This window comes from Liolophura sinensis, chromosome 3, assembly GCF_032854445.1.
Source record: "Liolophura sinensis isolate JHLJ2023 chromosome 3, CUHK_Ljap_v2, whole genome shotgun sequence".
Taxonomy (NCBI): domain Eukaryota; kingdom Metazoa; phylum Mollusca; class Polyplacophora; order Chitonida; family Chitonidae; genus Liolophura; species Liolophura sinensis.
The window spans coordinates 23,027,664-23,097,436 of NC_088297.1; the positions used below are offsets into that span (position 1 = coordinate 23,027,664).

The following is a 69,773-nucleotide window of genomic DNA, read 5'->3' on the forward strand; positions in this document are numbered from 1 at the left end:
AAGTGAAATGTTGTACAGCGTAAAACACCTATCAAAGAAATAAATGAATAAAGCACATATATTTTAAATATCTAACTACGCCATACCCAACAACGCTGATTGAAAAGTCAACAACATGTGCAATGGCACCCATGGAAAACAAACTTGTATTTTAACACATGTGTACCTATTCTGTTTATGGGATCCACGCCTGAAAGCTCGATGCTAGTCAACTTTTACGCCTAGCTTGATTAGAGAGCTGAGGTCCTATTCTTTTCATCCCCATTGATCCGAAGTGGACCAGGCCGCGTTCGGGCAATAAAACAAACGGTCAACTAATAAAGTGATGTATTGCGTATTGGCCTACAAATACGTGTACAAAGACGGCGTGCGGTGATTCTGACTGGTTTCCTCCATCCATAAATCTGAGAACGTTCGCAAGTAAACAAATTATAATATGGTGAATCAAATAAATAAGTTAATACTGTATTTGATTGCTTTAAATTCTAATCTTAATAAAAGATGAGGCGTCACCTTGTTATTACATAAAAAGTACTAACCTTTATTTTGCCGATGTAATTTCGCCGAATGTGAGGTAAAAGAAAGTTATGATACCAATGTGAATCGAGGCAATCGTCTTGAGAATTTTATCCAGTTGAACCCTAACAGACTGCGCTATAAGATCATTACCCATTCGCCCAAAGGAGCGACGGCTAATATGACATTGACTTGACTTCGGGATCATTTACAAGAATTTAGTTTGGCATTGTGTAGCCGGAGGTCCGCGAAGTCTGTGTCATCAAATGGATTGCAGTTGTACTGCACTGTATCTTTCTTGCTAAAATTGTGTGTATGTTAAATATGATAACAAGGCAGCATTTTGAGTAATTCTAGATCAGTGACGTCTTATAAGTTGCAATTAATATCACAGCATTTCCCCCCTAATTCTGCTTTAGTCGTCGTGCTTTGGGCCGTGTAAATTACTACAATTTAAATGTTTCCATGAACAGTTAGAATAAAACCCTAAATGGTTGAACACTCTATTCTGTATTTTTTTTTCATGAGGAGAATAAAAACGTAACTGAAGTAAACTGATAAGAGGCCGTATTTCACGGATTACGCGTGACCATTTGTCATCTGCCACCCTGCAACGGCCATGCTGATACCTTTTATTACAGCGTTCTGGTTAGAGATCACCATACAACCTGTACGTGTTGTGATTTCTCAGAAAAATCCAAGGTTCCAGCCCGGCGCTCGGGCAGGGAAAATGTTCATTTCCACCATGATAGGTTTGGCAAATCAACGTTATATATGTGGGAACGCACGTCAGTAACTTGACCGTGGACTTACCCCGGGCACTTCGGTTACTCCACCAATTAAAAACTATTGCCGCCGTGTAAGTGAAAAAAACCCTAAGTATTGCGTTGAGAAACAATCAAGCAAATAATTCAAGAAATTTTCCATCTATGGCGACAGTCAGGTTTTTGGGAGAAAGAAGCTAAAGAATTAAAAGTCTGCTAAACTTCGAGCAGAAGTGAAAACAGTTTGAGATGGATTCGAGCGGGAGACGTCCAGCAGTCAGAGATAACCAGAGCTTTTAGAGTAATAAAGCACTACTATTGCGGGACATTACCATGGATTGCACAATTTGGGCGCAAATACTGTCAAAGACAAGAAATGTGACCAGTACGCGTACATTGCATAAGTAGGCGGACACGTATCTGTAATAAGGTAAAATCCGTCTAAGAAATTTTAATGATGAATTTCAATGCTCAATTCTGTTCTTGAACAAGCACGTTTGGAAATGAACTCTGACCTGCGCCAACTCACACGAAGCCCTCTTGAAGTAACGAGCATGTAACTACCATGGCGACGTGCTTTTAACGTCGGCTGCGTGCAAATGGACACAGTTCGACTTCAACAACAACGGCGGGATAACAAGTCACGCCCGGCTCACTGTTAGTAAATAAATGATCGTTCAGAATTGTACATACAGCACGAATAAAACAAATAAATGTGACTCAATTTTGATTTTCCTAATTTCTTTTTATTCGTCAAATTTTAAGAAAAATAAATCAAGTAGAATCATTTTTAAGAGACTTATATAAAAAAGAAACAGTTAAAGGATTAATCAATACGTGGATATTTGCAGAAAGCATAAGCAAGGAACAACAAAAACTCCCCGGAGTTTTATGTGGATTCACGGCTTGCAACGAAAAAAGTACAATAAACATTAAAACATGTGAATTAGTAGAAAAAAATCATGATATAAGGTCAGAAGAAACGTTTTGATATGACAACTATCCATTTCGTTAAGGGGCCTCCGAGGTGGTTAGCACGCCAGCGCAATGCACCTCCCCTTGGTCACACATAGTGGAGAAGACAAAGGAACAATGGAATGTATCTCAGACGCAAACAGCGACTTGCAAAGTGAGAGGAGATCAAATGTGGACAAGTGCGTGTTTCGACTGCAAACTGACAACATCTGTTTCTGTGTGAAATCTAGTCCCTTAGACGTTGGTGGACTCAACAGATTTTATATGTATCATTTTTGCGACACATAAACGATATATGTCGTGGTAACGTGGGCCTTTTGGGCAGATTTATTACTCTTGGTAGTCGTTGATGTCATCGTTTTCATCCCTGCAATTCAAGAGCAAAGTTAACCATAAGAGTGATTTTCTATAGACCTTGAATTAGTATGCGACTAGGTCGTGGATTTCTCCCGGGCTCTTCCTGGTTTCCTCCCACCATAATGTTGGCCACCGTCGTATCAGTGAGATTTTCATAAATACGGCGTATAACACAATTTAAACAAACAAACAAAGTAAAGGACTAAAATGGCATAAAACAGAAAACAAGTAAATAAATTATAAGCTCATTCTAAATGGTCCCTTGAATGGCATCCTTGACCTCCTAAGTTGCAGCTTACCTGTTCGTTACCACCAGGACACATATCTATCATGTTCCTACTTATTTTTCTCAGGATATAACAGTATTTCAGTATCAAAGAACTGAGTACATATTTTAAGGGGTTCATAATTTTATTGGTAAAAGTGGGTCTTTGGGAGTTTGACTTACAGCCTATGCCCGCTTTCCACCTACCATAATGTTGGCCGCCGTCGTGTAAGTGAAATATTCCTGAGTACAAGGTGAAACACCAATCAAATAAAGAAATACCGGCTGACGGCGCTTACATGTGATTTGGATATTTCGAATCCACTATTCGTCATTCAGTGGGCTGTTTCAAAGCACATAATGTACATTACCGTACCAAAGAAAACGCTAGAAGTTTTAAGGATCGAAAGAAAAGTCAATCAGACACCAAAGCGACATCACAAAACAGAAGTTAGATCTCATTAATATGTTGTAAATGTCTAGCGCGCGCACTTTGCTTTCTACATTCAAAAGCACGTGTAAGAGCATGCGCACAAGACACAGCAGACTCACGAGCGGTTTAGTTCCTGCATCTTGTTTTCCTCGGCTAACTCTTTCACAGGATCGTGTCCGGCCTGGCGCTCCCGTTTGTCCACTGAAAAGCACAACAGAGATATAACGATTAAATTTGTGTATTTATTTGATTAGTATTTTACGCCGTACCCAAGAATATTTCACTTATACGACGGCGGTAAGCATTATTGTGGGAGGAAACCGGACAAAGCCCGAGGGAAACCCACGACCATCCGCAGGCTGCTGCCAGACCACGCGGGAAATCATTTACAACACAGAAACAGATTAGCCTGTTTTGTGATTAAATCTGTGTAATGCATTACAGCGGCACATATCGTTGAACTTCGAAATGATCAAAGTCGCCTGATAGTGTATAGTGTAATTTTTCTTTAGTGTGAATAACATAGGTCTCAGATTGGTGTTTGGTGTTATGTATAGAAACACCGCTAAATTCTGACGTCATAAATACTAAATCGCCCCTTTCGAATCACCGATCACCGTCTTTACATACGTATCACCAATCCATTTGAGCATAGTGCCAGATTATGGACGACATGTGAAATTGAGGCTATAGGCTAGCTGTAGAGGAGGCGTTCTGATCTCATGAGTTAACGCATTCGAATCCGGTTGTCTGTGATATGCCGGCAACTAAAAACAAATGCCGATGGTATTGACAGAGCTCTTAACCCAGTTTTAGACATCCTGGGACTCGATCGCTGTGGTTTTAATGTAATACGCATGGAAATGTGTTAAAAAACCAACTGAATGCATCAATAGGTGGAGAAGAAACCAAACGCAACAGAACGTTCTGTTCGCTTCCTTCTCATCGATAAATTATCCATGCATACAAACTTACCATTCTATCCAACAAAAATTAAACCAAAATACGAAAACTAATTTCGTTATATTTATTTCCTTTAATTTTTTTCTGTTTTGACGGTTGTTTGAAAATCTGATGAAAAGACTTGCGCATCACATTCGTCAACGACAAGTGGTCCTCAACGAACATTTGACGGCACAAACGGTCACTCGAGCATTCCCAGCCGCTTATTATCACCAAGGCCTCACTAATAAAGAGATTTGGCCAATTTACAAAGTCTCAGTCCAAGGCACGGGTTGAACTCCAACCTAGCCTGCTTAAAGTTGGAGTCGAGCACTAGTGAGCCACGTCATATCATCGAACCTGAAAAATGTAAAAACTGCCGTCTGCATGTCTATTGGAAGAAGAGGGCGTTAGCACATCAGCGCGGTGCAATGACCCTGGAGGTTGTTTTTCAAAGGGGTCGTAACGTTATGCCGGTCGTAAATACCAAGGCGGCATATGCCGTCAGTATCTCGCGTCATAGTGATTAGGCCGGCGTCACGTTATGGCGGTTGTAAATACCAAGACGGCATATGCCGTCAGTATCTGACGTCATGGTGATGAGGCCGGCGTAACGTTATGGCGATTGTAAATACCAAGGCGGCATATGACGTCAGTATGCGACGTCATGGTGATTAGGCCGGCGTTACGTTATGGCAGTTGTAAATACCAAGGCGGCAAATGACGTCAGTATGCAACGTCATGGTGATTAGGCCGGCGTTACGTTATGGCAGTTGTAAAAACTGCCGTCTGCATGTCTATTGGAAGAAGACGGCGTTAGCACATCAGCGCGGTGCAATGACCCTGGAGGTTGTTTTTCAAAGGGGTCGTAACGTTATGCCGGTCGTAAATACCAAGGCGGCATATGCCGTCAGTATCTCGCGTCATAGTGATTAGGCCGGCGTAACGTTATGGCGGTTGTAAATACCAAGACGGCATATGCCGTCAGTATCTGACGTCATGGTGATGAGGCCGGCGTAACGTTATGGCGGTTGTAAATACCAAGGCGGCATATGACGTCAGTATGCAACGTCATGGTGATTAGGCCGGCGTTACGTTATGGCAGTTGTAAATACCAAGGCGGCATATGACGACGTCATGGTGATTAGGCCGGCATTACGTTATGGCGGTAGCAAATACCAAGGCGGCATATGCCGTCAGTATGCGACGTCATTGTGATTAGGGCGCCCTAACATGTCGAACCCTTTGAGAAACAGCCCCCAGAAGCCTCTCGCCAATGCGGTAGCTGTTAGTCCTATAGTTCAGCTCATGCTGGCTTCATCTCCGGCCGTCCGTGGGAAGGTTTGCAGATGGTCGTGAGTTTACCCGTGGCTCTAACCAGTTTCCTCTCACCATAATGTTGGCCGTCGTCGTGTAAGTGAAATATTCTTGGTACCTGATGCTGCCTCGCTTGGCGCTCAACACTGAGAGATTAGAGCAAGAAAACAGGACTGGTTGACCTGGTATCAGTGTATAATGTGACTGGATGGGGTGTCATTTATGGTGTCTAGTGGCGGTAGCAATTTGGCGGCAGGAACTCGCCCGGCCACGAGGAGACGCTGTATATGTACACACACCTAATGACTCTTCGTCGTCATAGAACTCAAAAATTGTTAAATACGACGTTAAATCCCAAGCGTTCATTCACTCATTCATTCATTCTAGATTATGATTATGTCATCTGTACCCGATTTGTGACCCCTTTCAGGAGAGGCAGTAGATAGAAGGCTACAGTCCTCTGCATTAGGAGAGTATACATAGGCTTACTATTAAAATGACTTTTACCTTATTACTGGTCACATTAAAAAAACCTCTTTCCAGAAACACCACATAATATGCGTTATTTTTCAAAACAGTCTGGTCAAATGGTAAACAAATAAAGTCCAAAACTGATCAGTAAACCAATCAGAGTCGTCCTCTTTTTCTGTGAAATAAGTTGCACGCGTGAATAGGAAGCGCGATGGTTTAGGGGCATGTTACGCTCTGTTTTAGACCAAAGGGAACGATCTGGCCCCGGGATCACAAAATGATCTTAGAATTAAGTCAAACTTTCATGCATTAAGTTGGTAAATTCCTTTGCGTCATTTTAGTTCAATTTTGTTGTACAATAACTTATCCTAAATTTATCCTCTCAAGCAATATCTTGCCCTTGGCACGTAAACAAAAACAATTTTACAGTGATTTGAAATTTTGACTTAAGTCTAATATTGCTTCGTGATCCCGGAGCCTGAGCGGCAACTCAGAATGTTTTCTACTGTAAAGCGTGGCTAAAACGTGGCTCTTTGTTCTTAACCAGAAAATGTCAACACATATTCGCGCGTGTCCCTACTGACATGGTTTCATTTTCGTTGATCCCAACATAAGACTGGTCACCGTCATGTACGTGAAATATTCTTGAGTACGCCGTAAATCACCAATCAAACAAATAAATAAACAAATTATTCTCTTTGATTTATTCTTGATTACGTTTCACTTACCTAGATACACGCCTCCCTTGTTCCTGATCTGCATGTATATAATCCCCAGAGTGAGGACGATGACTAAAAGTATGGCACCCACAAGTCCTAACCACCAGAGAGGCATTCCGGCAGAGGCGGTCTCCCCGTGCACAGCTGTATGACAGATCACGTGATGTATGTTTGTAGCAAATCATTTTCAATCTCAACCTATTCGTAAATGACTACCTTATCACACATATTTATGTGGAATATTTTTCCGTTGGATTCTGATGGTGAATAATGATGTTATGTCAGAAAGTTGCCTAATTTATAGGGACAGAAAACATAAAAATGAAGTAAGCATAAGTGGAATGCATGGCTTTTAAAAACTATCGGATGAAGCCTTTAACTTGACGACCACGGTTCTCTCGCGCGAATCCGTCTTGGTATTCCGCGCATGTGCTCTATCATGGTGAACATCACTGCCTAGCTCTGTAGGTCAGTGGTTACGTATACTATCACAGCCTTGTCTTGTTCCATAAGATTACCTTAAACACCTCTGTACTTCCCTTGCTGTCCTCAGTACACTACTGCCGTCCGCCAAATAACGTGTCTGTCCATGCTTATAGTGGTTTCAGCTATCAATTCCATGTAGGTTTGCCCAGGTGCAATCACTAAAATTCCACAGAAGCATAAAACTGCTGGACATTGGATACATTCCAACTACAACGGCCATGTTTCAATGCCTACTCTTCACAGTGAGGGGAATCACGAGGGTATCACTACCACTACTAGACAAGTTTGACCTTTTCACACATATGAGGTATCAGTCTCACCTGTAATGACCGCGCGTTGACTCATAATCAACATTTATCACTAAAAAGATTTCTGCACAAAATATTCTTATTAGTGGTGGCGTCATGTTCAGCTAGACCAGAAATTTGTTTATCTCATCTGTATGCGCTGTGAGGAGTATGTATGCATGGCGGTTGGAATTGCTACTGATCCACTTTCTACTAGTTTTATTCTTCTGTGGACTTTCTGGTGATGGCACAATGGTACTCTCACCTTGAATTAAGAGCTCATGCGATTAAGAGTGCGAACAGATATATTATTTGACAGACAGCATTAGTGTATTGAGGTCAGCACGGGAAGTACAGAGGTGTTCAAACTAAGCTTATGGAACACGACAGGACTGTAATAGTATCAGTAATACGCTATGAAACAGGGAATGACGATGCCTCGACTTTTGTTGTGCATGGCGAAGTAACGAAGGCAGTGATGTCATAGTTAGCTCACTGCCTCGCTGCCTCGACTTTTGTTGTGCATGGCGAAGTAACGGAGGCAGTGATGTCATAGTTAGCTCACTGCCTCGCTGCCTCGACTTTTGTTGTGCATGCCGAAGTAACGGAGGCAGTGATGTCATAGTTAGCTCGCTGCCTCGCTGCCTTGACTTTTGTTGTGCATGCCGAAGTAACGGAGGCAGTGATGTCATAGTTACCTCGCTGCCTCGACTTTTGTTGTGCATGGCGAAGTAACGGAGGCAGTGATGTCATAGTTAGCTCGCTGCCTCGACTTTTGTTGTGCATGGCGAAGTAACGGAGGCAGTGATGTCATAGTTAGCTCACTGCCTCGCTGCCTCGACTTTTGTTGTGCATGCCGAAGTAACGGAGGCAGTGATGTCATAGTTAGCTCGCTGCCTCGCTGCCTTGACTTTTGTTGTGCATGCCGAAGTAACGGAGGCAGTGATGTCATAGTTACCTCGCTGCCTCGACTTTTGTTGTGCATGGCGAAGTAACGGAGGCAGTGATGTCATAGTTAGCTCGCTGCCTCGACTTTTGTTGTGCATGCCGAAGTAACGGAGGCAGTGATGTCATAGTTAGCTCACTGCCTCGCTGCCTCGACTTTTCATGTGCATGGCGAAGTAACGGAGGCAGTGATGTCATAGTTAGCTCACTGCCTCGCTGCCTCGACTTTTGTTGTGCATGGCGAAGTAACGGAGGCAGTGATGTCATAGTTAGCTCGCTGCTTCGCTTCGCTATCTAGACATATGGTACTGAGCTTGCGAAATGTCCTGTGCCGGGTTCTACAATAGGGTAGTTTTTAATAATGAAATCTACCAATATGACCTATAACGACAACTTACTATATCCAGCTTTCTTTGACGTCACAGTGAATTTAAGTCGCTTGGTTGCCTGGGGAACGCCTACAGTCACTTCGCAGACGTACTCTCCCATGATGTTCGAAAACTCACTGTCTTTGAGGTAGCTCGTGTCGATAGTCAGGTGACTAAATCCGTCCTGTGGATAAACCTGGATCCCGGCGTCAAGGTTGGATGTCTTTAGCTCGAAGTTTGCGTGGTGCCAAATGTATTTCAGGTCATCTTTGTAATCTGGGTCAACAGTGGCACTGACGTTGAGATGACCTTTCCCCCCAGGGACTATGTCCACGTGACTGTCTGATGCGTTGATTTGAATGGGCTCTGCAGACAATAGTAGTAAGGAGAACAGTGTTTCGAATAAATAAAGGAATGCTTGGGGTTTAACGTCGTACCTAACAATTTGTCAGTCATATGACGACGAGGAGTTAGGTGCGTCTGTGTATATACGTGTCTTCATATGGCAGGGCGAGTCCATGCCGCCAAAGTGCTGTTGCCACCGAAGTATCATGCCGAAGACGCAAGACAAGACACCCCACCCAGTGACATTATGCTGACACGGGACAATCAGTCCTGTTTCCTTCCTCTAACCGCTCTGTGATGAGCGCTTAACGAGGCACAAACAAGTACCGACCCAGGTTTGATTCTGGGTCCCCGATTTCGAGGCTGACGATCTAACCATTAGGCTACCAGTGTTTCGAACAATTGCTCAAACCAGATGTCTGGTTAACCGAAGCCACTTGATGGGTGTAAAAAAATTGTTACTTTACTTGGCAGATGGGTGTTTGATTACTTATTATTCGCAAGTCACGTATTGATCCTACAAGATATGTAAAAAAGACGGTCACGTCTGAAAACATGACGTCAGTACCGTCGCTCTCTCGGTAGATTTACACAAGATGGCTGCCTTTGACTTCAATTACGTTACAACAGATAGTTTGGAGAACATTTTGATGACAGATGAGAGAGACAAAAACAAGACTAATATAGAGAGAGACCAAAACACTAAAATAGAACCGATTTTAGGTGATAAGTTAAGCCTCGTGAATACAACCAACCGATATGTGACAAGCTGTGCGGCCATCTACAGTCAACTGGTACAAGACGTCCTGTCTAGTCCTCTTCTTTCAACTTTACAAGGCAATTTCTGCAAGCATCTTTCTTTCAGCTTTTAAAACACAACCTCTTCAAGCATCTTCTTTCAGCTTGTAAAAGACAACTTCTCCAAACATCTTCTTTCAACTTTTACAAGACAACTTCTCCAAGCATCGTCTTTCAACTTTTACAAGACAACTTCTCCAAGCATCGTCTTCCAGCTTTTAAAAGACGATCTCTCCAAACATCGTATTTCAAATTTTACAAGACAACTTCTTCAAACATCGTCTTTCAACTTTTTACAAGACAACTTCTCCAAACATCTTCTTTCAACTTTACAAGACAACTTCTCCAAGAATCGTTTTCAATTTTTACAAGACAACTTCCCCAAGCATCGTCTTTCAGCTTTTAAATGACGATCTCCCCAAACATCGTTTTTCAAATTTTACAAGACAACTTCTCCAAACATCGTCTTTCAGCTTTTAAAAGACGATCTCTCCAAACATCAGTTTTCAAATTTTACAAGACAACTTCTCCAAACATCGTCTTTCAGCTTTTTAAAAGACGATCTCTCCAAATATCTTCTTTCAACTTTTACAAGACAACTTCTCCAAACATCGTTTTTCAAATTCTACAAGACAACTTCTTCAAACATCGTCTTTCAGCTTTTTACAAGACAACTTCTCCAAATATCTTCTTTCAACTTTTACAAGACAACTTCTCCAAACATCGTCTTTCAGCTTTTAAAAGACGATCTCTCCAAACATCTTCTTTCAACTTTTTACAAGACTTCTCCAAACATCGTTTTTCAAATTCTACAAGACAGCTTCTTCAAACATCGTCTTTCAACTTTTTACAAGACAACTTCTCCAAATATTTTCTTTCAACTTTTACAAGACAACTTCTCCAAACATCTTCTTTCAACTTTTTACAAGACAACTTCTCCAAACATCGTTTATCAAATTCCACAAGACAACTTCTCCAAACATCGTCTTTCAACTTTTTACAAGGCAACTTCTCCAAATATTTTCTTTCAGCTTTTACAAGACAACTTCTCCAAACATCGTTTTTCAAATTTTACAAGACAACTTCTTCAAACATCTTCTTTCAACTTTTTACAAGACAACTTCTCCAAGCATCGTTTTCAATTTTTACAAGACAACTTCCCCAAGCATCGTCTTTCAGCTTTAAAAGGCGATCTCTCCAAACATCGTTTTTCACATTTTACAAGACAACTTTTCTAAATATCGTGTTTCAGCTTTAAGAGACGATCTCTCCAAATATCCTCTTTTAAACTTTTTACAAGACAACTTCTCCAAATATCTTCTTTCAACTTTTACAAGACAACTTCTCCAAGCATCGTCTTTCAACTTTATAAAAAACTTCTCCAAACATCTTTAAACCTATCAGGACAATTAGTACAGAGACAGTTACCCGTAGATGTTCAGCCAACTTGTTCAAGAGAACTTTTTCGTAGGCTTACAGAACAACTTCTTCCAAACATTCCAGACAACTAAATCAAGAAACAAGGAAACCGGACAAAGGCCGATGAATATCAATGGCCGTCCGCAGGTTGCTGCAAGACCTTCCCACATACGTCCGGAGAGGAGGCCAGCAAGAGGAAGACTATGTAAAACTGTGCTGGCTGTGTCTTAGTAGATATTTACTGGGTTATACAGATGACGTTTGTTACTTGACTCTCACTCACCAATCACCGTTAAGGTGGCGTCGCTGACATGCGTCCTATTGTCTTTAGTCACGTGACACTGTATACTGAAGGTGTCTCTTGGTTTCTGGACGTTATTCACAACTAGTGTGTCCTGGACTCGTTGATTCTTTTGTCCTCTGTAAAAAGAAAGTACAGTAGAAAGCAATGTAATATATAGAAGATATTGCACAGTGATGGTGAAAATCCTAATATTTTTCGTCTGAGAGGTGAAAATAATAACCCACGAGACACGAAGCGTCGATTGGGTTATCACTTCCACCTTTCACAAGAAAATATTTTTGATGTTCAACATCCACTGTGCAACATTCTATTTATTATTTATATTTTGACAATATATAAGCCTTCACAGACTTGTGTATATAACGTGACGTCGCACATGGCGTCTTGTTTGACATCGTGTCTTATTGCGTGACGTAAGAAAAGCTAAAATCGACTGAACTTGTGTTATGGCGTCATTAAGGTAAGCACGAATTGGAACGTCATAAAACACAATGTTTCTTTGTGACCTCAGGGCGTCTGGGTGTGTAATAACAAAAGTGATATCTAACTATAGCTAGTGAGATATCACTTTTATCACTGAAGGACATTCTGACATTTCACCTATATATAAATAATAAATGATGCTAACTCACGTAACTCACCATGCATATTCTGAATATGGGTTATTTTTCCTGTCAAAAATAATGTTTTTATTCAAATAAGCACAACTGAAAAACGTTTCCACCAAAGGAAGAGCAGCTCACTTTTTGTACAAACCTACTGCTATATGTATGCTGCAGCATTAAATTAACATTGGGCATCTGGATGCTGCTTCACTTAGCACTCCATCAATGCCAACTTAAGTAGGCGAATCACAAGCTCGTGCTACTTCAGTTTTACTTAATACTGGTGCATGCATTCACGTCATAACAACGACGATTATCAGATTCCGTGTCGAGTTTAACATCAACCTCGAACACGTGAGGATCTCACACGTGATAACGTCATCACGTATTCTCTTGGGAAATGGTCAAATTCTTGCTCAAACATGATATCAAATAGTGAACACCAGCATATGGCATGAACTCGACACGATGTCTGGTTAACCTCCCATCGAATCGCATCGGAGTATTGGCCCTTGTATTGTCCAACCCATTCAGCACCACCTCATCAGCTGGTTTTACACAAAATTAAATTGGCCTACACAGATAAATTTAAGCGATTGTACAAAGGTCTTACATGTACAATCTAGACCAGTGACGTCTTATTAATTGCAACTGACATCAATTGACTTCAATGCATTTTATTTATTTATTTGATTGGTGTTTTGCGCCTTACTCAAGAATATTTTACTTATGCGACGGCGGTCAGGATTATAGTGAGTGGAAACCGGGCAGAGCCCGGGGGAAACCCACGACCCTCCGCAGGTTGCTCAAAGCATTTTAAATTTGATACCGTTTAGGCATTTACATGAATAGTAAGAGTAAAATTCTGATGAAAACTGACAAGACACGAAATTTCACCAGTATCATGCCAATCATCATACTGTCATCTCTTCTCAGATTTTCGGTTTCCTCCCACTATAATGCTGGCCGTAGTCGTATATCTAAAGTATTCTAGAGTACTGTGTAAAACACCAGTCAAATAAATAAATAAATAAATTCTCTGATTTTACTCTCTATCCTGCAAATCTTTTATTATATTACATAGCAATAAATTTACGATCCTCACCTCCGACGGGTTTGTCATTAATGAACCATGCGATGTCGGCATCAGCCTCGTTCACAACACACTGGAACTCCTGAGTGCTCCCCTCCGGCAGTACCATCATCATTGGATCGATATGTGAAATCAGCTCCTCTACAGAGATAATGCTACATCCGTTATATCATATTACATATACAGTGCATGCGCCGCTCTATCTACGCTCACTTTACATCACCGCCATCACAAGACAAGCTTGACCTTTGGAGCATGTGAGGCATACAAAGGCTTGTTTACGATAAGCATCATCGCGACACTATTTAATCAGCATTGAGCAAAAAAACAAGTTGTTTCACGTGTTGATTAGAATCATGATGTCCATACTGAGAATAGAGTAGAGTGTTGTGGGAAACATTCATTGTTATGGTTACAGCCTTACTTGTTCCTACAAGATTCAACCATACAATGAGTTTCTTATAGAAATGTCCACAATTCGGTAGTCCTGTATGGTCGAGCTTTCTGACCACGAGGCTGAGATCGTGTATTTGAATCCAGTTCTTATTTACTGGATTGCAGCCTTACGTCAGTAGAATTGTCTGGTACTGAGCTAAGGGTGGTGCTTGTGGTAGTTCTCTGCCTGGTGTTCTGCGCCCACGTGAACCCGACCAGCGACATGCAGTTGAAATATATAAATATAAGTATTTTCTGGGGCCTCCGTGGCCTAGTTGTTGGCGTGCTAGTGCAACACAATGGCAAGTACTGCGACGGCTGTGAGTTCAAGTCCATCTCATGGTTTCTCAGCAACCTACAGATGGTCGTGGGTTTCCCCAACCATAATGCTGTTTGCCGTCGTCGTATATGTGAAATTGTCTTGAGTACAGAGTGAAACACCAATCAAATAAATAAGTAAATAGTTTGTTTGGGTGTCGATCTGAGCTCTGTTTCATTATTCCCAGCTTGTTCAGACCCATACTCTTCCATTCAATAACCTGGAATTCGGTCTTTTCGAGTAGTATTTCAAACAAAAGTTGTATGTCAAACAAAAACATATTTCCTTCAGTCAATCCTACAGTGGTTCTGACTTCATAACCAGGAACAGTATAGACTGTAAATTCACAATTGTATACAAACCTACGAGACGGTCGCACTCGCAATCGTCCGGAAAAAGATTCTTTAGGGGGCTTACTGATTTTTGCTATTATAATTAAGAGAACGAAATATAAGCAACTGTTGTGAAAAAAGATGATCTTAGTTCTCTGAAGAGCAGTCGAATCAAGTGATTTGAAAATGGCGGTTTGTGAAGTTCGGCTGTGCCTGAGTGAAGTTTTGGTTGTACTGCTACAGCATATCACGTGGCGGAACCTTTTTTGTCGCGTACATTGAGGACTGCGCAGGCAAAATGGTCATTCTCCAGGTTTGTCTGAGTAACGATCCAGAGCGGTCGATTTGGAGGTAAGCTGGGAACATGGCAAACCGATTTCAGAGCTAGTTTGGATGGAGCATCTGGACAGAGCGTTTTCGTGAGTCAGGACTATCAATAGGGGGAGTTTCGAGTTGGAACTCTTTTGTCGTCAAAGGTAAAAACAGTCCCACTGTGTCATGTGGCTTGTAAAAAATATTAGGCATTATTTGTTGACATTAATTTTCCGTTCACCTGTCTCGCCCCTTTCTCGAGGCACAAATGACACGTCTTTCCTTTAGTAACTTCACATACGGTCAGATTCTCATTTTTCTCCACCATTGTTCTACTCTAAATTACTTTTTATGACACTTTTTTCAGACGCCCATGTTATGGTGAATATTATCAGAAATTACGCTAAGCCTTCAGAACACAAAACCCTTATATGGACATAGGAGAGGCACACTACACTTACCAGTGACGGTCACCTGAATCGTCTGCTTGACCTCACCCCCGGAATTCTTCGCCTTACAGGCGTATATTCCCTCGTCACTTTTTTTGACCTTCCGCACTGACAATGAGTACAGCGACCTGTCCACCTTATGTCTGTTACTGAGGCTGCCACCAGGGGGAATCCACGTCACTTCCGGTTGAGGGCTATGAACGTAGTAAAGATTTTTTCACGGGTACTGGCCGGATTGTTATCACGAATAGATTTGTTTGATGGATTTTAGTGATTTGTTGACGCTTAATACTATAATGCCCAGTTAAGCCCACTTAAGCATGCATCACAGAGGCTTTATTACCATTCTACAGTTAAAAGTTTACTGTGCTATGTCTTTTCACTAGTTTACCCCCAAATATTTTCACGCTGAGCATTGCAGTTAACTTGAAAAAAGTCGTCAAAATCAGTGCCAGCATACATTGAATTGACAGGAAGTGATGTCCCTTTACCTCTGCATGAGATTTCTGTGCATTCGAGACCACGCGCCTTTCTACGTAAACAAGACTCGTGTATATATGGGCGCCATCAGCGTGGTGATTTCCCTCGAAAATTTGGGGATAATGATTGATGGGCTAGTAACAGATATTTAATAAATGTTTTCAGATTCATTGAGTCTAAATCTGTACCGGGGCCTCCGTGGCTCAGTTGATACGGGGGCAGTAGATACATTTGTATTTTAGAATGGTTTCTATGAGGCAACAATAAACACGGAACTGAGGGCGTCATACTACTAGTTGGCTGTCTCCTGCCCAAACTCCGGTATTCACACTGACTGCAGAAACCGGTCAGAAAAGAAAAGTAATACCGTGTCTTAACTGCGGAATGTATTGTACTTACAGGCCATCCGCAATGCACTGAAGCTCTAGCCAGTCCCCGGCATTAAGTGTAGCGCTTTCAGTGTAATACACAAGACTTGGCGAACGCGGCTGTGGCTTTTCGCCTGGAAACACAAATGGCATTTCATTTTTCTGTCATGAATATCACCAAGGTATAGCTACATATTGAGCAATCAACATTTTACGGTTTTCTATTGGTTAGAGCGTGTCAGTTTATTTGTCACACGGATAGTAAAGGTGTTTTGAAACCTTGATAAGCCATATCCACAAAAAAAGGGATATGTTATTCATGATTTTGGTAGCGTATAACAAAGACCTTAACAGTTATTATTCTTCTCTGGATGTAATCCGTCAATGTCACTAATCAAATCAGAAAATTTATTAAATCCTGTCGTGTGAAAAAAAACTACGTTGATGTCAAGAAATTTGCAGGTGTAAACAACCAGCCCTTGAATACTTGAAAGTCATAGGAAACACTAAAATGAAGTATGTATAGATGAACGACCATTAACAACAGCCCAGGAAACTAGCTGGATTTATGTGTTCTTTTTTTAGAATTTGTTTAACCTAGTAAAGTGCATTTGAATATTCTATTCTGACGTCACGTAAGGATTTTTACTACATAACACACATTACACTGCTACATCTCATCATTCAAAATGCATATACATATAGATCTGTGAATACATTCGCCGATTTGACCTTGGAACGGATTATATCAGGTAAAACTTATAAATGTATAAACGTAACTGACATCTTTTGGGTCACAACAGATCTTTCAACACAATTTTACACTCTTAGCAAGATTATAAAAAAAATAAATCCAACTATTTTCCTGGACTGTTTTTAATGTTCTTTTATCTGATATATACTTCGTTTTAAAGTGGCCATTGCGTTGAAAGCGACAATCTTGTTGACTGATTGATTGATTGATTTATAGATGAAGTAAGGGGATACCTGATATCACTGTCAGCTTAGTAGGGCTGCCGTAAACTCGGGATCGACTTTCAGCGTTAAATACGGAGCAGTTGTACATGGCGTTGTCCTTCGCCGAGTCATTCACAGTGAGCGGTAAAAAGTGAAGATTACCTGTCAACAGGAGATGTCAAGTCAGGTGATTGCTTACCTTTAATTGCATTTTCGCAATTGGTTACTTTATATATTGGAATTTGTATGCATTTACGCAGAGAAATTTTTGCATCGATTTCATTATTGCCTTTTTTTAACATAACGTGTAGATTATTTCAAACTATTGAATAGATGAACATAAATTCATGTAAATGTGTTGCGCTATTTTGAACATTCGGTACGGCAGGTGTTTAAACGTTTATAACCCATGACTTGATGGCACCAAAATTGGCGTCAGAAAACAAAAACGCATTTTGAGACTTAATTTCTTTACTAAGAAATGCATCTGTGTGTGGTGTCTAGATCCAAAGTGTACAAAGAGTGACCAGTAGTGGTAAGGCAAATACCATGGAAAACTTGTATACTGCTTCCAAGCAGTCTGTACACACGATTTTTATTGTCTGCTTCAGAATAAATTTGTTCCATACCCTCTTCACGGCAAACCATTCGAATCTATGGATTCTATGCTCTGTCGATACCAGGTATTCTGATACGAGAGAAAATTAACGAAATCCGTGCAAGTCTATGAGCTCTTCGTTCCAGCAGAAACAAGTCATCTGTATAGCTTGTTTCTTTCAGAAACAGGCTTTTTTGGTTGGAAACAAAAACAAAAATTGCATGTTCCCAAGGTTGGCATTTTCTAAAAGAATATAAGTTAGTTATTAGAGGGGAAATATGGAAAATTCAGTTTGAACTGCATAAAATGTGACTAAATGTCTGTACCCCGTCTCTATATCCGTCATTGTGGGACAGTTACAAATGAGCGATCAAGTTTGAATGTCGCGCTGTTTTGTCCACTTAGCACCATTTTGCTGTTGATTTTGCCATTTCTCTGAACTCAAACATTGTGTGTAATTTCAGTGTGGTAAGATACAGGCGAAGTTTTGAAAAGCAATCTGTTTATCAGTCTATGTTAAATTGCTTTTGTTTCTCTTGCTAAAAAGCAGTTGAGCATTCTGTGTAAAATAACCTGATATTTGTAATTATATTCCATTTCATCTCAGTTTTGGTAGCGTTATGGACAGAAATTCTTCTGGTAGAACTCATTGGGCAAGCTATTCTTTTTTTTTTTTTTTGATTGGTGTTTTACGCCGTACTCAAGAATATTTCACTTGCACGACGGCGGCCAGCATTATGGTGGGTGGAAACCGGGCAGAGCCCCGGGGAAACCCACGACCATCCGCAGGTTGCTGTCAGACCTTCCCACGTACGGCCGGAGAGGAAGGCAGCATGAGCTGGTCTTGAACTCACAGCGACCGCATTGGTGAGAGGCTTCTGGGTCATTACGCTGCGCTAGCGCGCTAACCGACTGAGCCACGGAGGCCCCGGCAAGCTATTCAGATGACTTGTTCGTGTATAAGAACATGTGTGACGCGTGTTTCGCATTTATTTATTTAATGCTTGTTAAACAGGCGTTTTGGAGTTTACGTACACGCTTAAGTACACTACCAGAACTTAGCGTCCGTTTAGGTCTAAACGGTGTGATGTGAGAGGTAAGCACGACTGGCGTTTAGTCACTAAGCACTGCTTTCTCCACACTTATTTAGGTTTTAAGCCATCATTTTTAATGTCAACTGGTTTTTGAAAGCCTCATTGGTGTTTGAAAGTCATGTCGGGTGTGGAGGGTGGGTGGGTGGATGTGGAGGGGGGATAGGTTGGTGTGGAGTGGGGGGGGGGGGGAGTGACTGCCATGTAGAATCTATACGATCTTTTTTTCTGTGCAGCCCACGGGATTTGGTGATGTATTGTGTAAGAAGTTAGCAGTTTTGATGGATACTTTTCTTACAAAACGACAAAAGGCAGTTTCCAGAGAAGAAAAAAAGTGGTAACAAATAAAATACGCTTTCAGTTTGGAAGCTTAATTATGTGTATCTTGTAGCAAAACGTCGGTTTCTATAGATCGATGTCGAGCTGTTGTTGTGGGTAAATTATACTCAGGGAGTTGCTTTCGCTATCCCATTACCTCGCTATGGTGAGGCCACGCTGCCTTGAGGTAGCAAAGTGATGTAACAAGAATATGCTACTCGCTGTCCTTTTACCTCGCTCCGGTGAGGCCTCGCTGCCCCGAGGTAACGAAGCGATATGAAAAGCATACGCTATCTCGCCGTGCCATTACCCAGCTACAATGAGGCCTCGCTGCCTCGAGGTAGGAACCGATGTAACAAGGAAATGCTATCTCGCTGCCCCATTATCTCGTCACAGTGAGGCTTTGCTGCCTCGAGGTAGTCAGGCAATGGAACAAAGATATGCTATCTCGCTGTTCCATTACCTCGCTCCGGTGAGGCCTCGCTATCTCGAGGTAGCCAAGCGATGTAATAAGGAAATGCTATCTCGCTGTCCATTACCTCGCTGTGGTGTGGCCTCGCTGCCTCGCCGCATCACAGCCACATATATGAACAGTTGCAATCAAAGCGCATCTGAGATACATATTTTATTGTCGACAAGTTATATAATATCATAGTACACGATTTGAGTACTGATTTCACTCATTCGCCAAGACAATACCTTGCATCTTTCCAAATTTAAAACTGTTCACTGTTTTTCTTTGAATGATTCCGCCTTATCTTCATACTTTATATACTTTCTTAGTTATTTGGTAGTTCATGTTAAACTTTTTCCCAAGAATTTGTCTTGCGATTATTCACCTGGAACGTCCAGCTTGGTTGACGGCTGGTATACGAATATCTGTTTCGACGCATAGATTAACTACCTCGACATTAGTTGATTTCACAAATCTTGTCATACCCTTATTGTGTAGTTCTACAACCAGAACTCACCTAACTGGTCCACGGTAATTCGCCGGCTATGCGGAATTTCACTCTTACCAAGGTACCAGTTAAAGTCCTTGAGGGCAGGACGTGGCTTGCTGTCAGGTCGACTACGGCAGGGAAGGGAATGATTCTTACCGGCGTGCCCCGTCACATTCTCCGGCATTTCCGTCGGAAATCTGAACAAGTCTGATGAAAGAAGCCTATTGTTTTAAGTCAGAACTTATTGAAGTGGTCAAAGTAACAATCTCACTATGTAACTTTAGTGACGGCGTCTTCTGTCAGACTTCCCTCGATCTCACATTTCGTGAGGTCACGGTGTTACATGTACATGTGCATAAAAATACACGAATAATTTTATAGACATGTCAGGAATAGGCATTAGACATGACATGAGTTGGTAATAAACGTGTGAGGAATTGACAATAAACATGTCAGGAATTGGCATTAGACATGTCAGGAATCGGCAACAGATATGACAGGAAAGGGCATTCGACATGTCAAAAATTGTCAATAAACATGTCAGGAATTGGTATTAGACATTATAGGAATTGGCAACAAACGTGTCAGGAATTGGCAACAGACGTGTCAGGAATTGGCAACAGACGTGTCAGGAATTGGCAACACATCAGGGCTTGGCATTGGACATGACAGGAATTGGTAACACACGTCAGGAATTGACATTAGACATGTCGGGAATTGGCCATAGACGTGACAAGAATTTTTAAATAGACGTGTCAGGAATTGGCAATAGGCATGACAGGAATTGGCATTAGACATGACAGGAGTTGGCATTAGACATTTCGGGAATTAGCATTAGACATGTCAGGAATTGGCAATAGACATCTGCGAAATTGGCAATGGACATGTCAGGAATTGACATAGACATGTGAGGAATTGGCATTAGATGACAAAAATTGGCAATAGACATGTCAGAAATAGACATAGACATGCCAGGAATTGGCAGGAGACATGTCAGAAATTGGCCTTAGACATGACAGGAATTGGCGTTAGACATTGCCAAGAATTTACAATATACATGTCAGGAGTAGGCAACAGACATGTCAGAAACTGGCAATAGCCATGTCAGGAATTGGGTTTAGGCATATCAGGAATTGGCATTAGGCATGTCAGGAACGACATTAGACATGTGAGGAATACTAAATACTAAAGCAAAATCGACCCTATAGCCTATCAGAACACATTGGGTGAGATTTCATTGGTTAACTTATATATTTCATCAGTGGCTTAGGTCATACATGTGTACAATTGACATATTCCTTCAAGTCTTGTGGGATAAGGAATTAAGTAGCTCACATCATCGTACAGAGCACAGCCCAGATCTAATATGTGAAGTGTAATGACAGCGACGTCATTTTTAGGTAGTTCATATTATTGTATGGAACACAGCCTAGTCTAAAAATGTGACATGTGATGACGTCAGCAACGGAATAGAGTGACATCTTTCATTAACGCAATATATTAGCTACATCGTTGTGAGAAAAAGTCAGGAGTCCCATGCGGATATTATAAGATTTAATAAATATACATCTGACTCCAATAAATGAGACAAATCTAGGCGTTTCACCAAATGTGTGGTAAAGCTCTATACTGGACAATGTGAATCTTACCTGACTTAGTCAGAGTTTTCGCGGAAGATCGGGAAACTCCGTAAGTGTTAGTAGCCACACAATAGTACGTTCCTTCATCCGCCACCGTGACCCTTGTGATGTTGATATGCCCCTGTTTTAACGCGATCCTTTCAGTAATGTCCAGAACTTCGCCATCTTTTACCCAGGTGATACTGTAAATAAAGAATCTTTATTACGGAGAAAAGGGCATTGGGGAGATAGGACAGCTAGAAAGAAGTGCTTTATTTATGTCTGCATTACGTGGTTATACATATTAAGAAGAAATAAAACTTTTTAATTTTCTGCACGGTTGTATTCCAGCCGCACTTTCGAACTTTCCCTAAAAGTGCCCGACAGACCTTAAGTTTGTAAACTTGTTTGGAAAGCCCCAGATAAATTCTATGTATTTTGGAATTCATTCGAAAGGAATTTTGAAATCCTGGCCCTAGTTAAATACAACAAACAAAATTTAGCTGGAAAACATCGACTTAATTTAAGATCTCTCGACATTTCTGCGACTTTCAAAGACTGATATCATGTGTTTTACATTTTGTTGCCTAGAAAATGTGTGCCATTGTCGAGACACAACGTAAATACCGTATGCTTTAACAGGAAAAAGCAGTTCACACCACAAAACCTAATCTCACGTTACGTCTTAGTGGCTGTCGAGTAAAGGCCGGTGTAAACTGAGTGTTTTGTTGTGACTCGACCCGACACAATTAAAAATCGCATTGAGTTGCTGACAAATGTTCTGGTGTATACCTCTCCACGACGAAAATCGAGTCCAGTTGGCTGCAGTCGTGTTTAGTCGTGAGTGATCTGACCGTGCTAGATTTATATAAAAAAAAAAACATCAGACCCAGTCGAGAGTCTTTTATAGCGTATCCACTCCTACTATCGTCAGTGACTGTTTTCAACCTTTAGCCAATCAGAACTGGGCGCATAGTCACGCGACCACATTTTGGTATCCAAAATGGCGGTGCCCAAGGAGGCAAATCTTGAACCCAATTCCACGAATTGCGCTGGTGTAACCTGAAGGTGACATAATCACAATGACTTAAAGACTTAACTTTGTAATGTTCACACCTAACATATTGAACGAAGCACAGTCGAAACCACCGAGTTCCAGGTAAGTGGATGTAACGATTCAGATCGGCATAAATAAAGGACTGAGGAAGAGAATCTAAGATGACATGACCAGCCACCGTCGGAACTAACAATTTACTCGCATTGGCGTCGGAAGTAGCACGTCCGGTACGGTCATGGCCTTACCACTTTCCATCACACAAAAGAAAAAACCATGCGCACATTAGACCGTTAATCACGTAAAACTACAATGGATCTATGTAAAGAATAAAAACCACGTAAAACAATTTCAGGGCATCTCCAGCCGTCTAGCATCCCATATTTTCGGGATCTAAGCGGCCCTGTACAATTGCCTTTCGCACTAGGACAGTTGACAGGAGCCGTACCACCACACTGACCTAACCATGTACACGGTGTTTTTTTCAGCCCATTTTAAACCTGACCTCTGACGTATTCTTGAAATGTTCACCCTGAACTAGGCGCACAGTCATGCGGCCACTTTTTGGTATCCAAAATGGCGTCGCCCAAGGAGTAGACGACAAGCTCATCGAGCTTTGGAGTGATGAGCCTTGTGAAAAAGCCCCTGCTGTTCACGCAACAGTAGACAAGACTTTACCCATCAACTCCTGAAAGCTACAACTTCCTCTTTTAAAGCCTTTGTTGTGACTGGATCTTCCGGTCCCGAAGCGGACGATCTACCAACTGTGTCATTGTTGCGAGTACATGTGGGTGATCTTACATTTCCTTCACAGTCTTACCTTGGAAGTGGATATCCCGTCACAACACATTCAGCTGCGATATAATCGTTAAAAAAGTCCTGGCTAGTCAGCGACGACACAGACGGTGGGCGTGGTTCTGGAGAGAAGATAAATGCATTTACTGGAGGGGGACGAGTCACGTGGTACACACTTGCAGATCGAGATGTAAAGGGGAAGATGTAAACTTGGGATGCTAGGAATATCACACAACAGAGTTTAACATAGTCCATTCAACAATCTGATTTTTACAATGAACAATAAACAATGAACCAAGTAGACGACAAACAATTACATAGGCAGCAACCTCAGCCTTACAACTCTCTATCATTTCCCTTCGAAGCCGAGTTTGGATTGACGTCGATATTTTGTTATATCCCTACAGATTGGGTTTTATTCGTAGGTGGCGTCTCCTACTCCAATACCTAATACCTCCTCTCCGGCCGCACGTGCGAAGGTCTGCAGGTAAACTGCGGATGGTCGAGGGTTTCCCCAGGGCTCTGCCCGACTCCCCCCACCATAATGCTGACCGCCGTTGAAATATTCTTCAGCACGGCGTAAAAAAATTCCGATCAAATAAATCAATCAAACAGTCTCGAAAGACAACAGGCCCGTAGACGCGAGGTCCCTTGTTCGAATCCAGCTAGCTCTGCTCCCAGAGGTAGGTCATTTTCTAGTTCTGAAATCGCTTTCATTCTTCCCAGATCAGCTTTTAGAATTATACCTCTGTGTATTGTTATACATTCAGTAACCTGGAACTTAGCCCTGTCGCCTGCGCTGTACGTGTGAAAACACGCCACAAAACTGGTTTCTTTTGATATTGAAGCAAGTCTGAATTCTAATCACCTCATTGTCCGTGAACAGTAAAGACTGTGCCCTCACCATAAACACACGTATTTGAAAGTGTCCACTGAGACAGCATCCGAACTCGACTCCTTTGCAAAGCTTTCGAATATAAATGTTACAAGAACACATTGATTTTTCTCACTATTCATGTAGTAAATTAGTGAACCTAAACCTAATGTATGCCCCCTAGCTTTCCACCAGTACAAAGCCATATCACCACATGAACCTTGCACTTTTTTCTACAACATATCCAAAACTAAACCTAGCATGACCACCGTTGGAAGTAAAGTCATAGCATTTTGTTACCTTGGTAACCTCCAGGGGAGTAAGAAGTAACATAGGCAAAACGGTTTTTAGTCGTATCCTAAAAGAGACAAAATTTTCATATATTTTAACTAGGTGCAAACTAACAGGGCAGAAATGTATAGTGCATCAATAACCTAAAATGTCCGTGAGGCAGTATCACCCAATCAGTGCTCCTTCACTCTTTCACAATTCCACGAAAGATTCCCGGTGTACCTAAAGGTGACATAATGTCACAATGACTTGAAGTAAACCGTGTTTTTTTTTTTTGTTTTTTTTTTTTGTTTGTTTGTTTGTTGTTGTTTTTTTTTTGTGTGACGTTCATACTTCACATGTTGAGCACAACACAGCCGGAGCCAACGAGTTCCAGGTAAGTGAATGCAACGATTCAGATCGGCATGAATAAGGAACTGAGGAAGAGAATTAAGGATGACATGATCAGCCATCCTCGGAACTAACCATTTACCTGCGGTGCAGTCAGAAGCAGCACAGACGGTACGACCATGGCCGTACTACCTTTCATCACTCAAAAAAAACGTAAAGAAGAAAAATTAAGATAAGAAATCAAAAGTAAAGTCGAACAAATTTACTGGCGACCAACAACATGAAGGCTCATGTGCACACCTGTGCACACTAGACCTTTAATCACAAAGAGCTGCAATGGATTTATGTGAAGAACAGAAACCCCGTTAACAATTTCATCTCCAGCCGTCTAGGACTCCAAAGCTGTCGGGGTCTAAGCGCCCCTGCACAACCGCCTTTCGCACTAGGACAGTTTACCGGTGGCCCTACCACTAAATTGACCCGACTTGACTATACACGCTGTTTTTTCGACCCATTTCAAACCTGACCTCTGACGTACACTTGAAATATGCGCCCAGAAGGGCGTAAAACACTAATTCTAACAGCTGATTCTGTAACCTAAAAAAGCATTGGACAGACTAGATTTGAGATCGGTTTAAACGTCCGTATCTGTCTTCTACACTCACGATCTAAATGTACACAAAATAATTTGTTAAATTGCCGACTGAGTCACTTTCACCCACATCATTCTTTACTCAAATAATTCGAAGTGGTTTGATTTAATTTTGCTCACCATTCAGTTTTATTTTGAATACAAAATTAAAAACATATATCAAAGGAGAAAAAATGTTAAAAACATGCAAATTTCACATGAAAACGTGTGAAAAGTTAATCGTAAATATGGTCTTAAATATTTTTGTCATTTGAAAATAATTTTTGTGTGGTTGATATTTGCTACCACCATTTGGCGTCTATGGGTTTGTTATGATGTGATGCATGTATGTGTAATAAATTTATCTGAATGAAAATCTGCTGTTTATATCTAAACATATCCGTTAAATCTGAATTAAGACAATAATTAGATATATATTACAAATATAAATATGAGTAAACAGCTGAATTAAAACTTGTCAGAAGGAAACCCAAATGTATTTATTGGACATGAGCCATATCCTTTTTTATGACTTTCTTGTGCAAAGAAGATATATACCAAGGAATGACCCTAAATACCCACGATACAAAATTATTTTCAAATGTCCATTTCTCCTAAAAGAAAAAAAGTATTCAGTCTTGATCATGTTTACAAATAACTTTTCACATTCTTTCGTTTGATTTATTTCTTTATTCATTTGATTCGTGTTTTGCGTCGTGGTTAGGAATATTTCACTTGTACGACGGCGGACGGCATTGTGATGGGAGGAAACCGGACAGAGCCCGGGAGAAAACCCATGACTATCCGCAAGTTGTTGGGAGACCTTCCCACGCACGACTGAAACTCACATCGACCGCATTGGTGAGAGGTTCATGGTTTACTGCGCCCTGCTGGCTTCCTAACCAACTCGGCCTCGGAGGGCCCTTTTCATTTCTTTATTTGACTTTTATGTTTTCCCCAGAGCTAAAGAAAGATTGGATTATTTGAGATTAACCTAAAGGCAAATACACTGTACACTAAGTTCGCAGCTTGTATCTTTCCTATTTTGACGACTTAATAACTGTAGCCGACGCAGTTTTCTGAGAAACGCAATGAACGAATGACTAATGAAATGGGTGACGAAGAGATAGTGACTAGGTAATCAGATCACCTATAATGTCATTATGCATGTACTCCGCGTCATTTCACTTCCGGTTCAGGTTGCCCCAGTTTCTCCGTGACCATATATGGAATTATTTCACAGATACTGAACTTAGAGTTTTCTAAATTGTACTCCACGCTGTGGTTTACTAGTGTAGTTCCCATTTGTAGTCAGAGAGCAGAGGGTAAGACAAAAGTGCATTTGACACTGTGGTTTACTAGTGTAGTTCCCATTTGTAGTCAGAGAGCAGAGGGTAAGACAAAAGTGCATTTGACACTGTGGTTTACTAGTGTAGTTCCCATTTGTAGTCAGACAGCAGAGGGTAAGACAAAAGTGCATTTGACACTGTGGTTTACTAGTGTAGTCCCCATGTGTTGTCACAAAGTACTTGGTAACACAGAAGTGTATTTGACGCTGTACTTTACCAGTATAGGCTATGTTTATAGTCACAAAGTACAGGGTAAATTAGAAGTGTACTTGACGCTGTGGCGTTCTTGTGTAATTCCTATTTGCACTGATAAAGTACGCAGCTACATGTATATAAGCATAATATATATGCGTATGTATTCTTTACTGTATGTATTTCCTGATGATAGCACAAACATAATGACCGAATTATAGAAAAATATTATGACATTAATATTCGGAGTTACTTCCTTTCTGTTTTATAAAACCACAAGTTAAGACTGTATGATTTTGGTCTGACAGCTCCGTGGTCCTGGCACCAGGGCGACCTATGTTGTATTTATTTGAGTGCTAAGGGCTACTTAACACTAAGCATGCTTCATAAAACTAACCCCATGACTTATACAACACGGTATAAACCATAAGTGTACTTACTTAACGCTGTACTTATGCTGAAGACTGACAGCGCACAAAACACAACACAGACGGGGTTCCATGCCATTGTTAGTTTTTTTCTTCCTGCAGCAAATAAAGCAAAGAACAGCCTTTTAGAAAAACCATTTTGAAAAACAAATTTAAAAATATAAATAGGTTTAAATATTAATTTGTTACACTGACAGTGTAAAAGTTTTGTCTAAAAAATGAAGTTATTGGTAAAGCACAGGTTTTTCAAAAGTCTAAATGAACCACACATTACACGTAATATGCTAAACTGACAACATTAACTACATATAGGTAAACAACAACAACATGTTGACATTCCGGGTGCTGTTGACACGCCTAATCCTAACCCCAGTCGTAAAGGGGAAAAACCTTGAGAACAGAGTAAAATGACAAGTAAATATAAAGAAGTACAGAACAACCTTTTCAAGAACGAATATCAGGAAAAGAAGCCCTTTTCATTCTCAAATTAAATTTACGTTCCATCCATTGTATGCGGCAATTTGCCTTCCACAAACCAACATCCTTTGAAGATAGTTTTTTGCGGCACAGAAATTTTAGACAACTTTTTCAAGGGAATCAAAAAGCACGAAAATATGTCCATATCATAAGGAGGGAATAATTATAAGTACTGTACGACAGTTACGAGTTTTTTTAGCAACAACAATGTAAGACAATTTTGTTCCATAAATAAGAAAGCACGAAAATACGTCCACATCATAAAGAGGGAAGATGTTTCAATTTTTCTATAATTTTAGGTAAAACTATGGATGATTGCTCTGGGAGAGAAGCAGCTAGGCAAGACTCGAGTCAATAAATGATGGCCATGAAACCATTTTATGGAAAATTATCGTCCATTTGAAAATCACGTTGGTCTTCTTATCAGGTAAGAGAATGCCTTGCTTGTTTATTGGAGCTTGTAGAACAAACTCTCGCAATGATCTTGATTTATTTTTCCCACATCATGATGCGATGCGTTTCACTTGTCCTACATAAATATTCTTCAGCAAGTTTTCCAGCGGAGAAAAACATTTGGCACATTTGCCTATTACAGAAATTTGGAAACATCTTCATAGTATCAGTAGTTTTCTTTGTGGACAAATAGCAGGCATAATCATCATTAAATGTCTTTAACGTAACACGGGGATTTTTGGCTTCGTGATTTATAAAAACTATGCAGGAAGACTAAACAAACACTATGCATATGTATTGTTTCTGAAAGTTAACTTTTATTAAATGTCACCACCACCACCCCCCCCCCCCCCATACCTTGTCCATTCAAGGTGAGGGCGACAAATATTTCAAGATATCGTAATCACAGGACGTCACGTGTACAACAATCGTTAAGTTTGCAGCGGTCTTAAGTTCAAAGAATACCTCAAGAGGTGAGTAAGTCAATATCCAATATAATATCAATAGCACGTAGTCGGTTGTAAAGACGTATCAAGCATGACAATAAAGATGTTATGAAATATGCTCCTAAATACAGTAGGTTATTAAGTTTGCTGTTAAAAACTGCGTCAAACATGCTGGTAAAGGTGTACTCAAATACATTATCAAGTATATTGGTAAAGGCGTCATATAGTGCATGTATGCTGGTAAAAAATTTCAAAGGTTTTACTTACGATACGTAAAAGAAATGTCCGTCAGAACGCATAGACGAAAAACTGTATTTATTCTGCAAAAGTCACGACCTTGTCGAAGGCAAACAGAACTTCCGCAAAATACGGATGCTGGAATGAGGCTGGACCTATGACTGTTGATGCAAATGTGCTCCATTTGCATATTCGAACATGTGTCAGTACGATAACTGCACATAAAGCAGGAAGGAATGGTAATTACAAGCCTGCTTATATAGCATGCTGGTAATAATTATACCCTCTGAATGATGTGACATGGTAACAAAACTCGACAGCTTCATATACAATACCATGGACACTGCGCATTGATACGTCACTCGCTCATTGATACGTTGCTCACTGATACATCACTCACTGACTCATTGAAAGGTCACTCACTTACTGATGCGTCACTCAATGATATATCAATCACTAACTCACCCACTGATACGTCATTCACTCAATCACTCAGTGAAACGTCACTCACTCAATGATTTCCCACTCACTGACTCACTGATACGTGGATCAGGGACTAAAAGTCGTTCATGCTTCATTACGATCAGCCCTAAATTTCCGTCATGGGTGCTTGTAAAATGACGCAGGCGCAGATATATCTCCAATTGTAAATCCACTCAGTAAAATAGAGAAGTTTTATTGCATTCAAAGTACAATATTAAAACAGGTGAATCCCTGGCGTTAAATGCCATCAATCATTCTCTCATTTTAGCCCTTGACCATGCAATTAGGTCGTGTGTCCGAATCCAGAAGCCCGCACTGTATCGGCTGGAGCTTTAACTTGGGAGGTTTTTCGGATAACACGCGCCAGCACGCACGAAGTGTGGGTTCAACCATACCGGCCTTCATGGTCTTACCTGGACATGATGCACAGCAAATTTGTAGATTACTTGGATCTCACACTTGTATAATATATGGGCATACATGTATGTATGTATGTATGCATGGATGTATGTATGGATATATGTATGGATGTATGTATGGATGGATGTATGTATGGATGTATGTATGTATGGATATATGTATGGATGTATGTATGCATGGATATATGTATGGATGTATGTATGCATGGATATATGTATGGATGTATGTATGTATGGATATATGTATGTATGTATGCATGGATATATGTATGGATGTATATATGTATAGATGTATGTATGTATGGATGTGTGTATGCATGGATATATGTATGGATGCATGTATGTATGGATGTATGTATGGATGTATGTATGTATGGATGTATGTATGGATGTATGTATGTATGGATGTATGTATGCATGGATATATGTATGGATGTATGTATGCATGGATATATGTATGTATGTATGTATGTATGCATGGATATATGTATGGATGTATGTATGCATGGATATATGTATGGATGTATGTATGTATGTATACATGGATATATGTATGGATATATGTATGCATGGATATATGTATGTATGTATGGATATATATATGTACGTATGTATGGATGGATATATGTATGTATGTATGGATATATGTATGTATGTATGTATGCATGGATATATGTATGGATGTATGTATGTATGGATACATGTATGTATGTATGTATGTATTTATGGATATATGTATGGATGTATGTATGTATGGATATATGTATGTATGTATGTATGCATGGATATATGTATGTATGTATGTATGTATGTATGTATGTAAGTATGTATGTATGTATGTATGTATGTATGTATGTATGTATGTATGTATGTATGTATGTATGTATGTATGTATGTATGTATGTATGTATGTATGTATGTATGTATGTATGTATGTATGTATGTATGCATGGATATATGTATGGATGTATGTATGTATGTATTCATGGATATATGTATGGATGTATGTATGTATGTATGCATGGATCTATGTATGGATGTATGTATGTATGGATATATGTATGGATGTATGTATGTATGGATATATGTATGGATGTATGTATGTATGGATATATGTATGGATGTATGTATGTATGGATGTATGTATGGATGTATGTATGTATGGATGTATGTATGGATGTGTGGATGTGTGGATGTGTATGTACGTATGGATGGATAGACGGATGGATGGATGTATGTATGTGTGGATGTGTTTATGTATGTATGTATAAAGGATTTCTAATGAGTGACCCGAAGATGTCAAATTTATTTATCGAGAGTAGTAGTTTTCAGTTTTCATTTTCAATGAAAACTACTACTCGAGTGTGTTAAATTTGATATCGAGGGTCACGAATTTCATATCCCATTTATCCCATAAATGCCTTATTGTGAATTTATAGCGGAAAAATCATTACGATTTAATCTTTTCGGAAACTGCGCCTACATCTCAACGCGTGTTGATATCAGATATATAGGTCAAGTGAAGCGTCATCAGTACGTGACAACTACGTGGTGGTGTATAATATACTACAGACAAAATACATTTACATAACGACTTTTATTTATACCACGTACATGTCAAAAGTTTGTTTTATACAATATATCGATCAATACGTTAATATTCAAAACAAGCAAATTACATTTTACTACAGAAAGAAGTGCTGTCTAAAGACAGAGAAATTTAACGTGCGCTGAGTACACGCCGTGCAACGTTCAAAAAACAACTGACAGTTTAACATCACGACGGTTGAATAGGCGAAACAGTGTATAGATTACTGATATCTAACGGAAATTAAGTATGATGTTGGAGATATTATTGGTTTCATGTGGATTATGTCAAAATTAGCGAAGCACAAAGTTTAAGGCCTTTAGAATAATGTTGAGAAAAATAATTTATTTATTTTTTTGATTGGTGTTTTACGCCGTACTCAAGAAAATTTCACTTATACGACGGCGGCCAGCATTATGTTGGGAGGAAACCGGGCACAGCCCGGGGGAAACCCACGACCATCCGCAGGTTGCTGCCAGACCTTCCTACTTACGGCCAGAGATGAACTCACTCATCAAAGTTGGATTTTGAGAAATATCAACTCTGATAACATGGCTGTTAATTTCACAGTGAAAGTCATTTGAGTTATTCGGCAGTTGAACTGATCAGGTAAATATTAACATAATTTCTATTAGCACCTCGACCTTAGATTACTTTGCTGGCTTCTGGTTCCAGCACTAATAAAAGTCCATTTCAATACTGTCTTACACGGAAAGTTAGGTTAGCTTTCAAGATCTGTACATAGTACCTGTCTATTTGGGTAATAGAAAGAAAAGTAATCTCAAAAATTTAATATCAAGCAATATGTAGGTTATTTACTTATTTATCAATAATTGTTTAACCGCATACCCAAGAATGTAGGCCTATGCATATTAAACACCTTTCGTATAAGCAGTCCTAGACGTTGGACAAAAGACGATGAGCAGATATCGTGTACACTGTATATCGGAAATTCTTTACGTAGGTCTACACACCCAGCTATATTCCTGTCCTTTCAGTCACGAAGCTAAAGGGACCTCAACAGATCCGGTTTAACTGTTACTAAAGACGTTTTCGGTTGTAATGTAATTTGTCTCTTAAACAGAAAATACGTGGGCAGACGGCCGTGAGTCATCCAACTGTGTTCACAAACATTTCAAAGCAAATTCAACACAATCAAACTAGGTCAGTTCTCTTATCAGCAAACGCTTCTCTCTGTCGCGGGGCCTCCGTGGCTCAGTTGCTTAGCGCGCAAGCGCAGCGTAATGATCCAGGAGTCTCTCACCAATGCGGTCGCTGTGAGTTCAAGTCCAGCTCATGTTGGCTTTCTCTCCGGCCGTATGTGGGAAGGTCTTCAGCTACCTGCGGATGGTCGTGGGTTTCCCTCGGGTTCTGCCCGGTTTCTACCCACCATATTGCTGGCCGCCGTCGTATAAGTGAAATATTCTTGAGAATGGCATAAAACACCAATCCAAAAAAAAAAAAATCACTCTGTCGTGATGTCGCCTGCCCTTGCCTGGGTTAGAACGGCTTTGTACGTTACAACACAACGTGGTGTTCTCACTTCTCCCCATAAGTTCATCTTACCAAGGAGATCGTGTACAGACAACAGATTGAACAGTGACAATCAAAGTTAAACAGCACTTACCTGTAGGTTTGAACGGAATTCCGAGTTCGTAAATACAAAGCCTAGTTTAGGCGGCCACTCAAACCACTTTCCGCTCTTCTGTGCAGGTAATATCATGCGGGCACCTTACATCGTGACGTAGTACGCATGGTTGTCACCGCCGAGGCTTTTCTTTTTCCAGCGCGTTGCGCCATTATTTGTATAGCTACGGTAAAGAAGTACATGCTTGCACATGTAGCACATGTTACCCTCTTAAAATACCGTACATTATTTAACTAACCGCCGGCATTGTACAAATTTTTCATGGTACATAAACTGTGTACAGCGGTGACTTGCAAGACTTTGTATTTATTTTTAAAGCAGGGCCTATGAGCAATAGAAATTCTCTCAAACATAAAAAAAAATCAGATTTTTTGGTGCATTTTAAAATCAGATTTTTTCTTTTGTGTGCTTTTATATTTTATTTAAATGTATTTCTTTATTGCAGAAATAGTAAAGTTTTTTTTATGTAGTGCGTAAAAATTAGGTAGGCCTAATGCTTCATTCTAGAGTGGTTTTGTCTTTTTATTTGATTTGTGTATGACGCCGTATTCTGTTTATAGCTGCATAGATTATAGGCTATAACAAAAATCGTGTAAAAACGCACGTCAGCTACCTGAAAAACTTCCGGGACATAAACGGCCCCTGGCCCCGGGATCACAAAACGACCTTTGTCAAAATTTCCATCATTAAACTTGATATCTTCCTGTCCTTTGTTTAAGCTGAAATTTGTTTACAATGACTTGCCCGGAATTTATACTGTCAAGGAATATTTTTGACCTTGTTACGTAAGAAGTAACAATTTTCAAGTAATTTCAAATTTTGACTTAAGTCTCAGATATCTTGGTGATCCCAGGGCCTGAGCCACCTCAAGGACCTAAGTCTAGATTTCAGCGGCTTCCTACAATTTTAGCCACCACAAATTATCCAAAGCCGCGTCCCAGGTTACATGTACATCTCAGAACACAGAACTTCCACTATTATCTTCCCCTAGATTCCCATTTGCAGCTATACAGCCAAGGTCCGCTTATATATATGTAGCATCTCCAACTTACACCATATTCCGCCTAATTACCATCCAAAAGTGGCATAAAAAAACGCACATCTGGCTAGCGGAAAGGCCAGAATTCCCGGGGCCTATGAGGCCCCTAGACACGGCTATTTTGTTTTGATGGCTGTTAAGTTTTCTTCCTGAAGACCCCAAAAGGCTTGTGTATCTTGCCATTATTTTAGTATACAGTATAGTATACTTCGTCTCTGCAGCCGCACCCCCCCCCCCACCCCAACCACCTGAGCCATCCACCCAACCACGTCAAACAACATCCAGATAAATCTTATTTATTGGCGTTAACGGTGTTTCACGCAACAATGGAGAATATATCTGGTATATAATGATGAAAGGAAACCGGACAGAGCCCAAGGGAAACCACCTGAAATAATTTATTGTTTAACACCTTGCTGGTCATCATAATTCTCAGCAATACTTCTAATCTCGCTGTACAGAGTCTTAAGCACTCGTCCATTGCTTACATCAGCAAACCCTGATCACGTGTTACATGGTTATACCATTTTTCGATATTTACTTATGAACGATATAAAATCCGGGTTTATTACCTGCCAATATAAAAAAAATTGGGGCGTATAAAGTGGTGTAGGCCTATAAATCGGCCGTGATCAGTTTGGGATAATACCGCATAACTAATTTATTCCATAATATTGGATGAGGTGTTAGGCCAAATACTTCCCAGATTAGACGACGGCAAAGCACTGCCGGGGTTTACGACCTGTTGCAATAATAAAGACGACTTCGTGTAATGTGGAGAGTGAAATCAGACCTATTTACAGCAGTGACACTTAATTATAGGATGAGGAGTAAAATCAAATCTATTTATACCAGTGACACCTACATGCAGGATGGAAAGTAAAATAAGATCTACTTACAGCAGTGACTCCTACATACAGGGTGGAGAGTACAATAACATCTACTTACAGCAGTGACACCTACATACAGGATGGAGAGTAAAATAAGATATACTTACAGCAGTGACACCTACATACAGGCAGTGACACCTACATGCAGGATGGAAAGTAAAATAAGATCTACTTACAGCAGTGACTAATACATACAGGATGGAGAGTACAATAAGATCTACTTACACCAGTGACACCTGCATACAGGGTGGAGAGTACAATAAGATCTACTTACACCAGTGACACCTACATACAGGATAGACAGTAAAATAAGATCTACTTACAGCAGCGACACCTGCATTCAGGGTGGATAATGAAATCAAGCCTACTTACACCAGTGACACCTACATACAGGGTGGAGAGTGAAATCAGATCTACTTATACCAGTGACACCTACATACAGTGTTGAGAGTGAAATCAGATCTACTTATACCAGTGACACCTACATACAGGGTTGAGAGTAAAATCAGATCTACTTATACCAGTGACACCTACATACAGGGTTGAGAGTAAAATCAGATCTACTTATACCATTGACACCTACATACAGGGTGGAGAGTGAAATCAAATCTACTTATACCAGTGACACCTACATACAGGGTGGAGAGAAAAATCAGACCTACTTACACCAATGACACCTACATAGAGGGTGGAGAGTAAAATAAGATCTACTTACAGCAGTGACACCTACATACAGGGTGGAGAGTAAAATCAGATCTACTTAAACCAGTGACACCTACATACAGGGTGGAGAGTAAAATTAGATCTACTTATACCAGTGACACCTACATACAGGGTGGAGAGTAAAATCAGATCTACTTACAGCAGTGACACCTACATGCAGGGTGGAGAGTAAAATCAGATCTACTTATACCAGTGACACCTACATACAGTGTTGAGAGTGAAATCAGATCTATTTACAGCAGTGACACCTACATACAGGGTTGAGAGTAAAATCAGATCCACTTACAGCAGTGACACCTACATACAGGGTGGAGAGTAAAATCAGATCTACTGATACCAGTGACACCTACATACAGTGTTGAGAGTGAAATCAGATCTACTTACACCAGTGACATCTACATTCAGGGTGGAGAGTAAAATCAGATCTACTTATACCAGTGACACCTACATACAGGGTGGAGTGTAAAATCAGACCTACTTTCCCCAAGTGGCACCTGCATACAGGCTACAGAGTAAAATCAGATCTGCTTGTAAACAATAAAAACAATGCAAAGTAAGCAGACCCCAGGACACGTAGTCCACCAGCATAGTCCTGCGGATATGTACACATGCTCACTACAAAAGGCCACAGTATGCAGAATAATTTATTTTTAATTGAATCATACAAATGTGTTTTGGGATATTTGTAAACTGAGATGGAGATCGGTGTGAACAGCCGAATCTCCGTATTTTGTCCGTGTACAAGCTTACGGTATAAGATTCTTCGTGAAAACGCACAAGTTATATTATTACAAAAACTAGTGCAAATATAGGGATTCGTATTAAACCGAAATATTTCTCACAGCTTGCATAAATTCACATAAGTTAAAGAAATGCTCATGTTTGAACTAAGCTAAAAGCATTCCTCAAAACATGGAGCTAAATGAGCCAAAGGCTTATTTTTGCATATTCCTAAAGTTAAAAACATTGCAGGACATTGAAACTGTCACACCTGAAGGCTAAATACACTTTGATTATTTTTTGAGAAAGAATTTCTTACCTATAAGCTATATTTCTCATTTTTTATTTTTAAATCGTCTCAAATGCCTATCTATTTGGGGTTAAATCCAGTTTGTTTTCACCGCCAGTACTCTTATCACGTGACCAAAGAGTTTACTGATGATTGGCTCAGAGGAGATTATGAATAAGCACAAGGACGCACAGGAGTAATTGGTGTCCAAGAGAATGAGGACCTATTAAACGTCCGGCAGCAGGACGTTGACGTCATTTCCCAGCCCATCATGATGACGTCACATTAAAGACAGTATGACATTACGACAGAAATTGATACACTGCAATGTTGTAGACACTACAATCTATTCTTGATGTAACGATGACTCGAGGTCCTGTTTCACACTAGCGCCACCTCACGGGATTAAAAATTATGCCGCCTCCCCATTAGTGTTTAAAATGGTTTATAGAAACGTATGAGGGTTCTTGTAATTCATATATATCTGCACGAGGATGAGAATGACGTTTAAAATGAGAACAATGCAATCTGGGCACTTTGGGATAATATACAGAAACCATTTTCTTCTTTTCCAAACACATTGACGTTACTGATCGCTTGTTATCGAGAACTTCTGGACCATGTTCGGGATTTACTTATCTATATGATTGTTGTTTAACCCCATATAACACAAAATTCTTTGAGCAATATTCTATCAGACATTAAGCCTCAAAATTCTTTTGGCACACTAGTGCCGTCAGCCAGACCTATATATCTTCAAATTGTTTTGTCGCCACGATAAGGCTGAAATATTGCCGATGTGGCGTTAAGCCATAATCATTCATTCATTCAAATTGTTTTGAAACAGTATAACTGTAATACATTGCTCTTTTATGTAGTTTTTACCGCGTAAGTCCATCGCAATTGATTAAAGCTTCCAGCTTCTTTCACAGTATCACTGTAAGACATAGCTTACATATCAACATTCTTTTGACACAATAACACGTCAAGCACAAAGCTTCAAGGTTCTTTTAACACAATAACACATTGACTGGTTTGATTTCAGAAGATTATTTAGTCACAGTAACACTGCCAAATATATTAGGCAACTCAAAGGATTTCTTCTGGACACGGTGAGACTGTAAGATAAACATATATAGTGCATTTAAGATTCCTTTGACACACAGATACCGTCAAACATATCAAGTCAAGTTCCCTTGATACATTCATAATACCAAACATTATGTTTCAAGGTTCTACTGACATAACAGCGCTAAGAGATAGAGCTCCCGTGTTCTTTTGCAGTAAGAATCTCTTCAACATTCTAAAAGTTGGGCGCAGTAACATCAAAAGACATAAGCTGATCTGCAGCGTTGGGAGTGTTTTGATACAGGAGCCAAAAATACATGGCAGATAAAAGATGCAATAATACTGTCAAAGAGCTTCGCCAGAAACCCCCAAAGTGTAAATTAAGTCAAATGAAATGTTTTTACAAAACATATCTTCCGCGCAACTAATAAAGTTTTACAGGAAAATACAGGTAACTTCTCCGACACAACTACAACGTATTGTTTCCTTTATAGTTTCATATTCGGTGTGAAACTCTTTGGTGAAATTAATTTTATAAAGTCTGAAACCCCCATGGCGTGATGTAAAAAAGGGATTGTCTTTTACGATCGCCAATAGACATTCTGCGACTTTATGATAAACAAAATGTTTCTGAAAATTCGGTTGGACAAAACTGGACCAAAGATGCTAAAACCGCCTTTGTCCTCCAAATACTAATTTTTAAATGAGTGTTTTGCGCCATACGCAAGAATATTTTACTTATACTACGGCGTCCAGCATTATATTGGTAGGACACCGGATAGAATCCCTGGGAAACTCACGAATATCCTCAGGTTGCCGAAATAATCGGTTGTTCATGTATTGGACTGAGGTCACCATATACACTGAATTCTATTTACCATTTGCTCCTCTCAGTATACGATGATGTACGTTTTTATGTCATGTTACACTTGTCCTCATTCTTAATGACATTTAATCATGCAAATATTCTCCGTCTGCAAGAAACTCAAAGTCACAAAGGTACAAATGTACCACGGAAATAGGTTTATCTAAACAGTCTACCGTGTTGTTTAAACAGGGGAACTAACTCTGATGGTGGTTGGCCTCAGCACTTGATAGGCGTGTGTGTGTCTTGCTCGTCATGTAGTGTTCATCAGGACTCTTTTTCCAGTCCAGGATGCTGCTGACCAATAGTGATCAGTTATCCACTAAAACCTAAAATCTTACAGGTTTTAGGAAAACTCAAAAATGAAGTATACATAAGATGGAAAGTCGGAGAAAGTTAATTGTAAACATCGTCTTAAACATTTTTCCCATTTTTCTTTACCTACTATACGGTAGGTATTCGGGACCACCTTCTGGTATGCTAGTGTATCGTCTTTGCATAAAAAGTCCTAAATAGGGATGTGATTTATGTCCAATAAATATATTTGAGCTTGAATTTTGTGTTTTCTCCTGACAAACGTTTAAAAGGCGTATTTTAATCATATTTATAATATATTCCTTACTAATATCCTGATTCAGATTTAACGCGTGCGTTTAGATATAAACAACAATTTTACATTCCAAACAGTCTATTAGACCAGCATCACATCATAAAATGGAACTTTCCTATGCACCAAAAGGTGGTCCCAAATACCCCCCATACAAACAATATTTTAAAATGTTCCTTTCTCTGTAATGAAAAATTTCAAAAATATTTAAGACCAAGCTTACAAAGAACTTTTCACACCTTTTCAACCGAAATTTGCATGATTTTTAATAAATTCAACGACAGATACATGTAATGGATTTTATGCCATGTCACAACAATGCATATTATCTAATCTGTACAGGTTACGCCATGTCACAAGAATGCATGTTATCTTATCTGTACAGGTTACGCAATGTCACAAAAATGTATGTTATCTGATCTGTACATGCTACGCGATTTCACAAGAATGTGTGTTATTTGATCTGTATATTTTATGCCATGTCACAAGAATGCATGTTATCTGATCTGTATATTTTATGCCATGTCACAAGAATGCATGTTATCTGATCTGTACATTTTACGCCATGTCACAAGAATGCATGTTATCTGATCTGTGCATTTTATGCCATATCACAAGAATGCATGTTATCTTATCTGTACAGGTTATGCCATGTCACAAAAATGCATGTTATCTGTTCTGTACATTTTATGACATGTCACAAGAATGCATGTTATCTGATCTGCACAGGTTATGCCATGTCACAAGAATGCATGTTATCTGATCTGTACAGATTATGCCATGTCACAAGAATGCATGTTATCTGATCTGTACATTTTATGACATGTCACAAGAATGCACGTTATTTGATCTGTATAGGTTATGCCTTGTCACAAGAATGCATGTTATTCAATCTGTGCATTTTTTGCCATGTCACAAGAATGCATGTTATCTAATCTGTGCATTTTATGCCATATCACAAGAATACATGTTATTTGTTCTGTGCATTTTTTGCCATGTCACAAGAATGCATGTTATCTGATCTGTGCATTTTATGCCATATCACAAGAATGCATGTTATCTGATCTGTACAGGTTATGCCATGTCACAAAAATGCATGTTATCTGTTCTGTGCATTTTATGCCATGTCACAAGAATGCATGTTATCTGATCTGTACATTTTACGCCATGTCACAAGAATGCATGTTATCTGATGTGAGCATTTTATGCCATATCACAAGAATGCATGTTATCTGATCTGTACATTTTTTGCCATGTCACAAGAATGCATGTTATCTGATGTGAGCATTTTACGCCATGTCACAAGAATGCATGTTATCTGTTCTGTGCATTTTATGCCATATCACAAGAATGCATGTTATCTAATCTGTGCATTTTATGCCATGTCACAAGAATGCAAGTTATCCAATCTGTGCATTTTTTGCCATGTCACAAGAATGCATGTTATCTGATCTGTACATTTTATGACATGTCACAAGAATGCACGTTATTTAATCTCTATAGGTTATGCCTTGTCACAAGAATGCATGTTATCTGTTCTGTGCATTTTATGCCATATCACAAGAATGCATGTTATCTGATCTGTACCGGTTACGCCATGTCACAAGAATGCATGTTATCTGATCTGTGCATTTTATGCCATATCACAAGAATGCATGTTATCTGATCTGTACAGGTTATGCCATGTCACAAAAATGCATGTTATCTGTTCTGTACATTTTATGACATGTCACAAGAATGCATGTTATCTGATCTGCACAGGTTAGGCCATGTCACAAGAATGCATGTTATCTGATCTGTACAGATTATGCCATGTCACAAGAATGCATGTTATCTGATCTGTGCATTTTATGCCATATCACAAGAATGCAAATTATCTGATCTGTACATTTTATGACACATCACAAGAATGCATGTTATTTGATCTGCACAGATTATGCCATGTCACAAGAATGCATGTTATCTGATCTGCACAGGTTATGCCATGTCACAAGAATGCATGTTATCGGATCTGTACAGGTTATGCCATGTCACAAGAATGCATGTTATCTGATCTGTACAGATTATGCCATGTCACAAGAATGCATGTTATCTGATCTGTACATTTTACGCCGTGTCACAAGAATGCATGTTATCTGATCTGTGCATTTTATGCCATGTCATAAGAATGCATGTTATCTAATCTGTGCATTTTATGCCATGTCACAAGAATGCAACTTATCCGATCTGTGCATTTTTTGCCATGTCACAAAAATGCATGTTATCTCACTGTACAGGTTATTTTATAACTTCTCTCCACACTTCGTGCTAGTCTTCAAAGTCTTATCAATTATGGTTTCAAACCGCATCTAAAATTATACATTGCTGCTCGAGGATGTTGAGGATTTAGAATGTGTTAAATATATCTCAAACCGAAAGCCCAGTAAATAATACATATAATGCAGTACGCAAATAGTAAATCGTGGTACCACTTGGACAATATAAACTAATATACTTTCTACCTTGTTAGCACAAATTGGACACACTAAAGTATATGTACTATCTACTTGGTTAGCACACATTGGACACACCAAAGCATATGTGCTGCCTACCTGGTTAGCACAAAATGGACACACCAAGTATATGTACTATCTACCTGGTTAGCACAAATTGGACACACCACGTATATGCACTTTCTACCTGGTTAGCACAAATTGGACACACCAAAGCATATGTGCTGCCTACCTGGTTAGCACAAATTGAACACACTAAGTATATGTACTACCTACCTGGTTAGCACAAAGTGGACACACCAAAGCATATGTGCTGCCTACCTCATTAGCACACACTGAACACGCCAAGTATATGTCCTATCTACCTGGTTAGCATAAACTGGACACACCAAAGTATATGTACTATCTATCTGGTTAGCACACATTGTTCACACGAAGTATATGTACTATCGACCTGGTTAGCACAAATTGAACACACCACGTATATGCACTTTCTACCTGGTTAGCACAAATTGAACACACCACGTATATGCACTTTCTACCTGGTTAGCACAAATTGGACACACCAAGTATATGTCCTATCTACCTGGTTAGCACAAACTGGACACACCAAAGTATATGTACTATCTACCTCGTTAGCACAAGTTGGACACACCAAGTATATGTACTATCTACCTGGTTAGCACAAATTGGACACACCAAGTATATGTACTATCTTCCTGTTTAGTACTAACTGAACACACTAAGTATATGTACTATCTAACTGTTAGGCCCAAATTGGGCACACCACGCACCATGTAGCATGTTGATATAGACACACACCTAGTATCTTCTAGAGTGATGACTCAGACTGGAAACACGAAGTGTCATTTAAAGCGTAAGCGGAGTCCTCCGTGACCCAGGTGAGTAGTGTGCAAGCACGACCCAATGACCCATGCCTTTCACTAGCTCATGCTGGCTTTCTCTCCGACAGTACGTGGGAAGATCTGCGAGGAACTTGGGGATTGTTTGTGGTTTTCCCCAGGGGTTCTGCTCGGATTCCTCTCAACGTAACGCTGGCGGCCGTTGTATAAATGAAATATTCTTGAGGACGGCATAAAACACCAAACACACAAATAAATAAAGAGCTAAAACAAATCGAATGCAAAAACCACAAACGCATATCTTCGAAATGCCGTGGATTAAAACTTCACAAATCACTATATAACCCACGTAGAATTATAGATAGTCTGCTCGCTCTCTTATTAAACATGTGACATTTGGAGACATTTTGTTTCTGAACATTGGCATGACTGGAGTTAATAATTATCTTTTGGGCGTTATTTTGCTCCATTGACCTCCTATAACCTCAGATTTTCAGTTTTCCCAACAATGCCTACACTTCCATGTATGCATTTCAAGTTCGGTTATTTCCAGCTGATAGAGACATAAAACTTGGCACCACTATAGCCCTTGGTTGATAAGATCCCTAGTTCGTATCCAGCAGCAGGGATTAGTCAAACGAAGGCTTTTGTCAAGAGGTTCTATTGTATACCAAAAACCCCTTAATATTCTTTAGTGCCTAAACTAAAACAGCCCTCAATCACGCAAATAAATATTAATTTAAAAAAGTCAATAAGATACAGGAAATATGATCCCAGTTGCAGATTCTTACACTCAAACAATTAATCTGTTAATTTTAATAAAACGTCTGTTGTCTGAGTGATGCTAGATTGTGTTCTGTTATTATGGCACAATATTCTCTCAAATTCAACACAACATCCTGTTAGTCTAATAGAATTATTTTGCTGAACTAATAGAATGTGTGTATTCTATTCAACAGAACAATCTACTCCAATAATAGAAAAAATTCTAGCATCACTCAGGCATCAGACGTTCTGTTAAATTAACAGAATAATTTTGGATGGTACATTAACGAATCGTTAGACTCAATAAATCTTACTGTAAATAAACATCGTATCACCAGACAGTTTAAAAGACAGCTTTACGCGTCTTTGATAATAGACTGCGGAAGATATCATTGACTTTTTAATGTGCGATTGTTAGCTCTATATGCTGCACAAACAAACCCTGAGATTAATTCGCAGGTGAGGGGACTTCTTTGTGGCATCTTGTGACAGCTAAATGGTTTCTCATCATTAAGGTGTTTGATCAGGTTACTTCGGCTGTGTGTACAGTAACATCATCTAGTAGCCTATAAAACACCAGCTTAACACCCTATCCTCTCATCACTTCATCATGAAGACTCTCATCGCTGTGGTGTTAGCTCTGACAGTTCTGCAGGCGACCGCTGTGGTAAGATTCCTTATCGGTTGTTTGCTTTGGTTGTGAAATTGGTATATTTTTTTTTATATATATTCAAGGGGACTATGTGACCAGTGGTCTAAGACGTTCGTGTGACCAATTACTCAGTCTTTACGCTCGCCGATGACCCATTATTCATTCCGCCAATATATATGATACGCATATCTGTACGTCACACGTCTTCAGTGAGCAAGGCCGTTTACGCACTCTTGACGCTCTTTAACGACTCATGAGTTCAACCAATATCATCTGCACATCTGTACGTAACACGTGGGAAAGTTCGTCAGTAACCTGACAAAGGTTGGTCGTTTATTCAGGGCACTTAAGTTTCAACCACCCATGTATGCATGAAAATGACCGCCATCGGGCTAAACAACAATAAAATAAGTAAAACAAAAAAATAATATAAAACAATAGCTCTTAATGTAACTCTTAACTACAGCGCATGTAAAGATGCACTGATTTCTTCTTGACGTGTGTTTTTTGTTTGACGGGTACGTTCTCAAACGTTCATGAACGTCCTCGTGCGTGTAGTGCTTGCACCAGGACGGCCGTTCACCTATTGGATTCCATGCTGACTGCACTTTTCATGACGATGTGTTTGCATAATTATCTTGTCCGATTTCACTCTTTTGTGAAGCCCAAGCAACTCCAGATTCTTTCCTACAATGAAGTCCGTTATCAGTCTTCATTGATGTTCTGGATCTGCCGCCTGTCACACTTGCATCATCACGTAGTCAGGATTCTGTTGCACCGAAAGAAGTCTGGTAACCCCGTCAGCCTGATTTCCTCCTCCCTTCAGACAGTTCACTATTGTATATGCGAAATGCGTAATTTGACTTACAGAAATGAGCTTAGCAATTATACTTTACTGTTTGTATTTTATCACCTGCTTCCAGTTGGAGTCCTGTATGTAGCTGAGCGTTTTAGTTAGCACCTGGTTAGTGTGCTTGTGCGTCACAATGACCCAGAAGCCTATCACCAGCGCGGTCGTTGTGAGATCAAGTTCAGCTTATACTGGCTTCCTCTTCGGTCGCGCGTGGGAAGGCGTAAATAGGCCTAAGTAAATAAATAAATAAATGAATAAATAAAATGCTCTCAATTGGGATTACAGCCTTAAACCCGATAAGGCCACATTCTGTTCATACGCTTCAAGTGTAAAATAAACCTATCCTTACTAAACATCGATCAATTAAACACATAAATAAATTACTGCATGTTAGACAGCAACTAATGAATTATTTCCTATTTCATGTGATGTTCTGCTTTTCCCTTGTTCCGAATACAACGCCAGCCTCTGGACGTGAATTAAGCGGAAGTTGACAGACCTGGTAGGGCTATTTACACTTGTTTTTAGAATCTTTCACTTCTTGACTTTTTTTGGTTCACCTTGGATTTGAATTTTCAAGGCAAAACCTTCTTTACAGGGATGTTGCATTTGCTTTGTTTCCAGATAAAAGATTCATGTAGGCCTATATATACTATAACTATGGATACAGACTACCTTAACATTTTGAACCGCTATTTGTTGCACTGAAGTTTATGCAAATGAAAATCTAGAAAATTAAATAGATTCTTTTTTCTGGTGTATCATCATACCGGAAAACCTCTTTTAGACGCGTTCGCTGGTTATAAAAAAAACTCACGCCTGACTGGGTAAAAGTGATAACATGGCGGCGCTTTAGATTTTTTGCTTTCTTTGAACCGGTGATATCAGGGTTATACGACATCACAAAAATAAACGGCATACTATATGGATGCATATATACATTGGGTCTAGTGATGTCTTTTCTCTTGTTGGGAGCGGAAGACCCAGGATCAACCCTGGGTCGAGTCACACCTAAGACTTTAAAAGAGGAAGTTGTAACTTCCTCGCTTGGCGTTCAGCATGAAGGGGATAGTGCAACGACTGGTTGACAATTATCAGTATAATGGGTCGGGCGGTGTGGCTTACTTGCCTTCGGTAAGGCGTCTCAGTGAAGCAGCACTAAATAAAAGAGCGGTGGAAATCCGTCCAGCAACAAGGAGGCACATTACACGCACTCTAAGGATTCCTTCGTCGTCATATGACTGAAAAATTAAGTACGACGTTCAACCTCAATTACTCACTCACTTAAGAGCTTAGGCCAGAAAATTTAAATCAAATACATATATCATAAGTCAAGAGCTCCTTCCCACTCATCTGAACAACTCAGTACATAACATCAGTATTAGATAGGAAAATTAGGCAGACTAGATGTGAGTTCATTAATGTTTTCAATTTTCTTCTGTAACCAGCTCGCTGGGGGAGATACTGCGACCAGTCCTATTACAACAACAGCGGTGTGATAACAAGTCCTAACTACCCTCAGAATTATGATAACAACCTAGACTGCGATTACGTCATCAACCCGACGCTGTACGGACGCTATGAGATGCGATTTTACCTCTGTGACTTCGCTGTGGAAGCGTCTGTATTTGGCGGATGCTCAGACTGGGTGGACTTCAACGGGACGCAGCGGATTTGTGGGATTCAATTGGGCGAGATGAAGTGTGAGTGTGGCGACCATATCGTTATCATTTGCGCGGTGGCAGTGCTATCCTGGTCGTCAGTTGGCAAGGAAGTTTTAGATTCTGATAGCTGACTGCCCGTGAAGGCTTGGTGAAAGTAAACGAAAAGCTTCGCTCATTCAGGCGTTTAAAAGCCACTTGCCATACACGGGTATGGTGTGCATGGTTGTCTGTATGTCATGATTGTCTATACGTCATGAATGTCTGTACGTCATGGTTGTCTTTACTTCATGATTTTCTGTACGTCATGGTTATCTGTACACCATGGTTGTATATGTGTCATGGTTGTCTGTACGTCATGGTTGTCTGTGCATCATGGTTGTCTGTACGTCATGAATGTCTGTACGTCATAATTGTCAGTATGTCATGCTTGTCTGTATGTTATGATTCTCTGTATGTCATGGTTGTCTGTACTTCATGATTGTCTGTACGTCATGGTTATCTGTACTTCATGATTGTCTGCACGTCATGGTTATCCGTACGTCATGATTGTCTGTACGCAATGGTTGTATGTGCGTCATGGTTGTCTGGACGTCATGGTTGTCTTACGTCATGGTTGTCTGTACGTCATGGTTCTCTGTACGCCATAATTGTCAGTATGTCATGGTTGTCTGTATGTCATGATTGTCAGTATGTCATGGTTGTCTGTACGTCATGATTATCTGCATGTCATGGTTATCTGTACGTCATGATTGTCTGTATGTCATGGTTGTATGTATGTCATGATTGTCTGTATGTCATGGTTGTCTGTACGTCATGATTATCTGCATGTCATGGTTATCTGTACGTCATGATTGTCTGTACGTCATGATTGTCTGTACGTCATGATTGTCTGTACGTCATGGTTGTATGTGCGTCATGGTTGTCTGTACGTCATGATTATCTGCATGTCATGGTTATCTGTACGTCATGATTGTCTGTATGTCATGGTTGTATGTATGCCATGATTATCTGCATGTCATGGTTATCTGTACGTCATGATTGTCTGTACGTCATGATTGTATGTGCGTCACGATTGTTTGTACATCATGCACAGGTCATGAAGGAACGTTTGTCTCTAGCATTGTTTGTACATATATAGAAGCTGACAAAGAAGTTTCTGTATGGCGTTAAAAGTCAATCACTATTAAATAAACGTGTAAAATACAATCCAATACAAGCCAGCAAATCAGGATTTCCCCATAAGCGATGGACAATACAGCAAAGACATTACCTAGATACATACGAAACGTTTGACAAACTTAGCCACACTATTTTACTTAAATCGTACTTAGTTCAATTTTTTTTTACGCTAAATTCGTTTAACATCATTTCAGTTATGGGCACTGGGTTTTTCGAGTTGAAATTTCACACAGACTGGCGTACGACAGGACGTGGCTTTAGGATTGCATATTGTGCCGGCTGTTATAACTGGAACGCTGTGTCGGCAATGTGCAGGAACAGGCATTCCGTTTGGCGAATACAGGCTGGCAAAACGGATACTTCCCGAACGGTTCCTTCGGAAATGGATGGCCGAACATCACTCGCTACAACCAGTCCCAGCATTGGGGATGGCCTAGCCAGTAAACCGAAACTTTGAATACATAGCTTCTCTTAATGATACACATCATTTGACAAATAATTAATAAAATACGTAACCGTGGATGAATCTGCATCAAATCAATTAAAAATACAAAGTCTGAGACCTTTGTTTATTCAAATAAATAAAACTTGTTCTGATGCTATCACATTCATGATTTCAGCTTACTTAATTGTCGACTAATTAAGGATTGGTTTTCAGTAGTGATAGGTACATGCTGAATGCGTATAACCGGTTCTGGACTCATCACATATTCACATCAATGTGGTAAATGGATTACCTTTACGTTACCTTTATGGCCTTTGCCTTTTAGGAGCGGTCTGACTTTTTGTCATACTGTTCAGGTAGCAAATCTGTCAGCTTTATTTAAAAATCATATACATAGAGATTATCACAACAATGTGTGATCGGCGATGATGTACCAGTTGTCTGAGGTCGTCATGTCGTAACAGCCGAACTCGAAGATGGAAAGCTATGATTATTTCAAATAATCTAATTTACAAATAAAGTAACACACTGATCTCATATTAGGAACGTTGTCATTTTTGTTTGCATGAATGGGTTGTAAAGGATGCCGTATATGATAAGGTGCTCCAAAACGAAGAGTATGTGGTTGTAAGGAAAATGAAGAAATATGTACCAAACCATAAGACAAACAACTTTCGTTTTCGTGGGATATTTCTTATTTCTTAACACCCCTGTATTTTATGCATACTTTCTGTCAGTGTTGGGAAATATTCGAAGATGACGTCATCGATGAACACACTGGGAACGCGTGACGAGCTTAGCGCCTGAAGTCCGGAATTTGTCCAGAGTTGATTAGACAGTTACCAACGATTAAGGTTACAGCAGCAGGTTACTTAATTTCACGACTGACCACTGGAGAATGTGATTCATTTATTTACTTATTTGATTGGTGTTTTACGCCGTACTCAAGAATATTTCACTTATATGACGGCGGCCAGCATTAATGTGGGAAGAAACAGGGAACAACCTGGGAGAAACCCACGACTATTCGCAGGTTGCTGGCACACTTTCCCACGTACGGCCGGAGAGAAAAAAAGCATGAGCTGGACTTGAATTCACAGCGACCACACTGGTGGGAACCGGAGAATGTGGTCTTAAACCATTTTCACGCCACGTGTTCAAATCCCCAAGGTTTCTATCCATGGCAGAGGGTGTTTTCCAACGTTTTCAAGGACAAATTATTTTCAGTGCAAACTTTCACAAAAAGATTTATAGACATTATCTGGATAATTGGTTTGGTATTAGCATGAAGGAAAGACAGGTCTACATTCAAAGGCATCCAAAACATTAAAAAAAAGTCTTTAAAAGGACTTTCATGCATCATCTTGAAAAATTTTCAAAATAATTCAGGGAGTTTATCACCTGTTGGCTCAGAAGTTTCCATACATCAGGAGGTTTGTCAGATCAATGATGCGGTGGCATTAACCTGGCTCTTTCTGTTCTTTCTACCTGTAAATAATGGACCCAGGAACAACGTGTTGGCGGAATATCTGCGGATGATCGTGGGTTTTCCCAGGCTCAGCACGGTTTCCATCCACCAAAATGCTGACCGCCGTTGTACAAGTGAAATGTTGTACAGCGTAAAACACCTATCAAAGAAATAAATGAATAAAGCACATATATTTTAAATATCTAACTACGCCATACCCAGCAACGCTGATTGAAAAGTCAACAACATGTGCAATGGCACCCATGGAAAACAAACTTGTATTTTAACACATGTGTACATATTCTGTTTATGGGATCCACGCCTGAAAGCTCGATGCTAGTCAACTTTTACGCCTAGCTTGATTAGAGAGCTGAGGGCCTATTCTTTTCATCCCCATTGATCCGAAGTGGACCAGGCCGCGTTGACTGCATTCGGGCAATAAAACAAACGGTCAACTAATGTATTGCGTATTGGCCTACAAAATACGTGTACAAAGACGGCGTGCGGTGATTCTGACTGGTTTCCTTCATCCATAAATCTGAGAACGTTCGCAAGTAAACAAATTATAATATGGTGAATCAAATAAATAAGTAAATACTGTATTTGATTGCTTTAAATTCTAATCTTAATAAAAGATGAGGCGTCACCTTGTCATTACATAAAAAGTACTAACCTTTATTTTGCCGATGTAATTTCGCCGAATGTGAGGTAAAAGAAAGTTATGATACCAATGTGAATCGAGGCAATCGTCTTGAGAATTTTATCCAGTTGAACCCTAACAGACTCCGCTATAAGATCATTACCCATTCGCCCAAAGGAGCGACGGCTAATATGACATTGATTTGACTTCGGGATCATTTACAAGAATTTAGTTTGGCATTGTGTAGCCGGAGGTCCGCGAAGTCTGTGTCATCAAATGGATTGCAGTTGTACTGCACTGTATCTTTCTTGCTAAAAATGTGTGTATGTTAAATATGATAACAAGGCAGCATTTTGAGTAATTCTAGATCAATGACGTCTTATAAGTTGCAATTAATATCACGGCATTTTCCCCCTAATTCTGCTTTAGTCGTCGTGCTTTGGGCCGTGTAAATTACTACAATTTAAATGTTTCCATGAACAGTTAGAATAAAACCCTAAATGGTTGAACACTCTATTCTGTATTTTTTTTTCATGAGGAGAATAAAAACGTAACTGAAGTAAACTGAAAAGAGGCCATATTTCACGGATTACGCGTGACCATTTGTCATCTGCCACCCTGTAACGGCCATGCTGATACCTTTTATTACAGCGTTCTGGTTAGAGATCACCATACAACCTGTACGTGTTGTGATTTCTCAGAAAAATCCAAGGTTCCAGCCCGGCGCTCGGGCAGGGAAAATGTTCATTTCCACCATGATAGGTTTGGCATATCAACGTTATATATGAGGGAACGCACGTCAGGAACTTGACCGTGCACTTACCCCGGGCACTTCGGTTACTCCAACGATTAAAAACTATTGCCGCCGTGTAGGTGAATAAACCTTTAAGTATTGCGTTGAGAAACAATCAAGCAAATAATTCAAAAAATTTTCCATCTATGGCGACAGTCAGGTTTTTGGGAGAAAGAAGCTAAAGAATTAAAAGTCTGCTAAACAGTTTGAGATGGATTCGAGCGGGAGACGTCCAGCAGTCAGAGATAACCAGAGCTTTTAGAGTAATAAAGCACTACTATTGCGGGACATTACCATGGATTGCACAATTTGGGCGCAAATACTGTCAAAGACAACAAATGTGACAAGTACGCGTACATTGCATAAGTAGGCGGACACGTATCTGTAATAAGGTAAAATCCGTCTAAGAAATTTTAATGATGAATTTCAATGCTCAATTTTGTTCTTGAACAAGCACGTTTGGAAATGAACTCTGACCTGCGCCAACTCACACGAAGCCCTCTTGAAGTAACGAGCACGTAACTACCATGGCGACGTGCTCTTAACGTCGGCTGCGTGCAAATGGACACAGTTCGACTTCAACAAAAACGGCGGGATAACAAGCCATAAATGATCGTTCAGAATTGTACATACAGCACGAATAAAACAAATAAATGTGGCTCAAGTTTCATTTACATTTTTATTCGTCAAATTTTAAGAAATGTGAATCAAGTAGAATCATTTTTAAGAGACCTATATACAAAAGAAACAGTTAAAGGATTAATCAACATGTGGACATTTGCGAAAAGCATAAGCAAGGAACAACAAACTCTCCAAGGAGTTTTATGTGGATTCACGGCTTGCAACGAAAAAAGTACAATAAACATTAAAACATGTGAATTAGTAGAAAAAAATCATGACATAAGGTCAGAAGAAACGTTTTGATATGACAACTATTCATTTCGTTAAGGGGCCTCCGAGGTGGTTAGCACGCCAGCGTAATGCACCAGGAGCCTCTCACCAATGCAGTCGCTGTGAGCTCATGTCCAGCTCATTCTAGCTTCCTCTCTGTTGGTACGTGGGAGCAACTTAGCAACCTGCGGATGGTCGTGGGTTTCCCCTGGGCTTTACTCGGTTTCCTCACACCATAATGCTGTCTGACGTCGCATAGATGAAATATTCTTGAGTACGGCGTATGCTCCAGTTTGTCCACTGAAAAGCACAACAGAGACATAACGATTAAATTTATTTATTTTTTTGATTAGTATTTTACGCTGTACTCAAGAATATTTCACTTCTGCGACAGCGGCCAGCATTACGGTGGGAGAAAACCGGACAAAGCCCGAGAGAAACTCACGACCATCCGCAGGCTGCTGCCAGACCACGCGGGAAATCATTTACAACACAGAAACGGATTAGCCTGTTTTGGACCATTAGGTGATTAAATCTGTGCAATGCATTACAGCGGCACATATCGTTGAACTTTGAAATGATCAAAGTCGCCTGATAGTGTATAGTGTAATTGTTCTTTAGTGCGAATAACATAGGTCTCAGATTGGTGTTTGGTGTTATGTATAGAAACACCGCTAAATTCTGACGACATAAATACTAAATCGCCCCTTTCGAATCACCGATCACCGTCTTTACATACGTATCAGCAATCCACTCGAGCATAGTGCCAGATTATGGACGACATGTGAAATTGAGGCTATAGGCTAGCTGTAGAGGAGGCGCTCTTATCTCATGAATTAACGCATTCGAATCCGGTTCTCTGTGATATGCCGGCAACTAAAAACAAATGCCGATGGTATTGACAGAGCTCTTAACCTAGTTTTAGACATCATGGGACTCGATCGCCGTGGTTTTAATGTAATATGCATGGAAATGTGTTAAAAACAAACTGAATGCATCAATACGTGGAGAAGAAACCAAACGCAACAGAACGTTCTGTTCGCTTCCTTCTCATTGATAAATTATCCATGCATACAAACTTACCATTCTATCCAACAAAAATTAAACCAAAATACGAAAACTAATTTCGTTATATTAATTTCCTTTATTTTTATTTCCTTTTTGACAGTTGTTTGAAAATCTGATGAAAAGACTTGCGCACCACATTCATGAACGACAAGTGGTCCTCAACGAACATTAGACGGCACAAACGGTCACTTGAGCATTCCTGAAAAATGGTAAAAACTGCCGTCTGTATGTTTATTGGAAGAAGAGGGGGTTAGCACACCAGCGCGGCGCAATGACCCTGGAGGTTGTTTCTCAAAGGGGTCGTAACGTTATGCCGGTCGTAAATACCAAGGGGGCATATGCCGTCAGTATCTGACGTCATGGTGATTAGGCCGGCGTAACGTTATGGCGGTTGTAAATACCAATTCGGCATATGACGTCAGTATGCGACGTCATGGTGATTAGGCCGGCGTTACGTTATGGCGGTTGTAAATACCAAGGCGGCATATGCCGTCAGTATCTGACGTCATGGTGATGAGGCCGGCGTAACGTTATGGCGGTTGTAAATACCAAGACGGCATATGACGTCAGTATGCAACGTCATGGTGATTAGGCCGGCGTTACGTTATGGCAGTTGTAAATACCAAGGCGGCATATGACGACGTCATGGTGATTAGGCCGGCATTACGTTATGGCGGTAGCAAATACCAAGGCGGCATATGCCGTCAGTATGCGACGTCATTGTGATTAGGGCGCCCTAACATTACGAACCCTTTGAGAAACAGCCCCCAGGAGCCTCTCGCCAATGAGGTAGCTCTTAGTCCTATAGTCCAGCTCATGCTGGCTTCATCTCCGGCCGTCCGTGGGAAGGTCTGCAGATGGTCGTGAGATTACCCGCGCCTCTAACCAGTTTCCTCTCACCATAATGTTGGCCGTCGTCGTGTAAGTGAAATATTCTTGAGTATGGTGTAAAACACCGATCTGTTAAATGAGTAAATAAATATTTGAAGAACGTAGCTAACGTCAATAAAAACTCTGCTAAATGACGGGAAAGTCATTTAAAGGAAACGAAAACAATGGCAATAAATATATGCCTGAATCGAAAATATGCGTGCACAAAATAAAGAAAACGTTTCAATGCGACCGAGAAACCTAAATGAATATCACCAGCGAGGTTAACCCTGTCAAATACTTTGTCTTGGAAAGGTGTGAGAACAGCTGTGGTAGCGGCTTGTCGCCGATGGGCCTGAGTTCTCTAGTGCTCCTGGTAAATTAAATGGGTTGGGTCGCTAACAGCCGAGGTAATATGATTGGTCAAAACAACACCTTATCTGAGATATGGTCTTCTAGATATTCTTCTCTTATACAAATAGCCTACGCTATTCAATCTATCTGTTCTATGTTCTGTCGACTCGTGGTTTTCTGATACACGTGACAAGTGTTAGGCAATAAACCAGCAATATACGTTTGCAAATGAGGGCAAATTTTCATTGCTCAAAGTGACTGTTAGTCTTCGTTCATATGCACATAACTTAGAGGGCAATTCACTACACCAAGTCTGGTATATCCAGCGAAATAGAAATGAAATGGAATACCGAATGCCCACAAGGAATCATAAATAGTTTTCATACTTTTTACCAGATCTCTGTCAACGAATTTGATCAAATTCTCCTACAAACTTTACAAGAGATCAAACCCAGGTTGGGTCATACCACATACTTGGTACAAATGGTACCTGATGCTGCCTCGCTTGGCGCTCAACACTGAGAGATTAGAGCAAGAAAACAGGACTGGTTGACCTGGTATCAGTGTATAATGTGACTGGATGGTGTATCATTTATGGTGTGTTTGGCAAGATACATGTACTCGAGTGGCGGTAGCAATTTGGCGGCAGGAACTCGCCCGGCCACGAGGAGACGCTGTATATGTACACACACCTAATGACTCTTCGTCGTCATAAAACTGAAAAACTGTTAAATACGACGTTAAATCCCAAGCGTTCATTCACTCATTCATTCATTCTAGATTATGATTATGTGATCTGTACCCGATTTGTGACCCTTTTCAGGAGAGATAATGGATAGAAGGCTACAGTCCTCTGCATTAGGAGAGTATACGTGGGCTTACTATTAAAATACATGACTTTAACCTTATTACTGGTCACATTAAAAAACCTCTTTCCAGAGACACCACATAATATGCGTTATTTTTTAAAACAATCTGGTAAAATGGTAAACAAATAAAGTCCAAAACTGATCAGTGAACCAATCAGAGTCGTCCTCTTTTTGTGTGAAATAAGTTGCACGTGTGAATAGGAAGCGCGATGGTTTAGGGGCATGTTACGCTCTGTTTTAGACCAAAGGGAACGATCTGGCCCCGGGATCACAAAGTGGTCTTAGACTCAAGACAAAATTTCATGCATTAAGTTTGGTGTATTCCCTTGCGTCATTTTAGTTCAATTTTGTTGTACAATAAGTTATCCAGAATTTATCCTCTCAAGCAATATCTTGCCCTCAGCAGGTAAAAAAAAAACAATTTTACAGTGATTTGAAATTTTGACTTAAGTCTAATATTGCTTCGTGATCCCGGAGCCTGAGCGGCAACTCAGAATGTTCTCTTGTGTAAAGCGTGGCTAAAACGTGGCTCTTTGTTCGTAACCAGAAAATGTCAACACATATTCGTACGTGTCCCTACTGACATGTTTTCATTTTCGTTGATCCCAACATAAGACTGGTCACCGTCATGTACGTGAAATATTCTTGAGTACGCCGTAAATCACCAATCAAACAAATAAATAAACAAATAATTCTCTTTGATTGATTCTTGATTACGTTTCACTTACCTAGATACACGCCTCCCTCGTTCCTGATCTGCATGTATATAATCCCCAGAGTGAGGACGATGACTAAAAGTATGGCACCCACAAGTCCTAACCACCAGAGAGACATTCCGGCAGAGGCGGGCTCCCTGTGCAGAGCTGTATGACAGATCACGTGATGTATGTTTGTAGCAAATCATTTTCAATCTCACCCTATTCGTAAATGACTACCTTATCACGCATATTTATGTGGAATATTTTTCCGTTGGATTCTGATGGTGAATAATGAGTCATGTCAGAAAGTTGCCTAATTTATAGGGACAGAAAACATAAAAATGCAGTAAGCATAAGTGGAATGCATGGCTTTTAAAAACTATCGGATGAAGCCTTTAACTTGACGACCACGGTTCTCTCGCGCGAATCAGTCTTGGTATTCCGCACATGTGCTCTGTCATGGTGAACATCACTACCTAGCTCTGTAGGTCAGTGGTTACGTATACCATCACAGCCTTGTCTTGTTCCATAAGGTTACCTTAAACACCTCTGTACTTCCCTTGCTGTCCTCAATACACTACTGCCTTCCACCAAATAACGGGTCTGTCCATTCTTATAGAGGTTTCAGCTATCAATTCCATGTAGGTTTGCCCAGGTGCAATCACTAAAATTCCACAGAAGCATAAAACTGCTGGACATTGGATACATTCCAACTACAACGGCCATGTTTCAATGCATATTCCTCACAGTGAGGGGAATCACGAGGGTATCACTACCACTACTAGACAAGTTTGACCTTTTCACACACTTGAGGTATCAGTCTCACCTGTAATGACCGCGTGTTGACTCATAATCAACATTTATCACTAAAAAGATTTCTGCACAAAATATTCTTATTAGTGGTGGCGTCGTGTTCAGCTAGACCAGAAATTTGTTTATCTCATCTGTATGCGCTGTGAGGAGTATGTATGCATGGCGGTTGGAGTTGCTACTGATCCACTTTCTACTAGTTTTATTCTTGTGTGGACTTTCTGGTGATGGCACAATGGTACTCTCACCTTGAATTAAGAGCTCATGCGATTAAGAGTGCGAACAGATATATTATTTGACAGACAGCATTAGTGTATTGAGGTCAGCACGGGAAGTACAGAGGTGTTCAAACTAAGCTTATGGAACATGACAGGACTGTAATAGTATCAGTAATACGCTATGAAACAGGGAATGACGCTGCCTCGACTTTTGTTGTGCATGGCGAAGTAACGAAGGCAGTGATGTCATAGTTAGCTCGCTGCCTCGCTGCCTCGACTTTTGTTGTGCATGGCGAAGTAACGGAGGCAGTGATGTCATAGTTAGCTCGCTACCTCGCTGCCTCGGCTTTTGTTGTGCATGGCGAAGTAATGGAGGCAGTGATGTCATAGTTAGCTCGCTGCCTCGCTGCCTCGACTTTTGTTGTGCATGGCGAAGTAACGGACGCAGTGATGTCATAGTTAGCTCACTGCCTCGCTGCCTCGACTTTTGTTGTGCATGCCGAAGTAACGGAGGCAGTGATGTCATAGTTATCTCGCTGCTTCGCTTCGCTATCTAGACATATGGTACTGAGTTTGCGAAATGTCCTGTGCCGGGTTCTACAATAGGGCAGTTTTTAATAATGAAATCTACCAATATGACCTATAACGACAACTTACTATATCCAGCTTTCTTTGACGTCACAGTGAATTTAAGTCGCTTGGTTGCCTGGGGAACGCCTACAGTCACTTCGCAGACGTACTCTCCCATGATGTTCGAAAACTCACTGGCTTTGAGGTAGCTCGTGTCGATAGTCAGGTGACTAAATCCGTCCTGTGGATAAACCTGGATCCCGGCGTCAAGGTTGGATGTCTTTAGCTCGAAGTTTGCGTGGTGCCAAATGTATTTCAGGTCATCTTTGTAATCTGGGTCAACAGTGGCACTGACGTTGAGATGACCTTTCCCCCCAGGGACTATGTCCACGTGACTGTCTGATGCGTTGATTTGAATGGGCTCTGCAGACAATAGTAATAAGGAGAACAGTGTTTGGAATAAATAAATGAATGCTTGGGGTTTAACGTCGTACCTAACAATTTGTCAGTCATATGACGACGAGGAGTTAGGTGCGTCTGTGTATATACGTGTCTTCATATGGCAGGGCGAGTCCATGCCGCCAAAGTGCTGTTGCCACCGAAGTATCATGCCGAAGACGCAAGACAAGACACCCCACCCAGTGACATTATGCCGACACGGGACAACCAGTCCTGTTTCCTTCCTCTAACCGCTCTGTGATGAGCGCTTAACGAGGCACAAACAAGTACCGACCCAGGTTTGATTCTGGGTCCCCGATTTCGAGGCTGATGATCTAACCTTTAGGCTACCAGTGTTTCGAACAATTGCTCAAACCAGATGTCTGGTTAACCGAAGCCACTTGATGGGTATAAAAAAATTGTTACTTTACTTGGCAGATGGATGTTTGATTACTTATTATTCGCAAGTCACGTATTGATCCTACAAGATATGTAAAAAAGACGGTCACGTCTGAAAACATGACGTCAGTACCGTCGCTCTCTCGGTAGATTTACACAAGATGGCTGCCTTTGACTTCAATTACGTTACAACAGATAGTTTGGAGAACATTTTGATGACAGATGAGAGAGACAAAAACAAGACTAATATAGAGAGAGACCAAAACACTAAAATAGAACCGATTTTAGGTGATAAGTTAAGCCTCCTGAATACCACCAACCGATATGTGACAAGCTGTGCGGCCATCTACAGTCAACTGGTACAAGACGTCCTGTCTAGTCCTCTTCTTTCAATTTTACAAGGCAATTTCTGCAAGCATCTTCTTTCAGCTTTTAAAACACAATCTCTTCAAGCATCTTCTTTCAGCTTGTAAAAGACAACTTCTCCAAGCATCGTCTTCCAGCTTTTAAAAGACGATTTCTCCAAACATCTTCTTTCAACTTTTACAAGACAACTTCTCCAAGCATCGTTTTCAATTTTTACAAGACAACTTCCCTAAGCATCGTCTTTCAGCTTTTAAGAGTCGATCTCTCCAAACATCCTCTTTTAACTTTTTACAAGACAACTTCTCCAAATATCTTCTTTCAACTTTTACAAGACAACTTCCCCAAGCATCGTCTTTCAGCTTTTAAAAGGCGATCTCTCCAAACATCTTCTTTCAACTTTTACAAGACAACTTCTCCAAACATCGTTTTTCAAATTCTACAAGACAACTTCTCCAAACATCGTCTTTCAGCTTTTAAAAGACGATCTCTCCAAACATCATTTTTCAACTTTTACAAGACAACTTCTCCAAACATCGTTTTTCAAATTCTACAAGACAACTTCTTCAAACATCGTCTTTCAGCTTTTTACAAGACAACTTCTCCAAATATCTTCTTTCAACTTTTACAAGACAACTTCTCCAAACATCGTCCTTCACCTTTTAAAAGACGATCTCTCCAAATATCTTCTTTCAACTTTTTACAAGACTTCTCCAAACATCGTTTTTCAAATTCTACCAGACAGCTTCTTCAAACATCTTCTTTCAACTTTTTACAAGACAACTTCTCCAAACATCGTTTTTCAAACTCCACAAGACAACTTCTCCAAACATCGTCTTTCAACCTTTTACAAGGCAACTTCTCCAAATATCTTCTTTCAGCTTTTACAAGACAACTTCTCCAAACATCGTTTTTCAAATTCTACAAGACAACTTCTCCAAACATCGTCTTTCAACTTTTTACAAGACAACTTCTCCAAGCATCGTTTTCAATTTTTACAAGACAACTTCCCCAAGCATCGTCTTTCAGCGTTTAAAAGGCGATCTCTCCAAACATCGTTTTTCAAATTTTACAAGACAACTTCTCTAAACATCGTCTTTCAGCTTTTAAGAGACGATCTCTCCAAACATCTTCTTTCAACTTTTTACAAGACAACTTCTCCAAATATCTTCTTTTAACTTTTACAAGACAACTTCTCCAAGCATCGTCTTTCAACTTTAAAAAAAAAATTCTCCAAACATCTTTCAACCTATCAGGACAATTAGTACAAGACAGTTACCCGTAGATGTTCAACCAACTTGTTCAAGAGAACTTTTTCGTAGGCTTACAGAACAACTTCTCCAAACATTCCAGACAACTCAATCAAGAAACAAGGAAACCGGACAAAGGCTGATGAATATCAATGGCCGTCCGCAGGTTGCTGCAAGACCTTCCTACATACGTCCGGAGAGGAGGCCAGCAAGAGGAAGACTATGTAAAACTGTGCTGGCTGTGTCTTAGTAGATATTTACTGGGTTATACAGATGACGTTTGTTACTCTCACTCACCAATCACCGTTAAGGTGGCGTCGCTGACATGCGTCCTGTTGTCTTTCGTCACGTGACACTGTATACTGAAGGTGTCTCTTGGTTTCTGGACGTTATTCACAACTAGTGTGTCCCTGGACTCGTAAATTCTTTTGTCCTCTGTAAAAAGAAAGTACAGGTAGAAAGCAATGTAATATATAGAAGATATTGCACATGGCGTCTTGTTTGACATCGTGTCTTATTGCGTGACGTAAGAAAAGCTAAAATCGACTGAACTTGTGTTATGGCGTCATTAAGGTAAGCACGAATTGGAACGTCATAAAACACAATGTTTCTTTGTGACCTCAGGGCGTCTGAGTGTGTAATAACAAAAGTGATATCTAACTATAGCTAGTGAGATTTCACTTTTATCACTGAAGGACATTCTGACATTTCACCTATATATAAATAATAAATGATGCTAACTCACGTAACTCACCATGCATATTCTGAATATGGATTATTTTTCCTGTCAAAAATAATGTTTTTATTCAAATAAGCACAACTGAAAAACGTTTCCACCAAAGGAAGACCAGCTCACTTTTTGTACAAACCTACTGCTATATGTATGCTGCAGCATTAACTTAACATTGGGCATCTGGATGCTGCTTCACTTAGCACTCCATCAATGCCAACAAGTAGGCGAACCACAAGCTCATGCTACTTTAGCACTCCATCAATGCCAACTTAAGTAGGCAAATCACAAGCTCGTGCTACTTCAGTTTTACTTAATACTGGTGCATGCATTCACGTCATAACAACGACGATTATCAGATTCCGTGTCGAGTTTAACATCAACCTCGAACGTGTGAGGATCTCACACGTGATAACGTCATCACGTATTTTCTTGGGAAATGGTCAAATTCTTGCTCAAACATGATATCAAATAGTGAACACCAGCATATGGCATGAACTCGACACGATGTCTGGTTAACCTCCCATCGAATCGCATCGGAGTATTGGTCCTTGTATTGTCCAACCCATTCAGCACCACCTCAACAGCAGGTTTTACACAAAATTAAATTGGCCTACACAGATAAATTTAAGCGATTGTACAAAGGTCTTACATGTACAATCTAGACCAGGGACGTCTTATTAATTGCAACTGACATCAATTGACTTCAATGCATTTTATTTATTTATTTGATTGGTGTTTTGCGAATTACTCAATAATATTTTACTTATGCGACGGCGGTCAGCATTATAGTGGGTGGAAACCGGGCAGAGCCCGGGGGAAACCCACGACCATCCGCAGGTTGCTCAAAGCATTTTAAATTTGATACCGTTTAGGCATTTACATGAATAGTAAGAGTAAAATTCTGATGAAAACTGACAAGACACGAAATTTCACCGGTATCATGCCAATCATCATACTGTCGTCTCTTCTCAGATTTTCGGTTTCCTCCCACTATAATGCTGACCGTAGTCGTATATCTAAAATATTCTAGAGTATTGTGTAAAACACCAATCAAATAAATAAATTCTCTGATTTTACTCTCTATCCTGCAAATCTTTTATTATATTACATAGCAATAAATTTACGATCCTCACCTCCGACGGGTTTGTCATTAATGAACCATGCAATGTCGGCATCAGCCTCGTTCACAAAACATTGGAACTCCTGAGTGCTCCCCTCCGGCAGTACCATCATCATTGGATCGATATGTGAAATCAGCTCCTCTACAGAGATAATGCTACATCCGTTATATCATACTACATTTACAGTGCATGCGCCGCTCTATCTACGCTCACTTTACATCACTGCCATCACAAGACAAGACCTTTGGAGCATGTGAGGCATACAAAGGTTTGTTTACGATAAGCCTCATCGCGGCACTATTTAATCAGCACTGAGCAAAAACAAAGTTGTTTCACGTGTTGATTAGAATCATGATGTCCATACTGAGAATAGAGTAGAGTGTTGTGGGAAACATTCATTGTTATGGTTACAGCCTTACTTGTTCCTACAAGATTTAACCATACAATGAGTTTCTTATAGAAATGTCCACAATTCAGTAGTCCTGTATGGTCGAGCTTTCTGACCACGAGGCTTTGACCCGTGAGATCGTGTATTTGAATCCAGTTCTTATTTACTGGATTGCAGCCTTACGTCAGTAGAATTGTCTGGTACTGAGCTAAGGGTGGTGCTTGTGGTAGTTCTCTGCCTGGTGTTCTGCGCCCACGTGAACCCGACCAGCGACATGCAGTTGAAATATATAAATATAAGTATTTTCTGGGGCCTCCGTGGCCTAGTTGTTGGCGTGCTAGTGCAACACAATGGCAAGGGGCCTCTCAGTACTGCGACGGCTGTGAGTTCAAGTCCATCTCATGGTTTCTCAGCAACCTACAGATGGTCGTGGGTTTCCCCAACCATAATGCTGTTTGCCGTCGTCGTATAAGTGAAATTGTCTTGAGTACAGAGTGAAACACCAATCAAATAAATAAGTAGTTTGTTTGGGTGTCGATCTGAGCTCTGTTTCATTATTCCCAGCTTGTTCAGATCCATACTCTTCCATTCAATAACCTGGAATTCGGTCTTTTCGAGTAGTATTTCAAACAAAAGTTGTATGTCAAACAAAAACATATTTCCTTCAGTCGATCCTACGGTGGTTCAGACTTCATAACCAAGAAAAGTATAGACTGTAAATTCACAATTGTATACAAACCTACGAGACGGTCGCACTCGCAATCGTCCGGAAAAAGATTCTTTAGGGGGCTTACTGATTTTTGCTATTATAATTAAGAGAACGAAATATAAGCAACTGTTGTGAAAAAAGATGATCTTAGTTCTCTGAAGAGCAGTCGAATCAAGTGATTTGAAAATGGCGGTTTGTGAAGTTCGGCTGTGCCTGAGTGAAGTTTTGGTTGTACTGCTACAGCATATCACGTGGCGGAACCTTTTTTGTCGCGTACAGTTTTAACACATTGAGGACTGCGCAGGCAAAATGGCCATTCTCCAGGTTTGTCTGAGTAACGATCCCGAGCGGTCGATTTGGAGGTAAGCTGGGAACATGGCAAACCGATTTCAGAGCTAGTTTGGATGGAGCATCTGGACAGAGCGTTTTCGTGAGTCAGGACTATCAATAGGGGGAGTTTCGAGTTGGAACTCTTTTGTCGTCAAAGGTAAAAACAGTCCCACTGTGTCATGTGGCTTGTAAAAAATATTAGGCATTATTTGTTGACATTCACCGTTCACCTGTCTCGCCCCTTTCTCGAGGCACAAATGACACGTCTTTCCTTTAGTAACTTCACATACGGTCAGATTCTCATTTTTCTCCACCATTGTTCTACTCTAAATTACTTTTTATGACACTTTTTTCAGACGCCCATGTTATGGTGAATATTATCAAAAATTACGCTAAGCCTTCAGAACACAAAACCCTTATATGGACATAGGAGAGGCACACTACACTTACCAGTGACGGTCACCTGAATCGTCTGCTTGACCTCACCCCCGGAATTCTTCGCCTTACAGGCGTATATCCCCTCGTCAGTTTTTTTGACCTTCCGCACTGACAATGAGTACAGCGACCTGTCCACCTTATGTCTGTTACTGAGGCTGCCACCAGGGGGAATCCACGTCACTTCCGGTTGAGGGCTATGAACGTAGTAAAGATTTTTTCACGGGTACTGGCCGGATTGTTATCACGAATAGATTTGTTTGATGGATTTTAGTGATTTGTTGACGCTTAGTACTATAATGAAGAAAATAAGCAAACGTTGAAAGCTTTTGTCAAATGTTGTGGAAAGGATTGCGAGAGTTTGAACGAATATTCTATTTTAACACAGTTAAGCATGCATCGCAGAGGCTCTATCACGATTCTACAGTTAAAAGTTTACTGTGCTATGTCTTTTCACTAATTTACCCCCAAGTATTTTCACGCTGAGCATTGTAGTTAACTTGAAAAAAGTCGTCAAAATCAGTGCCAGCATACATTGAATTGACAGGAAGTTATGTCTCTTTACCTCTGCATGAGATTTCTGTGCATTCGAGACCACGCGCCTTTCTACGTGATCCTACGGTACGTAAACAAGACTCGTGTATATATGGGCGCCATCAGCGTGGTGATTTCCCTCGAAAATTTGGGGATAATGATTGATGGGCTAGTAACAGATATTTAATAAATGTTTTCAGATTCATTGAGTCTAAATCTGTACCGGGGCCTCCGTGGCTCAGTTGATACGGGGGCAGTAGATACATTTGTATTTTAGAATGGTTTCTATGAGGCAACAATAAACACGGAACTGAGGGTGTCATACTACTAGTTGGCTGTCTCCTGCCTAAACTCCGGTATTCACACTGACTGCAGAAACCGGCAAGAAAAGAAAAGTAATACCGTGTCTTAACTGCGGAATGTATTGTACTTACTGGCCATCCGCAATGCATTGAAGCTCTAGCCAGTCCCCGGCATTAAGTGTAGCGCTTTCAGTGTAATACACAAGACGTGGCGAACGCGGCTGCGGCTTTTCGCCTGGAAACACAAATGGCATTTCATTTTTCTGTCATGAATATCACCAAGGTATAGCTACATAATAAGCAATCAACATTTTACGGTTTTCTATTGGTTAGAGCGTGTCAGTTTATTTGTCACACGGATAGTAAAGGTGTTTTGAAACCTTGATAAGCCATATCCACACAAAAAACGGATATGATATTCATGATTTTGGTAGCGTATAACAAAGACCTTAACAGTTATTATTCTTCTCTGGATGTAATCCGTCAATGTCACTAATTCAATCAGAAAATTTATTAAATCCTGTCGTGTGAAAAAAACTACGTTGATGTCAAGAAATTTGCAGGTGTAAACAACCAGCCCTTGAATACTTGAAAGTCATAGGAAACACTAAAATGAAGTATGTATAGATGAACGACCATTAACAACAGCCCAGGAAACTAGCCCAGGAAACACAGCTACATCTCATCATTCAAAATGCATATACATATAGATCTGTGAATACATTCGCCGATTTGACCTTGGAACGGATTATATCAGGTAAAACTTATAAATGTATAAACGTAACTGACATCTTTTGGGTCACAACAGATCTTTCAACACAATTTTACACTCTTAGAAAGATTATAAAAAAAATAAATCCAACTATTTTCCTGGACTGTTTTTAATGTTCTTTTATCTGATATATACTTCGTTTTAAAGTGGCCATTGCGTTGAAAGCGACAATCTTGTTGACTCATTGATTGATTGATTTATAAATGAAGTAAGGGGATACCTGATATCACCGTCAGCTTAGTAGGGCTGCCGTAAACTCGGGCTCGACTTTCAGCGTTAAACACGGAGCAGTTGTACATGGCGTTGTCCTTCGCCGAGTCATTCACAGTGAGCGGTAAAAAGTGAAGATTACCTGTCAACAGGAGATGTCAAGTCAGGTGATTGCTTACCTTTAATTGCATTTTCGCAACTGGTTACTTTATATATGGGAATTTGTATGCATTTACGCAGAGAAATTTTTGCATCGATTTCATTATTGCCTTTTTTTAACATAACGTGTAGATTATTTCAAACTGTTGAATAGATGAACATAAATTCATGTAAATGTGTTGCGCTATTTTGAACATTCGGTACGGCAGGTGTTTAAACGTTTATAACCCATGACTTGATGGCACCAAAATTGGCGTCAGAAAACAAAAACGCATTTTGAGACTTAATTTCTTTACTAAGAAATGCATCTGTGTGTGATGTCTAGATCCAAAGTGTACAAAGAGTGACCAGTAGTGGTAAGGCAAGTACCATGGAAAACTTGTATACTGCTTCCAAGCAGTCTGTACACACGATTTTTATTGTCTGCTTCAGAATAAATTTGTTCCATACCCTCTTCACGGCAAACCATTCGAATCTATGGATTCTATGCTCTGTCGATACCAGGTATTCTGATACGAGAGAAAATTAACGAAATCCGTGCAAGTCTATGAGCTCTTCGTTCCAGCAGAAACAAGTCATCTGTATAGCTTGTTTCTTTCAGAAACAGGCTTTTTAGGTTGGAAACAAAAACAAAAATTGCATGTTCCCAAGGTTGGCATTTTCTAAAAGAATATAAGTTAGTTATTAGAGGGGAAATATGGAAAATTCAGTTTGAACTGCATAAAATGTGACTAAATGTCTATACCCCGTCTCTATATCCGTCATTGTGGGACAGTTACAAATGAGCGATCAAGTTTGAATGTCGTGCTGTTTTGTCCACTTAGCACCATTTTGCTGTTGATTTTGCCATTTCTCTGAACTCAAACATTGTGTGTAATTTCAGCGTGGTAAGATACAGGCGAAGTTTTGAAAAGCAATCTGTTTATCAGTCTATGTTAAATTGCTTTTGTTTCTCTTGCTAAAAAGCAATTGAGCATTCAGTGTAAAATAACCTGATAATTGTAATTATATTCCATTTCATCTCAGTTTTGGTAGCGTTATGGACAGAAATTCTTCTGATAGAACTCATTATGCAAGCTATTCTTTTTTTTTTTTTTTTTGATTGGTGTTTTACGCCGTACTCAAGAATATTTCACTTATACGACGGCGGCCAGCAGTATGGTGGGTGGAAACCGGGCAGAGTCCCGGGGAAACCCACGACCATCCGCAGGTTGCTGTCAGACCTTCCCACGTACGGCCGGAGAGGAAGGCAGCATGAGCTGGTCTTGAAGTCACAGCGACCGCATTTGTCATTACGCTGCGCTAGCGCGCTAACCGACTGAGCCACGGAGGCCCCGGCAAGCTTTCAGATGACTTGTTCGTGTATAAGAACATGTGTGACGCGTGTTTCGCATTTATTTATTTAATGCTTGTCAAACAGGCGTTTTGGAGTTAAACTTTTAAGTACACTACCAAAACTAAGCGTCCGTTTAGGTCTAAACGGTGTGATGTGAGAGGTAAGCACTACTGTTTAGGAATTACACGGCATTGGTGACGACTCGCGTTTAGTCACTAAGCACTGCTTTCTCCACACTTATTTAGGTTTTAAGCCATCATTTTTAATGTCAACTGGTTTTTAAAAGCCTCATCGGTGTTTGAAAATCATGTCGGGTGTGGGGGGATGGGTGGGTGTGGAGGGTGGGGGGGGGGTGGCTGTGGAGGGGGGACAGGTGGGTGTGAAGTGGGGGGGGGGGGAGGGGAATGACTGCCATGTAGAATCTATACGATCTTTTTTTCTGTGCAGCCCACGGGATTTGGTGATGTATTGTGTAAGAAGTTAGCAGTTTTGATGGATACTTTTCTTACAAAACGACAAAAGGCAGTTTCCAGAGAAGAAAAAAAGTGGTAACAAATAAAATACGCTTTCAGCTTGCTTTCAGCTTCTATAGATCGATGTCGACCTGTTGTTGTGGGTAAATTATACTCAGGGAGTTGCTTTCGCTATCCCATTACCTCGCTATGGTGAGGCCTCGCTGCCTTGAGGTAGCAAAGTGATGTAACAAGGATATGCTACTCGCTGTCCTTTTACCTCGCTCCGGTGAGGCCTCGCTGCCCCGTGGTAACGAATCGATGTGAAAAGGATATGCTATCTCGCCGTGCCATTACCCAGCCTACAATGAGGCCTCGCTGCCTAGAGGTAGGAGCCGATGTAACAAGGAAATGCTATCTCGCTGCCCCCATTATCTCGCTACAGTGAGGCTTTGCTGCCTCGAGGTAGTCAAGCGATGGACCAAGGATATGCTATCCTCGCTGTTCCATTACCTCGCTCCGGTGATGCCTCGCTATCTCGAGGTAGCCAAGCGATGTAATAAGGAAATGCTATCTCGTTGTCCATTACCTCGCTGTGGCGTGGCCTCGCCGCATCACAGCCACATATATGAACAGTTGCAATCTAAGCGCATCTGAGATACACATTTTATTGTCGACAAGTTATATGATATCATACTACACGATTTGAGTACTGATTTCACTCATTCGCCAAGACAATACCTTGCATCTTTCCAAATTTCCAACTGTTCACTGTTTTTCTTTGAATGATTCCGCCTTATCTTCATACTTTATATACTTTCTTAGTTATTTGGTAGTTCATGTTAAACTTCTTCCCAAGAATTGGTCTTGCGATTATTCACCTGGAACGTCCAGCTTGGTTGACGGCTGGTATACGAATATCTGTTTCGACGCATAGATTAACTACCTCGACATTAGTTGATTTCACAAATCCTTGTCATACCCTTATTGTGTAGTTCTACAACCAGAACTCACCTAACTGGTCCACGGTAATTCGCCGGCTATGCGGAATTTCACTCTTCACCAAGGTACCAGTTAAAGTCCTTGAGGGCAGGACGTGGTTTGCTGTCAGGTCGACCACGGCAGGGAAGGGAAATGATTCTCACCGGCGTACCCCATCACCTCCTCCGGCATTTCCGTCGGGAATCTGAACAAGTCTGATGAAAGAAGCCTATTGTTTTAAGTCAGAACTTATTGAAGTGGTCAAAGTAACAATCTCACTATGCAACTTTAGTGACGGCGTCTTCTGTCAGACTTCCCTCGATCTCACATTTCGTGAGGTCACGGTGTTACATGTACATGTGCATAAAAATACACGAGTAATTTTATAGACATGTCAGGAATAGGCATTAGACATGACATGAGTTGGTAATAAACGTGTCAGGAATTGACAATAAACATGTCAGGAATTGGTATTAGACATGTCAGGAATCGGCAACAGATATGACAGGAAAGGGCATTCGACATGTCAAAAATTGTCAATAAACATGTCAGGAATTGGTATTAGACATTATAGGAATTGGCAACAAACGTGTCAGGAATTGGCAACAGACGTGTCAGGAATTGGCAACAGACGTGTCAGGAATTGGCAACACATCAGGGCTTGGCATTGGACATGACAGGAATTGGTAACACACGTCAGGAATTGACATTAGACATGTCGGGAATTGGCCCTTAGACGTGACAAGAATTTTTAAATAGACATGTCAGGAATTGGCAATAGGCATGACAGGAATTGGCATTAGACATGACAGGAGTTGGCAATAGACATTTCGGGAATTAGCATTAGACATGTCAGGAATTGGCAATAGACATCTGCGAAATTGGCAATGGACATGTCAGTAATTGACATAGACATGTGAGGAATTGGCATTAGATGACAAAAATTGGCAAAAGACATGTCAGAAATAGACATAGACGTGTCAGGAATTGGCAGTAGACATGTCAGGAATTGGCCTTAGACATGACAGGAATTGGCAGTAGACATGTCAGAAATTGGCCTTAGACATGACAGGAATGGCGTTAGACATTGCCAAGAATTTACAATATACATGTCAGGGGTAGGCAACAGACATGTCAGAAACTGGCAATAGCCAGGGTCAGGAACTGGGTTT

The 69,773-nt window shown here is 40.3% G+C and overlaps 1 protein-coding gene and 1 long non-coding RNA gene across 3 annotated transcripts; both read right to left on the minus strand.

Moving 5' to 3' along the window:
- Positions 1–2,109: 2,109 nt before the first annotated feature.
- LOC135464198 (uncharacterized) lies at positions 2,110–56,180 on the minus strand. 2 transcript variants are annotated; one of them, XR_010443642.1, is made up of 3 exons: positions 56,122–56,180; positions 3,430–3,511; positions 2,110–2,622 (listed from the first exon to the last, which is right to left on the minus strand). It is a non-coding gene; the product is annotated as an uncharacterized LOC135464198 (long non-coding RNA). The 2 variants fall into 2 exon arrangements; XR_010443641.1 differs by lacking the exon at positions 56,122–56,180 and adding an exon at positions 6,769–6,868.
- Positions 11,793–29,286, minus strand: LOC135463915 (contactin-4-like). The gene is made up of 10 exons (XM_064741378.1): positions 29,219–29,286; positions 27,588–27,671; positions 23,506–23,602; positions 21,662–21,834; positions 20,040–20,219; positions 17,092–17,223; positions 16,136–16,238; positions 15,269–15,450; positions 13,422–13,550; positions 11,793–11,827 (listed from the first exon to the last, which is right to left on the minus strand). Exons 2-10 carry the CDS (start codon positions 27,652–27,654, stop codon positions 11,793–11,795), a joined length of 1,098 nt encoding a protein of 365 aa, XP_064597448.1. The 5' UTR covers positions 27,655–27,671; positions 29,219–29,286.
- Positions 56,181–69,773: the final 13,593 nt, after the last annotated feature.

Excerpts from the sequence above, each read along its gene's own strand:
- LOC135463915 (XM_064741378.1), bottom strand. The coding sequence starts at position 27,654 with ATGGCATGGAACCCCGTCTGTGTTGTGTTTTGTGCGCTGTCAGTCTTC. Across the intron at positions 15,451-16,135 it reads CAGTGCATTGCGGATGGCCT|CCCTCAACCGGAAGTGACGT; the intron begins GTAAGTACAATA and ends CTACGTTCATAG. Across the intron at positions 13,551-15,268 it reads GATTCAGGTGACCGTCACTG|AGGAGCTGATTTCACATATC; the intron begins GTAAGTGTAGTG and ends TTATCTCTGTAG.